This window comes from Gastrolobium bilobum, unplaced genomic scaffold (assembly GCF_033153095.1).
Source record: "Gastrolobium bilobum isolate Gb01-03AN ecotype WA unplaced genomic scaffold, APGP_CSIRO_Gbil_v1 utg2408, whole genome shotgun sequence".
Classification (NCBI taxonomy): Eukaryota; Viridiplantae; Streptophyta; class Magnoliopsida; order Fabales; family Fabaceae; genus Gastrolobium; species Gastrolobium bilobum.
This window is the reverse complement of record NW_026899693.1, coordinates 686,786-758,874: the sequence shown is the minus strand read 5'-3', so window position 1 is coordinate 758,874 and position 72,089 is coordinate 686,786. Positions and strand designations below refer to the sequence as shown.

The following is a 72,089-nucleotide window of genomic DNA, read 5'->3' as shown; positions in this document are numbered from 1 at the left end:
GAGAATTTTTAATTAAATAAATATTGACGAATATTATAATTTTATATGTGATATATATTTTTTCATCTTTTGAATTTCAAATAATTTTCTTAATATATTAATCAGTATATTATACTCTAAATCCGTTGACAGATTATAGGATTTTTGTTGTGATAATATACTGAATATTATTTATCCAAATTTGGTTAAGTATAAAGTATACTCAACATAACTTTTCTACAATTTAAGATTTCGTTTGAATATTTAAAAATTTAAAAAAAAAAAATTATACCGAAAATTCATACGATACAGGAAAAACTCAAGTAAATTATTTGAGATTTTCAGTAATTAGGAATATTTTTGACATTTCATTTATAATTTGATCTTTCTTTATTATTAATGTTTCGAAATTATATATGGTAAGAGCCTTTTTGACATTTAAGGGGTCAAATGATATAAATCACAACTACGAGAAAGTTTATTTGATTAACATTATGGGTAAATTAAAAGTTATGTCATAACTTTTCTACACTTACGATTGAAATGAAAAAGGAGAGAAAAAAAATTAAGGGATAGATTCCACGTAAAATTATTTGTGTAGAAAAATTATGTTAAATCACGTAACATAATTTTTGATTTATCCAAGATTTATATGTCGTTTTGTGGTTTAAACTAAAAAATAAATAATATTTTAAAAAGTAAAATTTTCAAAATATATTTTATTTTTTATTTTAAATTTTAAAATGACGTTGTTTTTATAGGAGATAAGATAACTTTATTTATTGGGAGAAACATTCTTCTCTAAATTTAAAATTACAATGGATGAAAGTGAAATTTATTAATGGAGATTGGAGAATCCAATTAATATCCTAAAAGTAAAAAAAAAAGTTTATTCATTAAGATATCAATATTAATGAGAACATTATTTGAGTAAACTTTATTTTCGTCTAAACATTAAAAAGGAAAAGAAAAAAAGAAAAAGAAAACTACACCAGGTAATAGAATGCATACGCATTATGTTGTGTGTTGAGTTGAGAATATAGAACAATCTGAGTGTGAACCAAAAATTCCCATAAGTAAGTTAGCTCTTATCGATTGGATTCATATTCTAACAATCTTATTATTAAGGGTTTTATAAGAGTTATGTTGTAGAAAAAATAATTGTGTAATATTATAGAGATTCGTTTTGCGTGCCTTAATTTTTTATTTATTTTTTTGTTTTAAAAAGTGTGGACCCCACAAAATGTTGTGAGAGTAGGAAAGTTTGTTGTGTTATGTTAAAGGATAAAAGTAAAACCCTATTATTAATAAGATTAGATAGGAATATCACAATTATATAATTTAAAGATGATTAAAGGACAATATTTTTATCTTCGTCGATTAAAGCAGATTTCATATTTACGAAAATAATCCATATAAATAAGAAGATAAGAAAACCTATTTATTATTATTATTCGGTTGAATAGGACTTAACATTACCATACACATTTTATTTTATTTTATTTTTGTAGTTCCATAATTCAAAGAATGCCATGGTGATGAAGGGGAAAAGGTTTCTATCTCTGCCTGTGTTGGCAGTGTTGTTGTCGATGTTTTTTGTGTATTACACGACAATTTTCGTCTTCCTCGATGATTGGGTCGGTTTGCAGAGCTCCCCTGGCACTTTGAATTTCTCCATCTTCACTGTTTTTGCTTCTCTGTGTCTCTTCTCTTTCTTTGTTTGCGTTTTCACAGACCCTGGTCGTGTCCCTTCTTCCTATGTCCCTGATGTTGAAGCCAGGACCCATGACTTCGCTAAAGATGTAAGCTTTTTAACATATACATGTGTGTAAAATGGCGAAATGGGTTTTCTCTTATTGGTATCTATGTTGGGTCTGTGTTGAATCTGAGTAATGATTGGTGTTGAGATGTTAAAAGTTGTGCCTTTTTTTGTTGTTGTTGTTTGGGAAGGTGAATTGTGTCGTTGAGTATGTAGCTGCAACTATAGTTAATGTGTGTTTTTGTGTGGAATGGTTTCCAATTGATATTTTTTAAGAGACGGCCTAATTGTATATCCTTTATTAGAATCAAGTTGGAAATTACACTGGAATTCTCAGAATCTCAATTTATTTGTAAATTGGCAATAGATCAATGCTGCAAGTGCTTCAATTTAGCTATTATGAATTGTGATTAGCTAACCATTTGCTGTGCTTAACTTATAGCTGTTTGCACTCACATATATTTTTATGATTTGAAACTCTGGCATTGTACCCCCCCCCTCCCTCTTCTCCTATCATGATTTTTTATGGCCAAGGATTAAAGTGTTGCTTTCCCATTATCAGAAGTTGCTTATGTGTTTCTGACAGAATAAGTTGGTGATATTGTTATCTCACATATTAGTGATCTACTTTGTTTGGTATGTTACTGAGTTCCTTAAGGTGGTGTTTGGTTGGGGAGAAGTGAAAATTTTGATGGGTAACTGCATGTGGGTATCTGTCATTACCACGTTTGGTTGAAGGTTTTCACTTGATTTTCCCATCTAAACCAGATGGCTAGCAAAGGAGGAAGAGACCAAAAATTAGAGAAGTGCACTGTTGAGAAACCCCTTTGAAGATGTGGAATTGCTATTCAAAACTGGATAAATGAAAAAGTTTTTAATCACAGACAAGTTTACCCCTGCGATTCTTATCACAAACACCTCTAATCCATGTATGTTTTTTGTGAAACAGAGGCGTCTTTTCTCTATATTCTAATAGGGAATGTTGTCTTCCTCAATTAGGAAAAAAAGTTCCTACCATCTTCTAATTCAATGGTCCATATGACAGTGATGAACTCTTAATAATTGGGACAATCAATAAAACCAAGGTTGTTTTACGAGGATAGTTTCGTAATTTCATTAAATTTTCCCATCAATATTTTATCTTCAACCAAACACACATTCAGAAATTTAATTCAATTTTCCTGGTAAAATTTTGCCCAACCAAACAACTTTTTTAAAACTTTCCTATCTAACTCACTTTTCCTCCAGATCCCTAGTATTTACATTTCTCTAGTATTATAAAATTTCTCCCCAACCAAACACTACCTAAAAAATTTGCCTCAGCGTGCAGAAGGGAAGAAATGTGACAAGTGCTTTGCATACAAGCCTCCAAGGACTCATCATTGTCGAGTATGCAGAAGGTGTATCCTGAAAATGGTAGGTCAGTCAGTTGCTTCTCAGCATTGGATATATATATATATATATATATTGTGAGCTTTGATTTTGCACTTGAGTTTACACATTAAGGATCTATTTTAACCTTTTTATTTGGTTGCTAAATTTGATGTAGGATCATCACTGCTTGTGGATAAATAATTGTGTTGGTTATTGGAATTATAAGGCTTTTTTTGCTTTTACATTATATGCCTCCGTAGCAAGTGCATATTCTACGGTATGTTTTTGATCTGGCATCTACTTGTTTTGTAATGGACAGGATTCGTATTTGACATAAGCTTTCGCAATGAGCAGGTCCTATTTATAAGCTGTGTACTTCAGAAGGACTGGGAACCCATTAAAGGGAGTTCTCTTAAGCTCTTTTATGTAAGTTTCATGCTGTAATTTATGTCCATTCTAATATATGTCAATAGATTTGGACTCCTATTAGAGAAAGATATATTGTGGGTTGTATGTATTTCTCCTTTCTAAAGGCAGTTCTCTGTCCTAACCGGTTGGAAATGGTGACTATAAATGGTTTAGCTTCATCTCCAACTCTTTCAAGACTCTACATTTTAAATCATTAAGTTAATTTCAACTGTATGAATTTGTCATTATTACTTGTGTAAGTATTCATGTTATTACATGTCTCCTTCTAATCCTTTCCATTGCAAATACAATCCTAGTTGCCTTTTTTAAGTTGAGGCATTTTCTTAAGTTGAGATAGAACCCCCATGCCTTTCCTTCATTCTTCTGCTGCAATTAAATTCTAACTTCATCATACTCAATATACATGTATGTTGCATAATGAGCTTTATAGTAGCTGACTGACAAAACTTAGTGAGTTGAAATGTCCTGAATCACATCATCCTTTGTGTTGATCCAGAAAGATACTGGAATCACCTGCATTTGGATTTTGGTGCCTATTTATTTGCAATTTCTCTCACTACTTGTATTCTTGTTGTTCTACGTAAGATGCATGTTCAAGACTTTGTTTTTGTAATGCTTGATATAAAGTTTTTGGTCTTCAAGAATGTTAGCTATGTCTCCTTTGTTCTGTTTTGGCTTGAATCCTACTTTGATAATTTATCACAACATCAACAGTATATTACATGCACCAAGAGAAATTGTTTTGCATCTTATGCATCAACTATGCTGCAAGGGACCAGAAGTTTTATTTTATTTTATCTTTTTCATGCAAGCCTACTTTGATTTGATTTGTGATTCTGAATAGGAAAAAATTCAGTGAACTCTCCTTTATTCAGAAAAAGCATCTTAGTATCCCGTTCTGTCTATTCTTTTTATTGTTTTGTTTTGTTTTCACATCACTCACTTTAATATAAAATCAAAGTAGCTAGTATTGAGACACTTTTTTTAGTTGAGGAATAAATTTCTGAAAGTAAATTTCAGGGTTCTATGTGCCAAATCCTCAAAGTTGAGGGTGGTTTTGTGCATTTCCCCCTTTCATTTGCTTTTGCAGTTCACTATTACTTGAGCATATCTGCATAAGTGGATACTTCTTTTTTATTCCTATTTAAAAATATTTTCTCTATCACATTCTCTTTGAAAGTTAAGAGAGAGGTTACACTTACAACAATTTTTCCTTTACAACCGTTTTTGTTCTCATTGGATCAAAATCAAATCAACGGTTATAAAATGACATCAAATGAGAGCCGTTGATTTGATTTTGATTCAACGATAACAAAAAATTGTTGTAAGAGGTTGTAAGGGAAAAATGGTTGTGAATATAACCTATCTCAAAAGTTAATATTAAACTTATATGGTTCTTATTAGTTTTCAATATTATGTATGCCTAATGTTTTCTTATACATTAGATAGCATAGCACGTCCTAGTCAACTGGAGCTTGTTTCTGCCTTGAATGATTAATCATAATTCATATCACATTTTGCTCATTAGGATTGACAAATTTGCCATGTATTTATTATTGGATGAAGATGTGAAGGAACTCTTCCACTTTTCTTCAAGCATGATATAGTATTTAAAATCATACTTAAAAGATAAATATACAGTACTATATCAATATCTTCTAGCCATTTCCATTTCTTAGCACAAATTCCAAATGTTCCTGAGAAATTTATATTCTTATCTTTGTGATCTCTTAAATCAAAACTCCTGATCTGTGTTTCAAAAAGCTCAAAACTGAAGTGTACAATGTTGTTAGAAATACTGCTGCTTAAATGGTGAAAGTTGCCTAAGTGAAGTGATTTGCCTTGCAAAAGCAATGTAAGTAAATCATCCACATTTCAAGCCCTCTTGTTTCTCCCCTTCAACAAGTGATTCCACAAAAAAGTTTCTGCTTGCATTGCTAATTTTTTGCATAGAAAGGGAACTTTGGCACTACAGTTGATGTTGTTTCCATGTGACACGGAGGTCACAGGCTCGAATTATGTAATCAGCCTCTTGCAAATGCAAGTTAAGGCTGCATACTATAGACCCACACAATGGGTCTGACTCTTCCGTGGACCCTTCGTAGAGGGGGAGCTTTATAGCACCAGGCCGCCCTTTTTTATTGGTAACTTGTTGTATAGATTAATGTAAAGCTGCAAAACTTCCCTATTTTAGAACCTTCTTGGCTTCCTTTCATGCTAATGTGGATTCCTCTTTACTCTTTTTATTTATACTAGAACATAATTTCTTATATCAGTCTTGCCCTTAAGTTATTCCTTATGTAGAAGGCTCTTTGTCGTTTGTCTCTTTCATGACTGTACTTCATCTTCTTCATAACACTAGCATGAATCTTTTTGAAAGTACAGCTATAGCTGATTTTATGATGCTGAGAAGACACCTCGATCTACATTATTTAGATTCTTATTTCTTTTGATAAATCTTAAACTATTTTTTTAACTGTTCTACAACTTCTCTTTTGGATATTGTAATTCAAATTTAAAGAGTAGGTCAGGCTCAACTAATATTGCTCGGGTTGCTTCTTATGCAGTGTTGTCATCTTTTCGTGAAACTTCTGAGCATCCAGCCACTGTTGTCATCTCTACTTCTGAGTATGAGGCTTCCTTACAATTCCGGTTGCCATATAGCCATTATCTAATATAGCTTCTGCTGTCCAAATTTCAAATTTTATTGCTTGTCTAACTCATTCTCCTCTGCTTGGACCATGGGTTAAGTACTCTGGTCGATCTGATAATATATTGGATAATGTTAAATCTGATAATATATTGGATAATGTTAAGTCTTTGTACCTCCCTTGCTAGTTCTTCTCTTCCTACAGTTATCGAATTTTACCCTTTTCCTCTTTAACTCTAGACTATGTTCTTTACGTTTGTGGTTTCCCTTTCAATCTTATTATATTCGCTTCTTTCGCTGCTCTGTAACCTTTCTTGATGACTCTATTCTTGTTTAGGACGGGGCTCAAGATGGGTGATTGGCATAAGATGTGTCCCAATGATTATACATTCTTACATTGCCTTTGTCCCCTTCTGCCCATGCTTCTGCTACCACTCCCTCCCTCTCTCATTCTCAGTTACTCTGTCTCTTCTAGACTCTTCAAGCTACACAAGATGGTTTTGAGTCTTCCTACTGTGCTTTCTTTTGATTGTGAGTTGTGTTACCTTGGTAAACAATCCTGTTCTTTGTTTCAAAAGGTTCTTTATTTCAAATGCTTCTTAATAATTGGGCTATGTTGCCTTTTGAGTTAGTTTACACCAATAATCTGTGTTCTGTTTTGTTTTCTATTTGTCAATATTTTGTGTCAAGATTCATAGCCAGTTTATTACTCTATTTTTACTTTATGTCGTGATAATAACTGCTAATATTTATCTAATTTGTTTTTGTTTTTGTTGGTTTTTTTATTTTTGGTCTTCTTAGGGCACCCATTATCAATCATCATGCTTCACACCCCTTAGCAAAATGATGTTGAGTGTAAATACCATAATTTAATTGAGACTAACTGCACTTACTTCTGCACCGTAATATTCTGTTGCCATTTTGCGATGATGCAGTTCTCACTAAATGCTACTTGATATTGCAAGGCTTCTCCAATTTTACAAAATCATATACCCTATTCTCTTTTATTTTGGTATTCAGCTCTATATCCTTTGCCCATTAGGTATTCAGCTCTATCATAAAATATGCTTTTCTCCATGGAGAGTTTGCAAAAGTTGTTTATATGGAGAAACCACTTGGTTATGTTGCCCATAGGGAATCTACATTGGTCTGCCACTCGTGTTGCTCTCTATGGTTTTCATAATGATGTAAGCCATTTCATATTCTATCAACACTCATCCCAAGGTCAGGGTACCTGTCTAATTGTTGATGTCATCATCATTATGGGCTGTGATGAGGCAGGAAACTATCAATTGAAACTTGAAACATCTTCGATTATTTTCAGGCCAAGTATTTGGGTTGGCCTTAGTATTTTCTAGGTATTGAGATGGCTCAATCTACCATTAGTGTTGTGATCTTTTAGAGAAATTGTGCACAGGATATTTTGGAAGAAATTGGCATGTTAGGCTGCTGGCTTGTGGATATTCCCATAGCTCCAAATGTCAAGCTTCTAGAGGACAGGAGCTACATACTACTTCCTTTTATAAATAAGATCTCTGTGTACTGTGCTAGACAGTGAATACATAAAGAAAAAAGTTACTCGTTTGATTCCTTTTTCTATCCACACTTATTTTCATCAAAAGTAAACAATGATTCAATGAAGCAACCCATTGGATTTCTTTTCTTTTTTTCATTGGTGTTTATAATTAGAGTCAGAGAAAGGGACTTTATTTTTAATAAATACTGACATGGTTTTCTGTTGAGAAAATATACTGAAAACTATAGCTAATCTTTCTTCTCTTTTTAATCCTTGATTTTCTTACGAATGGTGTTTAGGTCATGTATGGATTGATGGTGGTGGCCTTGACCATAACGCTTTCGACTCTCTCTGGGTGGCATGTCTACCTTATACTTCATAATATGTCAACCATAGAGGTGGGTTTTCAGTTGGATGTATTCCATTAAAAAATTTGTTGTCTTTATCTATGTCTTGGAAGATGTAATTTTGTGCCTTTTTTCCAGTATTATGAAGGCAATCGGGCAAAATGGCTGGCTATGAAATCTGGGCAGAGTTACCGGCATCCATTCAACATTGGTGCATACAAGAACATTACTTTGGTCTCTCCCTATTCTTTGTGGTCTTGTTTGACACTATTTTGCATGTTTGTATCGATGGTTCTTCTTTCCTAACAATATGTTTGTTCATCTGTTTCTTGACCAGATTTTAGGTCCAAATATGCTGAAATGGTTATGTCCCACGGCTGTAAGCCATCTGAAGGATGGAGTTAGCTTCCCGACATCGCGTGATAATTCTTAAACCTTTCTTGTCTGGCCAAGTCCTGGATCAACAGCAGGTCATGCCTGTTTGTCTTGAAATGAGGAATTAAGAGCTCCTTCATCAGAGTTTGATACTCAGACAAAAGTTGAAAGAGAAAACGCAATGGATCCTTTATGCAAGCTTTTAAAAGTAAGCTTTCGTGATGCATTGTAGATCTCTTCACCAAAAATGATTGAATGTTGGTCTTTAACCAGCTAGGCTCCATCCTAGATTGATGAAAATGGAAACTTTATTTAGAAGTCTTGTAAATCAGGTAATACATTTTTTCTTTGATTTTATTCCTTACAACATATTTCAGTTTTGGCACATATTTAGAATAATTGCATTTATGTCACAAAGGCCTTTTCATAGTGTTAATGGAGAGTTTCTAGATATTTTCGTTCGGAGGTTCAGCCATACTGGTTGCAATATCTTTTCTGGTCATCTTATTATTGAGAAATGACCTTAATTTTCAGATTTCCTTTGTACAAGTTTGTGAATCCACTTATTGTATTATGACTTTCTATATATGTTCTCAGAATGAGTTCCATAAAAAAACTCAGGCAAATTTATTATTATGCCCATTTTAGAGTAAATTATATATGAAACCCATCATCACCCCTGACGGGGATGTAAGAACATTTTTTTTCATTATTTCTACTTCATAGATAAACCATTTCATAAAGTTGCCTTTAAAATCATTAGTTGAATGCTGTCATGAACTTGTTAAATTTTTTAGTAATTTACATCAAACGTCCTTTTGGTTAAGCTAAAATATAAAGGCATTCCTATGGTTTTAGAAAATTACTAAAGTCCCTTTTGGTGATAATAGTGCCATTAAAGTTAAGCTTGCATGTTACAAGTATTCTAGTTCTTTTTCCCCTCGCTGCCATGTCCCATCAGATGCCTAACAGTTTTTGAAATAGAACTTAAGATGAATCTATCTACCTTGTTATTAAGGGTTTGCTTGGTTGAATTGGTTGAAAGTGGGAAAGTGAAAATCTTAAATAAAAATCATTTTACACTTGCTTGTTATAGCAAAGATGTAAGAAAGCAGAGAAAAGAAACGTAGCTATATATCAGTAAAAGGCCTTATCAAATAACTACTAATTATAATACATGATAATATTGACAGAAAATTGTTTAATCCAAGCCTCCGAGTCCGAGGTATGACCATATTTTTTATTGACCAAATAATATTTTTGGTTGCAATAGCAAAGCCAAAAAAATTTATGAGGGGGGCGAAAGATAAAGCAACATTAGCCAGATTTGGAGAATTTTCCATACTTCATATATGAACAATAATGGCTATTTCCTTGATGCCTCCCTTTTAAAATCCTTTTAACATATAAATTATGCATTTTCCTATTAACACCAACCATAATCAACGTTTTACATGTAGGAACAGCACGTTTTTCAATGGATTAAATCGCGAAAATTACTCTTAAGTACTGTGTTTTGGGTCTTGGATCTTAGTGCTTTAACAAGTTCCTGAGTCTTTGGTGGCCTATATAAAAAACTGTTAAAAGAAAACTACTTTTGACACCTTTTGACAAAATAACTTAATCCACCCCTTTTAGGTTGATCATATATTCATATATAAATGATGCAACAGTGATCAAAATGTCACTTTTTAACAAAAAATTTATCCAAATGCCACGCGAACAGTATTTTTTACCAGACTGCCATATAAGCATAATTCGTTACAACTGGTAGCATATTATGTTCGCCAATGATTTTATGACACATGGCACACTTTCGCAGGAAAAAGCTGACGAGTCATAATTCGCTACCACTGGTAGCGAATTTAGTCTGCAATATGGTCACGTGTCACGAAATCATTGATCACAAAATTCGCTATCAGTGGTAACGAATCATGACACGTGAAAAATACTGTTCGCGTGACATTTGGTAAATGATTGTATTTAAAACAATTTTCCTGTCTTTCTCTCCAGGTCCTAGTGTAGATTCCGTAGATAACAACAAAAAGAAAAACGCGCTAGAAGTTCAGGTATGAGGACCTGAGAGGATTTAGATAAAGTTTTATAAGTTCAAGCTATTCTAATGACTCGCTTCTTTTACAACAAGAAAGTTGTTTTTTATTGATTCTTTTTATCAAATAAAAACTCCCGCATAAATATAAGGACCTTTTGACCATAGTAAAGCGTTTGATCAAATTAATTGTCACATTAATGTATTTTTCCAAAAATATTTCCAGATTAATGCACGTCAATAATGCAAGATTCATTATCAGCATTAAAGTCCTGCATGAAAATCGTATGGGACTTTTTTATTAAAAAAGTAAACATCTCAAGTACACACAAGTCCTTTCTCCGCTGTCAATAAATCTCCCTGGTAGTGTTTGGTTGAAGGTTTATTTTAGGATTGATGGGAAAATGTAGGTAGATATTGGAAAATACCACGTTTGGTTCAGGTTTTTTCAAGAAATACCAGACAAATAGGATAGATGGAAAAATGACTTTTGTGTTGATTTTTGGATGAAATTCACTGTTACAGAATACCACTTGAGATGTGGTATTTTGAGATGACTGGGGAAGTGAAAAAACAGGTGCAAAGTTTCTCCCGAACATAGATTTTGCATATTTAAATAAATTTTCCTGGTAATATTTGGGTCAACCAAACAACTTTTTTTACATTTTCCTATCAAACTCATTTTCCAACCATTTTCCTATCAATTACATTTCCCTAGTAAAAAAAAATTTCTCCCGAACTAAACATTACCTGTGTTATCATGCGAAACTAGTCCCGCACGGTTAATATATGAAATTAACCACGTTAATATGGAAAAACTTTTAAAAGATACATTAATGTGACATTTTTTTTTATCAGCGACCGTACAATAAAAAAAAAACCTAAACATAAGTTGTTCAAAGTACATAGTGGAAAGCTTCATCAGTTTCACGTAATCGGGGTTCAAAACAGCAATTCATTTTCTTTGAATGAACAGATAAGATTATTTAATCACTCTCGTCACGCAGAGTCATTTTAACTATTAAATCATACAAAAATAGAGACATCCAGACGCTGCCAATAAATTCAAGAAATCTTTTATTACCGACATAATGTTTAAAGCAGTGTATAACCAATTATAGATCTGATGAACAAGAAAGTTGAACTAAAAGATTAATTTTATACTGCAATACTTGTAAGAATATTCGATTATTTTTACTTTCCGTGGAATCATTTGTGAGATGAACAAGATGACTATATAATTTGAATGGATACAGATGTCCGAAAATGATTGGAACTTTCTCTTGGTAGTAAAGTAATTGAAACTTTACAATAAAAAAGTCCAAGATGTGGGGGTTTAAATATAATATTGTGTTGAGCACCCAAATTGCATCATTAATGATCTTTGCACACCTTTGTGAGGTTTATATATATATATATATATAGAGAGAGAGAGAGGGGGTAAATCCTTTGACACTTCATCTGAGAACCGTTGGATCAAAAAAGATCAATGGTGTCACATGCTCATAAATCAGAGTCGTTGATTTTTTTCGATCCAACGGCTCTCAGATGAGGTGTCAAATTTTAAATTTGACACCGGTTTCAAAGGATCCTACCTCATATATATATATATATATATATATATATATATATATATATATATATATATATGGGCTAGGATCATTTTACACCCGTGTAAGTTACACTCTTAATCTTGTCCGCTGATCCCACTTATATCTAATGGTTCAAATTTTTTAGTAATGTGAGCCATTGGATACAAGTGGATCAATGATCAAGATTGAGTGTAAGACTTCTAACTCTTACACCGGTGTAAGAATATCTTGCCTATATATATATATTTATATATATATATATATATATATATATATATATATATATATATATATATATATATATATATACACGGGCTTAACATTTCTGCAGCTGCCGTAGATAGTGTTATCTACAGCTGACACAAAAAAGTGGGCCACGGCTTTTTTAAAAAAAAAAACTCAGGATCCGGACGCGGATCCTTGCTTGCTGTAGGTACAGCAGCTACAGAAATTATTTTGCCTATATATATATTTATATATTATATATATATAATAGCGGACCTAGAAAATTTTATTTATGTCTGCACACTTACAATAAAAGAATAAAGGAAAAAAAATTCAAAGAAAATTTTAAATATATTAAAATACAAAAGAATATAAACAAAAAAAGAAAAGAAAACTTTAACTTAACATAAAAAAAAGTAGTCAAGAGTCAACTAAACTGTTATAATAGAACATTTTAGGTCCTCAACAAAAATTACGGGCCCCAATTTATTTCTTTAAGAAAAAAAAGTCTACTCGTGGTCCCTCAGAATTTAAAAATAGACCCAGATATTCAAAATTTTGGTCTCTATGAAATTCAAGAAGCCCCACATTAGTCCCTCAAAAAGACTAACATGGGTCTATTTTGGAATTTAATGGGATCACGAGTCGATTTTTTTGAAGAGATTATATTGAGTCTCATAATTTTTGTTGATGACCCGAAATATATTTTATTCTTTTTTTTTTCAAAAAATTTGTGTCTGCACTTGCACACACTTGCATACATACAGACCCAATATTTAGTTTCTTAATACACACTGTTGCGTAAAATCGGCAAGTGTACGGATCGTACCAAGTAATAAAATGATGAGTAGAGTATCGTCTACACGAGGATTGAGGCACCGAAGTTATTATAATTATTCCTCTCTTGTTGGGTTAATCAAAATAGTTTGAGAACAATTGTGGTTTGTGAAATAAATGAAAATAATTCAAAATAAAGGTAAATGGTTCACAGGTTCTTTTAGAATTCAAGAACAAAAGATTAAAGGTTGAGAAAATATTTGAGTGAAAATATTGCAGTAAAGAGAAACAAATACCTTTACGATTCTCACCTTGCAACTTGGATTACATTTACGTTTACTTATTCAATTGATCAAACTATTCACCATCTTTTATATGATTAGTTAAGCCCTAATCCCTTAATCTCTTAGAAATCCCTTTTCAAGTTAACCCTTAGGATCAATGAATCTTTAACGTTTGCGGTTCATGTAGCCTATCCCTAGTGCGTACATGAACAATTGTCTTACCCTTTGACAGGAATTAGAATTCTAATATCCGTAGTGAAAATCCTAACCCTCGCAATCCTAATAGATTGATCAGTTCCAAAAGAATTATGCAATGAAGAACAAGGCAAGATAAATTCAATTTAAATAAATAAACATAAACTTCAACCAAACTACAAGGGGTTCACATCAAGGGTTGTGACCCTTACCACAATTATAAAACTAGCCAGACATATTCATGTCTGACAAAATAATCATAAAATAAAATAAAATTAAGAACCTAAAGAAGAGAAAGAAGATTAAGATCATCCGTCTTCATCGATCGAATCTTTGAAACTCCAAGAAGCTCCCAAGAATTCTCACTCTCTTTGTTGTTTTTCTCTTCCTTCTTGTCAAAAAGTGCTTCCTTTCTCTGTTTCTGATCCTTTTATTAGGTTTTGGAAAAACCTACTTTCAATTGCTCTCCAATTGGGCCTCCTTTTTGAGTAACTCGCATCAGATTAGTGTTAAAAAGTATCGCACACGCACTTTGCGCCAAGTCTGGCGCACTTTGCATGAGAAAACAAAAGGAAAACTGTAAAATGGCGCACTTTGCGCCAAGTCCCGCGCACAGTGCGCCAGGCCCGCGCATTGTGGGCCACCTCAAGCGTATTGTGCGCCACGGTTCAGGAGCGAATCGCATCAAATGGCGCACTTTGCGCCAAGTCTCGCGCAAAGTGCGCCAGCTGGAAAAACTGGACTTCTCTCTTTTACTTCTTCTTTTTGGTGTTTCCTGCTATTAAAACACATAAATTGAGTGAGAGAATGATTGAGAAAGAATAATCAATATTTCTTGCATTTATGACTTATTTTCACACATTTATGATTAATTCCTTGCTTCTTTTAAGTTAGAAAGCATCATATGCTAGACGCACATCACACACACACACACACACATATATATATATAGAGGAGTGATATTCTAACTACCAAAATTTTTCACTACCAACTTACTACCTATCTAATCACCATTGGATTAACATTTTCTCTCTCTTCAAAAACTTTTTAACATTCTCTTTCTTTGATCCAAGGAATGGAATGGAAATCATGGGAGAGAAAGTTGGTGAGTTTTTCTTAATAAATTTTAAATAAAAAAATATTTTTTTGTGCCTATCTCTCTCTTAAAATGACATAACTTTATGTCATTTAAAATGATAAATATTTTTCACATATATATATATATATATCACATTTATATAAAAGAAGGGAGAGGTTATACTGACAAAGTTTTTTTCTTATAAACTACACTAAGTCTGACTAGTTAGATTTCAATCAAGAGTGTATGACTAATCGGACTTAGTGTAGTTTGTAAGTTTGTAAGAAAAAAAGTTTGTCAATATAACCCTTCCATGAAAGAAAGTGGATTTTATTAATTTTATTTCTTTTCTTCACAATGAGAGTTATTCATTTTTAAGTTAGTGTGACAAAAAAATATTATGCAACAAAAATATAAATGTTATTCACATTTTACAATAATAACGTTTTTGTCCTTAAGTGTCCACTAAATATTGGGCCTAAAAAAGGCCCAAAGGTATTATGTTAATATTATTTTTAAAAAAATCATAACAATATTAGTTAAGTATATTTCTTTACTATCCAAAAATTAATATATGTATGATCCTTGTATAAAATATTTAAATTATTCTGACGTACATTGCCTTTTTAGAGATTATGTATATGCTAGCAAAAACAAGTGTTTGATTATATATATATAGAGAGAGAGAAAGGGGTAAGCATGTGACACCATTGATTTTTTTTTATCTAACGACTCTCAGATGAGGTGTCAAACTTCAAATTTGACACCGGTGTCTTAGGATCCTACTTCATATATATATATATATATATATATATATATATAGAGAGAGAGAGACTGCGAGATACTTCTGAGTTTTCTCTTTTTCTCTATTTTCTCTTTAATCTTTCAATCTGTAACTGTAATCTTTATGTTTTGAATAAAACCTGTTTCCATATCTATATATGTAAAATCAATTCTTCTTTTCTCCTCCCTTCACGCTAGTGGAATTACCCCTGCGTTCACCTTAAATTTGTTTATGCCTTTAAATTCTGCATTTTAATTTACTGTTAATATTCATGTAGTAATCCGTCTACTTTCCTGCTTTCCATTTCTGCTCTCTCTCTCTCTCTATATATATATATATATATATATATATATATATATATATATATATATATATATATATATATACACGGGATAAGTTATTCTACTTATCATTTTTTCTGTCTATCTTTACCTACCACTCTTCAACACCATTGGATCAGAATCTCAACTACATTTATTATTTCTCTCTCCTATTGAGATTCTGATCTAACGATGTTGGAGAGTGGTCGGAAAAGGTAGACAAAAAAATGGTAGGTAAAATAACCTATCCTTATATATATATATATATATATATATATATATATATATATATATATATATAAAAAAGATCAACGGTGTCACATATATTATAAATCAGAGTCGTTGATCTTTTTTGATCTAACGGCTATCAGAGCAGGTATTAAAATTTGACATATCTCATATATATATATATATATATATATATATATAAAGAGAGAGAGACTACGAGGTACTTCTGAGTTTTCTCTTCTTCTCTGTTTTCTCTTTAATTTTTCAATCTGTAACTGTAATCTTTATGTTTTGAATAAAACCTGTTTCCATATATGTATATGTAAAATCAATTATTCTCTTCTTCTCCCTTCACGCTAGTGGAATTACCCCAGCGTTCACCTTAAATTTGTTTATGCCTTTAAATTCTGCATTTTAATTTGCTGTTAATATTCATGTAGTAATCCGTCTACTTTCCTGCTTTCCATTTCTGCTTTCTCTCTATAAATATATATATAGGCAAAAGTATTTCTACAGTTACTTTAGATAAGGTTATCTACAGTCACCATTTTTAACTATGTTCTCCCGGGAGAACATAGTTATAAAATTAAAGTTAATTTTGTTTCTCTTTTCACATCAGACAACAAGTTCTGAAAAGTAACTGAAAAAGAGAGAGAAAAAAAAACTTTAATATTATAACTATGTTCTCCCGGGAGAACATAGTTAAAAACTATGTAGCACCGATACGACACGTGACACGACACGACACTCCGACACGTCAATCCTAAAAAATTATGGATTTCGACACGTTGGGACACGTTTTAATATTAAATAATATTTTTAATTTATATAGTGTATATTTCATTTAATATTTAATAATTTAACAAAAAATGAAACTGAATTAATAATACCCATCAATACGTTATAAAGATGGAAGCTTTAATCAAAAAAATAAGAACTGGGATGAGAGAGAGATATAATATCAGATAGAGAGATCAAATCATATTAGAGAGAGATCAGAGAGAAGAAGATACAACAAGAGCGTGATAGGAATTGATAACAATGATGCTGAGATGATCTCTTATCTACTTAAGGGGAAAAAAGACAAAAAGATAAAATTGATATGATCAGGTGGAAGCTTTATTAATATATTTTAACTTTTAAAAAATATAAATTTTTTTAAAAAAAATTTAAAAAAAGTTAAATTTTTTATTTATGAAAATGCCATTTGACCGTGTCCGACACGGTCAAATTCGCGTGTCGGAATGGTCAACGTGTCGGAAAAATTCAACCGCGTGTCCGACACCATGTCAGAGCGCGTCGAAGCGTGTCGCCGTGTCGGAGTGTGTCGGACCCGACTCTTCCTGCTTTTACAAGTGTCCGTGCTTCCTTGGTTAAAAATGGTGGTTGTAGATAACATTATCTAAAGTGGCTGTAGAAATGTTTACCCATATATATATATGAGATAGGTTATTCTACCTATCATTTTTCTGCCTACCTTTACCTACCACTCTCCAACACCATTGGATCAGAATCTCAACTACATTTATTATTTCTCTCTCCTGTTGAGATTCTGATCTAACGATGTTGGAGAGTGGTAGGCAAAGGTAGGCAGAAAAAATGATAGGTAGAATAACATATCCATATATATATAGGGAATGATCCGTTTACAATTTTTTTTACAAATTACACTAAGTATGACCGGTCATATTTAGCGTAGTTTGTAAACAAAAAATTTATAAATATAATCATCCCCTATATATATATGTGTGGGGTTAAAGTTTTGTTATGTGACAGCAAGGAAAAGAATTTTGCAGCACACACAAAAAGCATCACATCACTCCATTTTCTTTTTTCAATTTTTTAATCAATTGTAGACCCCACCATTGATTCTGTGTGCTGCAAAAAAGTTTCACTTTGCAGCAACATAATAAAACTTAAACCCATATATGTGTGTGTGAATTTATCAAAAAGAATCATTACTGTGACTTTTGTGTAAATAAAATATCAAGTTGTAAAATTTAAACAAGTTAAAAAAATTGTTTTCTATTTATAGTATTAATATATTCATCTTAGTCTTTATTGTTTTTAATATTGTGCATTTAGTTTCCTTGTTATTTAATCAATTATATTCAATATTGTCTTGTCCAATTTCCTCTTTTCCCCACTTACCGCATCAACAATAAACATGTTATCATTAAATAAAATAATTTGAATACATGACCACCTTAAAAATAATATTAAATATTGTAAATGATAAATTGAGATATTAAAATAAATAAATTTAAAAATTAAAGGCTAAAATAAATTAAACAAAAAATCTATCTATCATTAATTGACTTAATCAAGGCATTAAAAAATAATTCAATAAAATGAAAAGTTTTTTTTTTTTTTTTTGGAAATATTCTAATTGGTTCATTGCTTCGCAACTAATCCGATTCGGAGCGGGTCCAGGATTAAGGCTTTAAACCCCTCTCAAAGATGGTACTGGAGAGATTCGAATACATGCTCTCACCCCCACCTACTTAGCTCTCATGCGCCAACTGAGCTACCACCATTTGTTCATCAAATTTTTTGTAGTATATCAAGATTCCATACTAAGGCTTTATTCAAGTATCTAAGGCTATAATTATTTTAAGTAGAAAAAACTGAAGTGGGTTTACACAAGGGACGCATTTGGTTTTCTAGGTGGGAAACAAATTGAGTAGTGATTTCGTCAATAAGATTCCCAAAAGTCATGAGATCTATCATCTATGATCTATGTATAGAGAAAGACAGCTATATTTGATATTTCAATTCTCTATATCGAACTTTGAAAGACATTTTTTTTTTTGGTACATACTTTGAAAGACATTTGACTATACGAATCGAATAACTCAAATAGGATTATGTATTGCTGATATTAATAAATAAATGGAAAAAAAGGGAGCAAATAATAATGATTAACCGTTGTTGCCTTGCTAACAGTTATGCAAGTAGTGCACAAGTATATGCGACAACAAGTAATATAGGGCGTATTTGAGACCCTTTTATCGTTCCCACAAGGATCTTTGACGTTTTAGACTTTGAATAAAAATTGTAATTACTAATCAAAACCAAAAATAAAATAAAATCAAATTAAGTGAACTGCTATTCTAAGCCAAGTGCAAGGAAAATATTTTTGAGAAGATTTTCTTTTTCAAATAGAGATTTAGTTGATGCAAGAAGTTGAACTTGAAGGTATATTATCAGAAACACGGAAGCGCATCGTACCGATACGATGAGGAATGAAGACACCGCTTTGATTACTGGGATGAAGCAACGAGCATGACAATTTCTCACATTCAGTTCCCCTCCTCAAGCCTCACGATCTGCAGCAACGCACCACGAACGGTCGCAATTCCGCTCTACGGTTGATCTTCCAAGCTATGACTCAAGGGGATCAGGAAGTCGTGTGGGCAACCGTTTAGATGATGAACGTCTGCCTCTTTGGTGTGTTTCTGATGTCTGTAACCCTAGGAGGCACAAGGGAGAAAAGAGTGTTTACATACCTTGCCCAATCCAAAAGTAACCCTCAGTTTCATTGGTAAAAATTGGACTTTGGGCTCACTCTCACTAAAGCTATTGAGCTTAAATGAAAAGAGCATACTAAACCCAACAGAACTACTGACTGGAAATTAATTAAATAGAAGCAGTTATGTTTTTTTATGATTTTTTCTCAAGTTGTAGAACAGAAAATTAAAATTCTGAGTTGAACAAAAATAAAGAGTAGCAACAAAGATTGATTCAAAAACAGTGTTTGAAAACAAGTTGGATTTCAATTTCTCCTTCCCTCATTTGCTATTAAGTTGCTTTGACAGAAAATAGATGTTGCTTTTTTCAACAGTTCCAGCTTAGCGAAAATACTAAAACAACCATTGTTTTCCAACAGCAGTTTTTTCCATAAATAACAGATGACACATCCCTGTGTATCTGTTATTACAAGACCTTGAAGCACCATTTCCTTGAGTTACGTGGGGGTAACTTCATCCCTGGAGCCATACCCATTGAGAGAGATCTCACTCAACTGTCCATGTGCTTATAGTGAGGTCTACTGTAGATTATTTCCCAATAATTCCACACCACTAGGAGTAGCCTATGTGTGGCCATCACATATCAAACTCAGCATGAAAAACAAACAGTAAACAAACTAGAAATTAATACTTTAAGCTTTAAAACAGCAACTAATAACAAATGAGTTATGGGTACTCTTTCAACCCAACTCTAAAGAAATTTAGCTCATCACCATGGGTTTATGAGCATACAAACAGCAACAAAAACTTAAAATCATAAATAAAGAAAACAACCACTAATTCCTAAGGCAGCAGCAACATCATAAGATGTGCTCTGCACATACCTTAAAAAGACAACGAAAATAAAAGTTCCTAAAACAATGAAGGAAAAAATGAATTCAGAAAAAGAGACCCCCAAGCCTTTACCCGTTGCTTCTTTATATCTCCTTCTCCTTGCAAGCAGCAGCAACATGAGCCCTTAGATCAGAATCCACGTGTCTCTCTCTTTTCATAACTTGATTAATCTTCCTTTGCATGTACATCACCAAGAGATCAGCACCCTTAATCCGCTCCACACATGCTCGTCCTTCATACCGATGACAGCTAGGATTTTGTCTCTTTGCTAGTGTGGGTTGGTTCAGGTAGTGGATTTGGAATGAATTTTTGAGCAAGAACAAAATAAAGGAATGTTTTATGGGTTGTGGGCTTAAGGAAATCAGAATGGAGGTTGGTTAAGGCTGTGGTGAGATGAAGGCTGTTGATGAAATTGGAGGTGTCTAAGAAGTTCAAAGAGAAATGGGTAGATTGGGGCTTAGGGATTCTTTCTTTTGAGAAATGGTTAATCATCATCGATAGCTTTACCCCTTTTTTCTTTTTCTTTACTTTTCAAGCTTTGTCCTTGCTGTCTTTGATTTTTTTCAATGTTGATCTCATGCAACAAATGCTGAGAATGGCTTTTCAATTGGGCTTTGATAAAACTGTAACAAAAAGTTGAATTAGCCCACAAGATATTTTTTTACAATATTAGGTAAAAATAATATAATTAAAGGACCAAACTATTTCTTTTTAACCCAAATAATAGCCAACCCAATTAGAGTTATAGTCTCTTTTCTGAGACTTAACAACAGTGATGGATTGATAGACCAAAAAGCCCTTATTTTAAAAAAATAATTATCAACTTATCTCTTTTTGAAAACTATTTATTAATCTATTTTACTTTAGCCTAAGTTGATTGCATGGTCCGGTTAAAAACTCCAATTTTATACATCGTGTGATCTTATTCATCTTTCGTAAGTCCATACAATCAACTTTAATCAAAGATCAAAAGGAATCATATCATGTGTAAAGTTAGAGTTTTTATAGATTCATGCTAACTTAATGGATTCAATGTTTTTATAGTGAATACAGATAAATTATTTCTATTTACTCCTAAAACAATGTCGTTCTGGGTTGAATGATTGAAAAATTATAATGATTAAAATTATTATAATTTTGGAATAATTTAAAATTATAAAATACATTGATTTTAACTCCAAAACAACATCGTTTTGGGTTCAATGAAAATAACTTATCTGTATTTACCGAAGAAAGAAAATTAACCCTAACTTAATATAGATTGATAATTAATTTTCAAAATAGGGACTCGGGAGTCATGCAACTTTGTTTTAAACAAATATATGCATAATTTGTTTAAAATGTGTGTATATTAAATATAATTAATTATAGAAACTTACAGTAATTATGACAAAAGAAATTGCATTTTGCAGAAAAGTGTTTGATTATGTAACTGAAAATTTCACTATTTATAAAACTGACTAAAAGAATTGAAATTGATTAGAGTAATAAGCAACAACTCAACTTCACTATTTGTTTCAAGTTTGTTCATTTTATAGAGCTATTTACTCATTTTTTTCTATTAACTATTTGTTTGAAACAAAACTTCCAGTCAATCAATATTTCGAAAATATGTTTTAAAGAAAAAATCTACCTAAATAACTCTTTTTTGTTATATGTTTGACAATTTATCTGAAGAGTTGGAGAAAACTTGTTATGTATTATGGTTGAAATTTGAAAACATTATTTTTCAGACAATTGGTTAAGTTTTTTTCCCCCGAAAAATTGCATTGCCTTTGTCGGATGCTAGTAAAAGTTTTATTATTTATTATTATAATTACTGGTTCGAATGTTTTTTTACAACAAATTGATGTTCAATATGAATTGTATTCGTAACTAGGGTTGGCAAAATAAGCCAACCCGGCCCGGCCCGACCCAACCCGCATTCAATCCGAAAAAATGAGTCGGGTTAGGGTTGGCTTGAAAAAAAAAATAAGCCAGAAAACTCAAACAACCCGACCCGAGTCAGGTTAGGGTTGGCTCGCGGGTTGGTATAAAAATATAGCTCGTGGGTTTGCTTAAAAAAATAGCTCGCGAGTTGGCTCAAAAATAGGCTCGCGGGTTGGCTCGAAAATTGGCTCGCGGGTTGGCTCGTTTTCAGCCTATTTAAATGACCCTGTAATATTAATGTACCAGCTATGTGGCTTCCATTAGCTTAAAACAGGGTTACAAAATGAGAAATAAAAGTAAAATATTTTAGTTTCGAATTTTCTTCACAACAAATTTGTATCAACATCGAGAAACAATCAGAACCACTTGTTACCAAGTGGGTAAGATATTTGAACCAAACAGAGCCAGCACAACCTAACAATATAAAAATGGCAAGGATGTGAGAAGATTTGAGACTTAAGTTTAGATAAGGAAGAAAAATGATGACAACATGTGTGAGTTTTGTCCATTTTTCTATATTATATTTTGTATTTTTTTATTAAAAAAAAAAAACTCAACCTGCGAGCTGGCTCATTTGACCCGCGGGTTGGCTCATTTTTTCACGGATTGAAACGAGCTGAATTGGCGGTTCATTTTTGGCAGGTTACGAGCCAACCCGACGGGTTGGCTCGTTTTTACCAATCCTATTCGTAACAATATAAAGTCACTTTTATAATTAATTCCGAAATTATAATCTGAAATTATCTAAAAATAAATTAACATATATAGTATAACGACATAGGTATATCTTGAAATTAAATAAAAATATGTTAAAGTCAGTGCTGATGCCGATGGTAGCAACCCCGGAAGTGCTGGGCTTTGTTTTCCTGCCACGTCTGAACAGCTACTAAGCTACGAACATAGCATAGGAGTTGAAATTCCAGCTTCGTAGGCTGAACTGACCTTATAAGTGTCATGAGTCAAATAAAATAAGCTTTCATTTTAATTTTTAATATTTTTACAATATAATTTAATGCATTCAAGTTCAAATATATTCTCATATAAATATAAAAATTATTAATGTAGGCTTATTTAAGGGTTTAAAATTTTAGGTTAAAATAATTTTTTACACAGAACCGATATTCTAAGTGGTCACAAGTTTTAATTCTCATCACCTTAATTCTATTAATAAAAATACTGAAATATTATGAGATTTCTTAATATAGGTAGGTTGTGCTTGATGTGTCATCCACCCTTTAAATCAGTGTTTTAAAACTCGGATCAGTCATCAATTCGGTCAATGTACTGAATCACTAAGTCATTGGTTCAAACGGATACAACCGAATTTACTGTTCACATATTTAAAAAAATATAAACATATTACTTATATTAAAAATTCAATAAAAAAACTATCGATGAGTTTAAAAAGATAAATTGGTTCTCAATGATAATAAGTATTATAACTTTTAGAGTTCTAGCTCTAGATCATATCCTAACATTGGATTAAAATTGCAATGTAAGCTAAATGCACTTTTTGTGCCTTGACATAACACAGATAAATTAAATCATGATAACAAATGATAGGCATGAGATATACACAAAGGAGAAAGTGTCCATTGTTGAGATGAGTCCATTAATGTTTATCCCACTTAACTTTTTGAGATCATTATAAGATGCAACTAAATTACATAAACGAACTGCACTAATCCAAAATACCTTATTATTTTCACCTACTTTTTAATCATATTTACCACAAAATATTAGCATTATTTAATTCAAGAGTTCTCAGCAACTAAAAAAAAGTTATCAAAAAAAAGAGAGGGTCAACCAATCTAACTCGGGTGATCGAGTCTCGACTGTGTCAATTGGTCCAAACCGAGTTGACTTTAAAACCGGTCCAAATAACTGTTCGGACCAGAAAATTCATCGGGTCACCGAGATTCGGTCGGTCTGAGTCGATTTTTAAAACATTACTTCAAATTCAATGAATCCTCGTATAAGAGACTGTGTTAAAAATATAAAATATATTAATGAAATATCACCAAAGAGGTAAAACATTTGATTCTATGATAGTGTTTGGTTGAAGGTTTATTTTGGGATTGATGGGAAAGTGTAAGTGAATATTGGAAAATATCACGTTTGATTCAAGTTTTTTCAAGAAATACCAGGCAAATAGGATAGATGGGAAAATGACTTTTGTGTTGATTTTTGGATGAAATTCACTATTACAGAATACCACTTGAGATGTGGTATTTTGAGATAACTGGAGAAGTGAAAAAACAGGTGCAAAGTTTCTCCCGAACATAGATTTTGCATATTTAAATAAATTTCTCTGGTAATATTTGGGTTAACCAAACAACTTTTTTTACATTTTCCTACCAAACTCACTTTCCAACCATTTTTCTATTAATTACATTTTCCTAGTAAAAAAAAATTTCTCGCGAACCAAAACTATTTATATGTCATCATCCTATGTAGTTATGAAACATTTCACAGAAAGAAGAGGATAAGCAAGTTGGAAAAATGGGACCTACAGTGAAAAGAAGGTTTCTATCAAATAATGCATGAAAATTTGATTGAGGGTGGTATTTTATGCTGGAGAAGTGTCTCATATGCAAAGTTGGAGTTGGCATTGATTATTGATGAAAGAGTCTACTAATTGGTCGTTTTCGACATGTGGACGAGTGTGTGCGTATTCTATAAATGAATAATGTTCATCTTGTTTGGTTGGGAGATAATATCTTGTAATATATTTCCGAGATTTGTTCTCGAGGCCAGAAGACAATTATTGTCTAGCCAATAGAGTTGTGGTGTGGGTGCTAAGCTGTACGTTATGTCTTATCGTATATAGCTCTAATCTCATGTTAAAAAATATAAATTATATTATATTATAGAGAAAAATTTGTGGATTTTACCACTTAAAAAAAAAAAAAGAAAAAAAAAATGTGACACAGTTATGTAGAAGAAAAATTTATCTCATGTAACATGAGAATAGTTTTTTTCCATATATATATATTTCATATTCTAATTAATTTTTTGGGATGAATAGGTCTCTGGGATACTGACTAAAATGTTACTGTTCACTAATTTTTTTACCTAAATGTCATGCGAACAGTGTTATTTTCCAATCTGCCACGGGGCAAGTTCGCTTCTGACACAAGCGACCTCGGTTTGCTGACGTGTCACATTTTTAATGAATAACAAGTATTAGATTTTAAAAAAAAATTCAAAAAAAATGAAGTTCGCCTTGTAGGCGAACTTAAAATATTGTTGAAACCGAGGTCGCCTGTGTTAGAAGCGAACTCTGACACCACAAGGAAGCTGACACATCAGCAAACCGAGGTCGCTTGTGTCAGAAGCGAACTTGCCCCGTGGCAAATTAGAAAATAACACTGTTCGCGTGGCATTTAAGTAAAAAAGTTGGTGAACAGTGACACAATGGTCACTGTTCCTAGGTCTCTCGAGTATTTTCATGACCCAAGTAGAGAAAATGATCCGTATATATATAAAAAATTAATCTCAAATATTATGCAGCGTGACAATTATCCATCCCAAAATTTCTTTAGGAATTATATTTCTATTCTTTTGACAATTTATTAATCTTAAAACTCATACTGCCACTTGAGTTTTTTTTTTTTTTTTTTTTAAATGTTAGGCACATATGAAAATATGCCAGTTTTTCTGTGGCAAAACCGGATGTAGAGGTTATCTATCACCCTCATTCAACAAGCAATTTTAATTCCGGAGGTTACTAATAGCACAGCTATTTTGGTTAATGAATAATGAATGACACAATTAATTTGGTAGAGCATTTAAAAGGAGCCTTAATTAGCATAATTGTTAATATATAAGATAAAGTTGGTAAAGAACCAATCAAATTCAAAAGCTTAAGCTAGTGGATGGGAGCTTTTTTAATGGTTTTATATATCTCAACACGCCCCCTTACACGAAAGTCCATTGGGCTTGAAGGGTGGACAATGCACAGACCCAAGGTAGTCAAAATCGGGATTTTACCTAAAATCGGAAAGGGATAAAAAATCGTAAAATCGTAATATAAATCGTAGATTTTACCTGCGCTCTAAAATTAAATTTTTATATACATATGCTTATGTATAAAAAAAATTAAGAAAAATAGACTACCTGCCACCATCCTTATACATTTGCATACAATTGTCACACTCTAAGGGTCTAAGCTAATAAATCATTCAAGTTATTATCATCGAAGACATTCTGTTCCACGTGATCTTCAACTACATCATTCAAAATTGTCTTAATCTAAATTGTCATCATGAGATAAAGTTCCTTCATTTTCCACAATCCATTCATCTTCGGATAAAACATCAGCAATGTTATATTCAACAATTTTTCTAACTTGCTTAACATCATTCCAATAGTTAAAATCGGAATTTAAATCTTAAAATCGGGACTTAAGTAAATGTTTAAATCGGGATTTTATATTGGAAAGGATTTTAAGTGATATCTAAATCGTTTTAGCAAAAATAAATCGTTAAAATCGGGATTTTAAGATTTAAATCCAGATTTTAACTACCATGCACAGACCCATCTACCTGTGCGAATAAAGAAATTCCACTTGAAAGAAAGTGGGAGGCGGCGAGGATCGAACCCGGGACACGAGGCTCTGATACCATGTAAAGAACCAATTCAACCTAAAAATTTAAGTTAGTGGATGAGAGCTTTTTAATGGTTTTGTATATCTCAGTTTATGATTTTATTTTCGTATAGACTAAAGAGAATTTGCTAGAAACGATAAAGGAAACATTGTGGAGTGTCCAAGTTCAACGTAACACTGTACATGATGAATGATTGATGCTAATATTTGCTAGTCCCATGTTCAACAAGTATATACGTACGGCAAGCATCTTATCAACAATCCAAATAGAGATCCAAATACCATATTATCAATGTATTAAAAATAGAGATCCAGAAATTTATGAATGTTTGATGCTAATGATTCAACAAGTATATACGGCAAGCATCTTATCAACAATGTGGACATTTGCAGATTGAAAAACATATTTGAGATTTGAAACATATCCATATTTGACACACTATGTATTTCGGCTTAACCGAAAAACATAATAAGGCGAGGATCAATTATATTAAGGCACTGATCCAGTTGCCATGTTATTGATTTAATTGAAAATAAAGATCTATATTTCACCAAAATAAGTAAATAAATAAGGATCCAGAAGTTTATGAATGATTGATGCTAAATGATTCAAAAGTATTGACAAGAATCTTATCAACAATGTAGATATTTGCAGGTCTAAAAATAAAAAAATAATAATTGGAGATTTGAAACATATCCATATTTTTTACAGTATATATGTTTTTTTTTTCTTTTGTTTTTTTGGTACATGTTAAGAACTTTGAGGTCACCACCCTAAAAGCTAGCTCAAAGGGTGGGAGTGCCCAAGGCCTTATAAAAGCCACATTAGTTGCACATCTAACCAATGTGAGACTATATATCTCAACACGCCCCCTCACGCAAGAGTCCTTTGGGCTAGAAGCGTAGATTATGCACAGGCCCAATTTTTGGTTTACCTTTTGTGCTTTTTGTTTTTAATTCCACTTTAAAGTGGGGGACGGTGAGGCTCTGATACCATGTTAAGAACCTTGAGGTCACCACCTTAAAAGCTAGCTCAAAGGGTGGGAGTGCCCAAGGCCTTATAAATGCCACATTAGTTGCACATCTAACCAATGTGAGACTATATATCTCAACAGTACATGATAGTGATGATACAATACTTGAAAAGCATAATAAAATGAAGATATTGGCACATTGCCGTATTGGGTTGTATCTGATTTCAAACTTATTTTGTTCGAAATTATCTTTCGACTAATTACCCCCATGACAATTACATTAAAATATGTGATTATATTGTAAAAATAATTATGTGTTTTGTTAATAAACTTTTAACAAAACAATTTTGTATTTAACAGAAAATAATACTCAGCTTGTTATTTTTTTTTTTAACAAAAATGCTTTAGAAAAGAAGATTTAATTGTAGTATTGACATCAAACTATAATATTATTATGATAAACTTTTTTTGGTGACATATACTATATAATTGATAGACTTATAATGTAAATATTTACACTTTGGTTATGATGTTATAATTAAAAGTAAAATTAAAATAAAAAAAAGACAGAGTACAACATTTTTTTTTGTTACGCAGTTATTAGTCTACAAATTTACCTACTTTTATTATTCTTAATTTTAATTATAGTATTAAATATATAAATTTAAGAAAATATTTTAATTGAAATTACGTTTTATATAATTTCATCTTGGTTCGCTTTTTCTGCTGTCAATGTAGATAACTTATCTACATTGAGCCCAAAACGACGTCATTTTGAGACGGAAATCAAGGTATTTGTATAATTATAATTTATTTCAAAGTTATAATAGTCTTTTTTATTATAATTTTTTAATTTTTCAACCCAAAACGACGTCGTTTTGGGAGCGAATTTAGATAAATTATCTACATTCACTTTAGAAACATTAAAACCTTTTATCTTATATAATAATTTTTTTTGTCAAAATCAGATCATAAATATGTGCAAAATACTTTATCCCAAGAAATGTAAGTTTTTGACAAATTAATTATATTAGAATAAGGATAGTGTAAAGTGTAAACTACTTCTATGTAGTGCAAGCAAATTATCAAACAGAAGAATATATCTGCAGTTAATAAGTTATTTGTATTTATTCTCAAAATAATGTCATTTTGAGATTGAACGATTATAAAATTATAATTATAAAGACTTTAGTAATCCTGAAATAATTATAATTACAAAAATATCATAATTTCTGTCTCAAAATAATATCATATTAAATTTATTATAAATAACTTATCTATAATTACTGGAAAAAAAAAGTGATCAAATGTATAAAATGAGACGAAGTATTAGTTTTTCTTACATGTGATCCAAGTTTGACATTTGCATGTGAAATTGTACAGGCAACATCCCTTTCAAACATCTACATTAATGTTATCCAAAAAATAAATAAACATCTATCTTAATTGATATAGTACAGATGTATGTGTTTCAGAGGAAGTGGAAAATCGACAACGTATTCAACTAAATGACTGAAAACATTAAAATAAGTATTGAAACTATCTGGCAGATGTGATCTTTAATCAAGATTATCTGAAACCGTTTGAAAATAATCCTAACACATTTTTAATGACAAAAGTATTTATCATTTTAAATGAAATAATTTTATAAAAATCATAAAATATAAATTAAAATACAATAATTTTATTTAAAATGACACATAGTTGTATCTTTTAAAATAATAGATACTTTTCTTAAAATATTTTTACATTTAAATGTACATTGTTTATTGTTTTTACATTTAATCTCAAGGAGTTGATTTTGCACAATGTTAACATCTGGTTGATTTTAGCATTCATCTTGACATGGATCTGTAGTACCTTGTCTGGTCAAAACATGGGCACATTACATAGTGCTTGAAAGTTTCAGTTTGAAACGCTGTTCACATGAAAACCACATGTTCATTGTCCTGGTTATGGTTGCTTTGTTCTTTCTTGGATCTAACAACGCTCAATGACATGTTTGAGGGGTCTCTTTTTTAATAATTAATGGAGTAAACTTATCCCATTTGATTTAGATTCGTATTGAAAATATTAATATAATAACTTGAAGAATTTTTAAAATTAATATAAAAAGGGGTAAGTTTTAATGTTTTTGCATATATTACTTTATTCTTGAGGGAAAAAATTGTCAAGCAGCATTTACAAACAATCGGTATATTCTAAGGTATATTTCAACATTAAAACTTAGCTATGATTAAATCATGACAAATATTGCCAGCATTTCATATATGATCCAATTCAGTCAATCTCTTATCTCTTCCATGTAGGATTAGTTCAGTATTTATCTCATACGAACTCGTTATATTACTTTGATAATACGTTATAAATTAAATCGCATTATTTCCATTTTTTTTCTTTTTGCATAAATGGGTCGATAGATTCAAATACTATAATTTGATAGTTTCCTGAGAAAAAAAAAATTATTGAATCTCCCCCTTATAATTATTCTTTATAATTTTTCTTATAATATTAATCATATGATAGTAAAAATATAACGATTGATTTGATTTATAATTGATTAAGATTTGATTTGTATATTTCTTAATCTCAGAAATTATACTTTTATAATTAATGATTGTAAAGTTTAAATAATTAGAATAGATCTGTTATAATCAATTAGGATTTTGAATTATATATATTTCTATTATTAATGATTGTAAATCTTAAACAATTGGCAAAACGGACTAATTCCCCTTACGCGCCTTTAACTCTCAAAAAATGGGATAGGACGGGTTGTCCCGTCATCAGTGAGTTAGTTGAAAATTTCAATCCATCTCATTTTAAAACGGGTTGACGGGTTAACTCACCTATAAAATAAAATATTGGAAAAAAATAAACAAATATATTAATATTAATTATTTATTTTTAATCTATAACATCTAAATATTTCTCAAGTTTAAAACAAGCAAGCAATAAGCCAAAAACAAAAGAATGATTTAATATAAACACAAACAATGACTTAAAATGAATTGATAATTTTACTGTCATTATATAACAAAATAATGATATCAAGCATGTGACTATTTACAAATGAAGATATCGTTACATATTGTAACTAGAATTTCATAGCATTCTGTTTGATTTGTATAGATACTAATATTCAAATCCAAAAACATGCTCAATTTCTTTTTAATAATATTAAGAGTCTTAAAACTAATTCTGTTTTATTTATTTTTTGTTAAAAAAACAGAATGCTTATATTCCATGACTTAAAATTAATTAATAATTTCAGTGTTATTATATAACAAAATAATGACATCAAACATGTGACTATTTGCAAATGAACACATTATTGCATATTGGGCAAAAGCACCGTTGTACTAATATATAGAGAAAATATCTCTTGTTCAAAGCACACGTGGAAAGTATGACCATACTAGAGCAGTCAGTCACGTCAACTTTGTTGCCATATTCAGTCCTGTCAACATACCTGCTAGGACTCCTTTCCACGTCACCAATGTGGAGGTGCGGTGCCACGTGACAATTTATGTTGAGTCTTGGCAACAAATATGACAGGACTAGTCTTGGCAACTTATATGCCAGCACTAGTCTTCGTAAACGTTGTGCCAGCAGGAAGCCATTCGACGCGCCCCGCCTTGTCAAAAAATGAATCTCTGAAAAACGCGAAGAAAAAAGTAACATCGAATCCAAACCAGTTCACCCGTGAATAAAAAAGAGAATAATTATACTGACAAACGTGATGTTAAAACAGTAAACATACATGTGAATTTTGAATTGAGACATAGGAAACCGATATTTAGCAATATATATATACCCTCGCAGTTCCATTGCATTCTTCAGATTGGTGCAATATACGAAACCCACAACCAGTTTCATCTGTATTTTTTTACTCTGTGTGCATTTCATTATTTTCTTATTCTGAGTTTACATCTTAAGTTCTCTTTTGTTTGCATAAAAATATTATTGCAATGAATCAATTTCGTGCATTCGTATACTATAATGGTAGTAAAAGTATAGGTGCAGGTGGTTTAAGCTTTGAAGGGAAAAAAAGAGCAATGTATATTATCCGAGACATGTCAGTTGTGGATCTATATGTAAAGATCCGTCAGAAATTGATGCTGCAACAAAATCAGGTAATATCATCAGTTACAGGTAGAGTCCCCTGTGGAAACCGCAAATGGCAAATATGCGGGTATGGTCCTCCGAAAAGACGCATAAGATACGCACAAGTGTAAATAATCTGTCCTTGTTGAGTAGCTGAGTGCTCAACCCAATGAGCCCAATGACCGGTCAACCAACTCATCTTAAGATTCCCGCCCTCTAAATCAATTTCTCGTGGCATCAGACCCATGTACTGTTGGATTACATCCCGCCAGTTGCCATGCGTATACCCAGTAACTACTCGACCCTCAGTGGCCAAACCTAGAATGGCCTCTAAATCCTGTAAAGTAATAGTCATCTCTCTAACAGGCATGTGGAAGGTGTGAGTCTCTGGCCTCCACCTCTCAACCAATGCAGTAATAAGGTGATGGTCAATCTGCCAAATAAATGTATTATTACATGAAATAATAGGGTCAAATTTTATCGGTATTATTAAAAAATAAATGATTACATTTAAAGGGAATGTAAAACATACCGGCAATCGTCTCATGCGGACCGCGTGCAAAAAACCTGCACGCATCAGGTGCTGCTGTAAATCCAAAGGGATGCCATTTGGGTTGTGTGCATCTCTGTTGCCCCTACCTTCTGCGGCTCGCCTCACCCTCAGGGACTTCAAATGTCCCTCATTCCATACCACTTGGGATTTGTGTGACTGTTGCACAACTTCATCGAGTACGCCCACTCTTTCGGACCAGGGTCAATGCGGGGGTGCTGATCAGCCATGTAACTAAAAAAAAATACAAAAAAATTGGTAGTGTCTGACCTATATTAAAACAATAATGAATAAACTATTTGTTTTTTTAAACGTCTTTCTATCATAGCCTTTCTTTAGTTAACATTATAATGCATGTAAAAATATTAATATCTAATCATTTCTATATTAACTCATAATTCTGTTTACCAAAAAACAAAAATATGAATTTTTATAAATTATAATAATTATATTTAGCCTAAACACTAATTATAATTAATAAGTAATTATGTCATTACTAATTAAATTTTTTAGTAACTGGTTTTTCATCCTACGGTTAATATTTAATTAAAATAAAAATATATACTAATTATAATTGTCACATTATTATTTAATTACTACTTCATTATGGGGTTAGCATATTTACTATCATAGACTTTCTTTAATTATAATTTTTATTTACTTAAAACACTTATTAAAATTATTATTTAACTATTATTGCATTACTAATTAATTACTTAATTAACTACTTTTTATACTAAGGTACCCTAATTTATATCTGACATTTAATTATAACATTAATTATATATTAAGTACACTGTTTATTATTTACTATTTTAATTATTACTTTATATAATTTAATTTCTATTTTATAGTATAATTCTCGTTTAATTAAAAATAAATCAAATGACACTTTCACACCAAAGAAATTAGAAATTCTAAGACAATATTATGAAACTTTCAAACCATCGAAATGCATGTTAAGCTTCAATAGAACGAACTCAGGGTCCACTACCAATTTATTAATAAAAACTTTAACCTAGGGCTCTTATTGCATTCTACAATAAGATTTTTATTCCCATCAAATAATATAAAAACTAATAATACATTTAATAACAAATTTTAAATGGCAATTAAAATAAAAAAAAATAAAGCGAACATGGGTGCCCGTACCTGGCGTGGCTGCTGCAGTGAGGAGAAGAAGAGGCGGGCTTTTTAGAGAGAGGGAGGGAGGGGATTTTAGAGAGAGATCAAAAAATTTAGAGATGACGAAATCAGGGAAGAGGAGGAGGCCGACGATCTATGAAATGTGAGTGGGAAGAGGAGGAGGAAGAAATGGTGGAGTGGCGGAGGCCGGCGACGGCGAGAGGTGAGACGATGGTAAGAGGCGAGACGACGAAGAGGTAGAGTGAGACTCGTGGTGTTGGGTTAGGGATGAACGAGGGAAGATTTATTGGGTTGCACAAGTACTGGCACAATTGTTGCCAAGACTAGTGCTGCCATATTTATTGCCAAGACTCAACATAAATTGCCAGAATGGTGACGTGGAAAGGTGTCCTGGCAGGTATGTTGACAGGACTGAATATGGCAACAAGTTTGACGCGACTGAATGCTCTAGTATGGTCATACTTTCCACGTGTGCTTTGAACAGGAGATATTTTCTCTATATATTAGTACAACGGTGCTTTTGCCTTGCATATTGTAACTAAAATTTCATAAGCATTATGTTTGATATGTATAGATACCATAGTATCAGTATCTTACGATACATGATATGATTCATATGATACGATACGATTCACAAGCCCAACGATATGTATCATGAGATGTATCAGAAAGGGGTTTGTATCGAACGATACGATATTGTATCGAACGGTACGATACTGTATCCAACGGTACGATACTGTATCGAACAGTACAATACTGTATCCAACGGTACGATACTGTATCGAACAGTACAACACGTGAATCATATGATACAAAAAATAAATCAAAATTTGTAATTTTTAATATAAAAAAAGAAATAAAGATTTGATTTACGATTTAAATTAAAAAAACTAAAAGAATTCTTTTTGGACGAGGATGATAGATTAGTTATGTTGTTGATAGTAATATTTATAATAATATTAGTATTGAATTTATGAGTAGGAGAGTAACTGATTTGCACTTTAATTATTTATGTATTTTGCTTATTGATCCTTTTTGAAATTTGGATTTATAAGATATTAATTATATTATATATTTTTAAGTTATTTTTTATTATATTTCTGTATCTTACAATTCCATACTATTCACGATACAAAAAATCAGCCAAACGATATATGATACGTATTGTATAGATACCAATATTAAAATCAAAAAACATGCTCAATTCATATATACTAACCAAGTCATCATCTAACATTTAATAAATTTTTCAAAAAAAAAGTAACATGCGAGTTGACCCGCTCTTAACCTATTTTAACTCACCTACATGCAAAGCGGATTGTGATGAGTTGGCAGGTTCAAGTATACAATCTAACCCATCACGTTATGACAAGTTTGCTGGTTGACCCATCAAATTCATTTGACTTGCAACTCTATAAATAAACATAATCGGACTATTGAAGAATTAAAAAAAAAAGTATTTATCCTTTTAAATGATACAACTTATATTCTTTCACTCTCACAAAGAGGTGGAATCCGCACCTTTATTTTTTTTGTCAACTATCTTTCCTCTTTTATCTATCTCTTTCTCCCTCTTAAAATGACACAACTTTACATCCTTTAAAATGACACATAATTTTCTCTTGAAAAAATATACCGATATCAAATCACAAATCGCCGTTAATATATACAGTATGTTTTCTAATATCATGAATTGTAATTTTATATTTCTATAATCAATGATAAATACCCCATATTTTTATTAACTTTAACCTTATGCCTTTTAGTTAATTTGAGGAGCTCAAATTTTTAAGTTTCAAGGATGAAACTTCTTTTAAGGATGGTAGAATGTAATATCCCAAAAAAATAATAGTAATAAATTATAAACTAGTAGCAATAATAATAATGTGTCATAAATTGTGATTAATTGATTGATAAATTAATAATAGTAATAAATTATAAATTAGTAGTAATAATAATAATGTGTGATGATTGTGATTAGTTGATTGATCATTTATGCTTTAATGTTTGACTATGTGATTGGTAATGTTTGATTGGATTAGGATGAGCGAACAAACATAATTTGATTAGATATTATGAGTCAGCATTGAGTCAATCATGAGTCAGCCTTGAGTTAGCAAATAAGTTAGCTGTATTCTGAGCCATAAAGAAATTAAGAATAAAATAATGTATAAAGCCAAAATCTGAGCCAGATACATCAATAAAGAAAAAGGAAATAAATGCACGAAACCCATATCTGAGCCCAAAACTTCAACTATAAATAGAGGTCTAGCCTAACCAAACCAATTCACTTTTCAACATTTCTCCTCTACTATTCTTTCTTCTTAATTCAAAAACTTAGTTTAATTTATTTTATATTCTTCTGGTTACCAACCGGTTCTCTGCCCCAAATTACTATTTTCTTCTAGAAGTTAGCGAAAACGGAGACCAGGTAATCCTAATCCCTAGAGAGTCATAGGTTATATTGATATGAAGTTTGGTATATGTAATCCTAATCTCTAGGTGCTCTTACGTTCGTTTTATATTAAATTTAGATTAATTATATGAATATTATTGAGAACATCGTTGGGTTTAATTTTTAGGTTAATTATATTTTAATTATACAATTATTTATATTTAGTATTTGATCTGGAAATTATGATAATTTATTTGTAAATTGTACTCTTGGATAATTGATTTAGAATTGTACTCTTGAATATTTGAAATTATAATTATGATATTCTTGAAAATTTGAATTTGGAAATTATATTTTTGATTAAATTGATATGTATATTATACTTGAGGAAATTTTTCAATTATGAGAATTGTTACATGATTGGATTGATTGTGTGTGATTGAAATAAATTAATAGTGGGAAGATAGCTTTGGGATGGTACCTCACAAAGTGATGAACACAACTTTTGGGCTTTATGCCTCCGATGTGAAACTGATGTGAAAAAGATTATATCTGTTCTTTCCAAAGTGGTGTCTGGCAGGGTTTTCCAGGATACTAGTATCAACTTTGGGAAGATGTGTGCACACTAGGAAGATGTGAATTGATTATGGCCAATGTGATTTGTTTGTGGCTGGCAGGGTTTCCCGGGTCACAAGGTAGACTAGCAGGATTTCCCGGATCTACCATGGTTCTCTTCCCACTAAATATAATGAACTTAAACATTATTAATAATGAAATTTGTTATTTGATTTGACTATGAAGAATGTCATTGAGTTGTGAATATTATCATATTATGATTAATGTTGTGCTAAATATGTTAGTTGATAATTACCAAATACATTAAATGAACTTAATAAAGATAAATATTATATAATGGAATTTTGATTATTATATTGATATTTGATTTGATTAAAGTGGAATTGATTTGAACACTATTATTATAATTGTAAAAAAAAAAGAATTTTGACAATTTATTTATTATAAGATTATTTTATAAATTGTTAGAAATTTGAGGTGTTACAGTAAATCTCAAATAAATATAATAGTGCTGCTGAAGAATTAAAAAAAAAACATTTATAAATTGTAGTTAATATATACTGATATGAATTCACAAATCCCAGTTAATAAGTTCCTGTTGATATGATTGAATTTCACTTAATTTTTCTAGAAATATAATTAAGTTACATCAATTTTAAATCTTAACATCTTTTACTTTAATAAAAAAATAAAAAAATGAGTGAAAATTATTCAAGAAAGTAACTAATAAAAGAAATTAGAAAGGCAGCAATACCACCAAAATGTTTAATCAAGTGATAAAAGTAATGAATTAAGGTAACCAATTGGGCATGGAATAGAAAAAGAAGAAGATACCCTTGGACTTGTGCTAGTAAACTAGCGAAGACCTCCTTCTGTTTATTTAATCCCAACAACATGCAGGTTATAAAGTGAAAATTATTACTAATTATCACAAACCTGCAACAAAAAACAAAAATGGGACCCACTGCCAGCATAAGCATTTCAGTAGCAATCTGTAATTAATTATACAATAATGTACGGCTAAGATTTCGTTAGGTGGCTTCAACGTCAAAAGACAGAACCGATATGCATAACAATAAACTGCTAAGCTTTCTTTAGTTCTGTCCTCGTGAATGTTCACGTTCTGAGTTCACAGAGTAAGAGAGAGAGAGAGAGAGAGAGCAAAAAAAAAAAAAAAAGTGTATAAGAACCTTGAGTGTCAGCTATCAGATACACAGAGAGTGTGTAAGAAACCAAAGTACGTAGCAACTTGTTTCTTTTCTCTGTGCTCCCTTTTCCTTAGTTTTCAGATTGTTTCTTTAGAAACCAAAAAAGAAAAAAAGTAACCTCAAAAAGTGCTACTTATGTCATGTAATTTCTTATTCTGAAGAACACCCTTTTGGTTTTCCTTTTTTTTTTTTTTGTTTTTTCTTGTGTTGTTTTAAACACGGTGAAAATGAATGCACAGAAGTAATACTTGGTTCTTTACTCCAAGAAAATTCTACCAATAATATTCATGTATGTATCTACATTGAGAGCTTAGAATATTATTTATATGGAAAGTTTCCAAATTTAAACGCATTTTATGTCGTCAATATCATGCCCGCGTGCAATTTCCATTTTTGGTTCTAAATGAAAAGATATGATGTAAAATTAGAATAAATATCTCCTTCAATTTTGCTTCTGATCCGTGATGTTTTGTAATTCTGGGTCGTTTTGTTTATATAGTAGTCTTGTGAAGGTGAATTTCTGAAGAGATAGTAGAGTATTTTTGAAAGGGGAGGGAGATAAAACTTGGAAGGAAGATGAATAATTCTGTTTCAGATAACAGTTTTATTATTGAGAGTGATGAAGAAGATGAGAAGGATTTGAACAGAGGTCAAGATGATGGTCATGATTCTGATTCTTCCAATTACTCAAATGACAATCCTCCACAGAGAAAACCCAGTTCTTACAACATCTCATGGCCTCAGAGTTACAGGTCAGCTCCTTCTATCCCTTTGTTTCAATTCCATTGGATTTGTGATTTTCTTCTGTCTTTCATGGTTGGGTGTGTGTATGTGCGTGCTCGCGTCACTTTATGTGCCTTTTTTTTTTTTGTTTCTGGAAGTGTCAAGGGAATCATCTGATTTCTGACAAAAGAAAAAAAAAGTTAATTTTCTTTTCTTTTCTTCACTTTTTATTATGATAATTGGAAAGTGATTTTGCTTTTTTTGGGTGAACGTAAATTTTTTTTATGCTTTTCTGATTAGTTTCACCTAATGAAGAAAAGAGAATACACCTTGTGTGTTTTGACATAGTCAAGAATCCAAGACCAAAAAGTTGAAAATTTTACAAACCATTTTTTTCCCATCTTTTTTTTTTTAGTGGCTGAACAAATTAAGGTCAGTGTCTTCTAAGTCAAGTGCATCAACTGAATACTAATGCCCTTGTGATTGATGTTTCAGGCAGTCTATTGATCTATACAGTAGTGTACCATCACCAAATATTGGATTTCTGGGCACTCCCACATTGTCCAGATTAAGTAGTTCCTTTCTTTCATCATCTCTGACAAGGAGGCACACTCCTGAAATACTTCCTTCAGTGACAAAACCTCTGTTACAACCACCAGAAGAAGAGCATCAGAGACGTAGCTCCCATGCCTTGCTTCCTCCTCTTCCTTCTAGGAGGTCTTCTATGCTTAAGAAGGATTCCAAGGTTTCTCATGAAATTCCTTCTAGGCAATGCTCTTTTGGACAAGCTGTTCTTAATGGTGAGTAGTTGAACCTTGGCTTGCTATACACTCTTACCTGTATGTGAAACTTAAGATATGTTGATAGGAGAACATGCATATTTATGTAATGACAGCTTGATGTGACACCTATGCAATGCATAAAACCATAAAACATGCAGCCCATCGTGTATGCCTTATGCTTATTTTGGATTTTGCAGGCATAAATGTACTTTGTGGTGTAGGAATCCTTTCTACCCCTTATGCTGCCAAACAAGGTGGATGGCTTGGGCTTTCGATCTTGTTCATTTTTGCAGTTATTTCATTTTATACTGGGATGCTCTTGCGTTCTTGCTTGGACAGTGAACCTGGCCTTGAGACATACCCTGACATTGGCCAAGCTGCATTTGGTACTACAGGACGTATTGCCATTTCAGTGAGTCTTCCTGCTGATCTCTACTCTTATTTGAGTTTTTCTTGAACAGTGGTAAAACTGTTCCTTTGTGATTGAAAAATCACGAATCCGAATCCATGAAATAGTCTCTTTGCAATATGCAAGGATAAGGTTACAAGGATTCCACCCCCTACTTTTGCTAGTTAGGATTAAATGGGTAGTGGTTTAATTTAGGGGGATGCTATGTTAATTGAAAATCAGTAGTCTCTGATCTCTTTCTCATGCTTTCTCCTTCTTCTTTTTTGTGGATGCAGATAGTATTGTATGTGGAGTTATATGTAAGTACTCCTTCCTTCACTCGGTGAGAATTTCATTTGGAGTCACTCATTGTAATTTATTATAGCAAAATAATATAATGATGAAATTCTGAGTGGCTACCTATTTGGATTCCACAGTTGCATCTGATTGGTTAACCTCCTCTTTTGACATGTCTAGATCTCATCAACAGTTACTTTTACAAGCATTTGGTTTTCCATCTGGCATATGATAAGTTCCACTGTGCTGTTAGCCTTTTTCATATGTTTGGAAGTCTCCCATCAGCTATATATAGCCACATGCATGTCATTGGGATTGCTTATTCGTGTTTTAATTTGTTCAAGTAGTCCTGCATGATTTATTCTGCAGTCCTACAATTTAATAACATGTTTTGAGACTAAATTTTCTCTACTTCACTACGATGCTTTGTTGATTAAAACTATGTTGTTATGCTGATACTAGGTACTGGTGGATCATACAACTTACCATCAGTTCTTTTGAGGGTTTTTTATTTTATAGCAATTGCTTTGCCTATTAAATATTCCTTCATGCAGGCTTGTTGCATTGAATATTTAATTTTGGAGGGCGACAACTTGTCTTCCTTATTTCCAAATGCATACTTAAGTTTTGGAGGAATTGAATTGAGTTCACATACTCTCTTTGCTGTGGTTGCCACCTTGGCTGTTCTTCCTACTGTTTGGCTCCGTGACCTAAGTATTCTCAGTTACATCTCAGGTAAAGCTTATTTTTGTGCAAGTAATGAGTGGCTATATCCTTTCTCTGATAAAAGTTAAACCTTGGTCTCATTTACCTTTGGTCCTAATGTCATTTCCCAAATATGGTTTTATCGTACTTCATGGTATCCTTTTCTGCCATCTTTTATTCAATCAATTTTTGAGAGGTTACTTTGGTTGTTTGGAGGGTAATATTTCATAAAAGGGTTTAGTGAATGTCATTTAAAAGGACACAAGTTGTGTCCTTTTAGTGACTTACACAGAGTCTGACCAGTCATATTGTATGTAAATCTGAAAAGTTATTTTTTTTTCACTGTACACATCAGCGATGTAATTGGGAAGAGAGAAAAAAAAATAACTTTTCAGATTTACACAAAGTTTGACCGGTCAGACTTTGTGTAAATTGGCTAAAAGGACACAATACTTCTTTTTTCCTTCATAAAATCACATAAATATTGTACAGCTTTTGAAGGTTGCATAAATCAAATCTATAAATTTCACTCTGGCATCTAACATGCCGAGAAGTATTATTAACTCATTCATAGCTATTTACTCATTTGCCGTGAATTTGCATTTTGTTTTGGCAGTCAGCAGTCACATATTGCAGTATTATTATTTGGAAAGCTTATTATAACCATTTACCTTGTTCATTATAGCTGGTGGAGTTGTTGCATCAGTTTTGGTGGTTCTCTGCTTGTTTTGGATTGGCGTAGAGGATGTTGGCTTTCATAGCCAAGGGACAACACTCAATCTTGGAACTCTTCCTGTTGCTGTGGGTCTTTATGGTTACTGCTACTCTGGACATGCTGTGTTCCCAAACATTTATACATCCATGGCAAATCGAAACCAATTCCCTATAGTACTCTTAGTATGGTAAACCAATGATAACTTTTAGCCATAGTTTGTAATTCTGCTACCACTAATCCTTTCACTAGATATTAGATCCTCAAGTCTTATACAGATTGCAATTTATATATTATAAAAAATATGCAAATCATCTAGCAGTTAGGCATGAATGCCTCTAGATGTGGAATATATGATGTTGCATAAGATTTTTATTTTCTTCAGTGGATATTCTCTCTCTGAATCCATCTAATAAAATGTCTGATTTTTTCTTTTTGTCACAGTTTTGGTATTTGTACATTGCTGTATGCCGGAGCTGCTGTTATGGGATACACAATGTTTGGAGAAGCTATTCTCTCTCAGTTCACTCTTAACCTGCCCCAAGATTTGGTGGCCAGCAAGATTGCTGTCTGGACTACGGTATACTCATTCTACATTCTATTGCAGATCTTTAACTCACTATCAGTACATTATTAATATCCTATTAACTATATAATTTGTTAACACTTATCTGTTACTTTTATTTTCGCAGGTGGTTAATCCGTTTACCAAATATCCTTTATATACTCCATATGAATACATATGTGCATGCATATTTACATATACTATTTAAAAAAAAAAAAAGGCTCACCCTCATCATGCTTAACTTATATTGTAGAAAAATTTATAAAACCTGATAAAAGACTTGGACTCTCTGCCTTGTACTCTTTTTCATGTACAAACATCCTAACACGCCCTTCAAATATCTTGCATTCTCTTCATTGAGTACTCTTACACTGAAAATGAAGAAAAATGTATTTTCTTAATTAGCATCACGTATGCGTTGACTATATCTCCTGTGGCAATGAGTCTTGAGGAGTTGATACCATCAAACCATGCCAAGTCTTACCTATATGCCATCTTCATCAGAACTGGGCTTGTAGTTTCTACCCTCATTATTGGTCTCTCAGTTCCATTTTTTGGTTAGTATTTCTACTTCCTATCCTCATGTGCTTCTTGATTGTTGATTAATTTTACTACCAAGGGAACATTCTCTTCAATATTATTTCTTCACTAAATCTTAAAACTATGTATAGACCAACATATAAAAGGAAAATGTGATTGGGATTAATTGCATTACTTTTATACTTGGGAAAATCATTGTACTGTGACACAGTTGCACTATGTTATACTAATAGCTTATCTACTTTTTGTGCAGGTCTGGTGATGTCATTGATTGGATCATTACTTACAATGCTTGTTGTAAGTTTCCTTCAGTTTATTTGATCTTGCTCCTAGAGTTACTGACCCATAGCATTTTACTAATTAAAATTAACCTTGATGACAGACTTTAATACTACCCTGTGTTTGTTTCCTAAGAATCCTTAGAGGCAGAGTCACACGATTACAGGTATGATGATTGCACACTTGATAATAGTACTCAATGTGACAGTCTTGATCAGCAATTTAGCATGTCTGGATGAATGTGAACACTTTGAAACCATTATTAAATATGACTTAAAGAATACAAATGAAAATGAATTTTGAATAGAAACATACTATATTACAATGCTAGAAGAAATGTCATCAGATATTTTTTACACAACTTATTCATTTCAAACATTACTTGTATAGTTATGATCAACTCTCTTGTAACCCTACTTTTGTTTCATGTAATCTACAGGCAACACTTTGCATTACAATTATCACGGTAGGTGTTGTATGTGCTGTTTTTGGAACATACTCAGCTCTCTCCGAGATTGTGAAGAGTTTGATTGGATGAAGTTTTGTGCCTTAAACCGTGGAAGAGTAGATATGTTTGCTATTATGGAGCATGTTCAATTATTCTACCTATTTTGATTGTTCATCCCCAATTTTGAGTCCATTTTTCGCTTGCCGTGGCTTCCCCATTCTGTTACTATTAATTGTGGGTATTCTGGTTCCTAGTTACCTTATCGTAAAAAGTTTTGCACACATTTGAAGTTTCGAGAATGGTAAATTGGTAATCATAGATTGTCTATGAGGAACAGTTGAGATTTAAAGGAGAGATTAAATGAATTTATTGAAGAGGATTTTTATTTATTTATTTATTTATATTTGAATTGAAATGTCTAATCCAATCTTTTGGTAAAGGATCTCCTTGACCATTTCATGCAGCAATATTGTGTGATTGAAAGCATATATGGTGTAGTTTATACATATAAAGTATAGTCTGATTCGAATACTGTCTTTGTGCTTGAATTTGAGACTTTTAATTAAGGGAGACAATCTCCTTGTCACTTGAAATAACGATTGTTGATAGCGCGCATAATTGTTACTTCTTGTTCTTCACAATTTGTGGAGAACAAAGGCATGGTTGAATGAATTAGAATCTCACACATTGAGATGTTGTGAAGCTAGTTATAACACATTAATTTCACTGACAATGGTCTCTTCATCTCAATTTCTAATCATAAATGCTCAAGACTCTGGATTTTATGATTCTGTGAAGTAGCATAGTTAACATTAACTTTATCAGCAGACACCTAGTCAACATTTGTCATACCACCTAAAAAGCAAACTACTTATAGTCACTTTCTATCTATTTGTTCAACATTGGAGTATGTGACAAAAAGTGTGAGCAAGTATTACTTTCCATTAAGAATGTAGAGAGGGTGACAAAAGTCTATGGTTCCACTAATGTTAGTACTCTCTTATTAATTGCTCTTTTATTTGTCACTATCACGGTTAAACTTCTATAATACTTTTACCCTAGAATCAGATAACGTCCCATTCTCCTAAACTTCATTTCCTACCAAAATGCATAAAAAATGACATTACTTAAAAAAAAATAAAAAAATCCTAGGAGACAAGTGCACTAAAATAATGTTTTCATAATTTTCTTCATAAAAATAAATTAATTTTTATTTTTATTTTTCAATAGTGTCTTTATCCATTTAGATGAGATTAATTTCTTTGTCACTCGTTCCATACCTTGTAAATTGAATCGTAATATTCCATCACGCTTCACAGCTCTAACGCCTATGCGAACTAGCTTTGCACTAATTTTTTAGTAGCCTCGGACGTACACTGCAATGTCAGTGCCATCACCCACGCTGCTCGATTGTAACCAGAAAACATAATGAGAGGCTCTATCTAATATTTTTATAATTATTTATAAAACAAACATGTATCATACCTTCACTAATGGGTAATTATTTCTGAATTTCACTATAATTACACATCTTCACTTTAAGTGTATTTTTTACCTTGATTTCATATTGGCTTGAGTATCAGAATCAGATAATATTGTGTTAACGGAACATTATGAGAATCACAATAAAAACAAAAGGCATTCTAAAGGTGCAATTAATAATTTTGAGTTTTCCAATGCATAGGTTGTTCATGTAGAGATAACAACTAATAATAAGGAAAAAGGCAAAGGCATAGAACAATGACACGACACCAATACAAAGCAAAAGCCCATTAAATATGGTGTCATGAAACGGGCCCAGGCCCACGCAAAAATCCCCTTTTTCTCAAAATTCTTCTTTTTTAGGATTTCGAACAGAAACCAAAGATTTTCAGCTTCCTCATCCTCAACTCCATTCATTACGGTAACTTTGATTGCTCTTTCTTTCCTCGATCTCTGCAATATTTTTCTTTCAATTCCTGGTTTATTTTTTGACGTGATTCATGTTGAAATGTGCAAAATTTATGGGTTGATATGCGTGTGGATTATTGGAAGTGGTTGTCATGTATTAATTCGATAATGGGTTTCTATATTTCGGTTTCAGAAAGGATCGGGTATTGTTTGTATCGATGTGGAGGTTCCTTTTGAGCTGTTGAGTCTAAGGTATGGCGATTTTATTTTATTTTTCAGTTTTGGTTATTGTTTTCCCTTGTAATTGAAATTTCATTGTTGATTTGTGCTCTGTCCTATCTGTGGGTAAAAGGAAGAAAGAAAATAGTAGAGATTGTGTTTGATGTAATTTGGAGGATATGGTGAAAGAGAGGGAACCATGATATTGTTATCTTATGTTTTGTATGGTTTCCTATGATTTCATAGCAACGAGAAAGTGGGTCGAGGTGTGGGCGGCTTTTTTTTTTTTTTTAAATCCCCTTTTTTTTATAAAAAATATATATATATATATATATATAGTTTGTTCAACTTTTATGGATTGTGTTTTGGTGGCATTCCTAGGTGACTTCTAGTTTGGAGTTGGAGATGGACAGTGGGAGTAAGGTAGATGTGCAAGCTTTAGATGGGGGTTTGCAGCCTTTGCCAAATGGGACTATTGAAGACAACTTGCAAAGTGAGCTGGAAAAGATACTGCAAGAGCAGCGCAATCAGCAGTTTATCAATCGAGAAAGGGATTTCAATATTTATAGAAGTGGAAGTGCACCTCCAACCGTGGAGGGATCTCTAAGTGCTGTTGGTAGTCTAAGGAACTCTGATTTCGGAGTGCTCAATAGTAGGGGGAATAATAATAATGGATTTTTGACTGAAGATGAGATTCGATCACATCCTGCATATCTTTCTTATTATTACTCACATGAGAGTATAAATCCTAGATTACCTCCACCGTTGTTGTCAAAAGAAGATTGGCGTGTTGCACAAAGGTTTCAAGCTGGCGCATCTTCTTCAATTAAGGGATTTGGGGACTGGAGGAAGAATGTGACCACAAATGGTGATAGCTCATCACTATTTTCAATGCAGCCAGGATTTTCTGTGCAACAGGCAGAGAATGATTTGATGGAACTGAGGAAAGCTAGTGGACGAAATCTCGCTAGGCAGAGTTCAATTCAGTTGCTTGACAGACATATGGATGGTTTTGCAAGAATGTCAGGAGCTGGTCTTGGTTCAAGGAGGACGTGTTTTGGTGACATTCTTCAGGTAATTAATTTATCCTGGTTGCATGTGTGGTATCTTTAGTTATAGATGAGACATTTTCCGTGCACAATCAACTGTGAGGTGTTATTTTTTCTTTACAACCTCATTTTGACATGAGGCAGATGGTAAAAGTTGATTTCATAATCAGTTTTTCGGAATCATCTAATATTTACAAGTTGTTGGCATGTAATGATTGTTAAAGAAGCTTGGGTGTATATTATGAAATACAGGTGCTTTGATCTGGCAGTTTAAGCCAAATTCTTCTGTCAATATTCCATTGCATACAGGGGATGTCTGACCTTACATACAGTACAATGAATTTAATGCAGTAGACATTTTCTTCTCATGGAAGAAAAAAGCAATCTTAAAAGGTTCTTTATATTGTTTGTGCCTGTTTGGCATGTCTTATTTTTAGCTTATCTTCTCCTTAGAAGCAGAAGCTTAACCAAACATAATTTTATAAAAGCTCTTATTATAAAAAGAGTTTTTATTTATTTATTTATTTTATAATGAAGAAAAAAGCCAAAAGCTAAAAGCTCCCAAGAGGATCTTTTTTTTAAGATGTATGCTAGCTTTTCGGAGTCCTCATATTTATTTTACAGTTTTATCCTTATTCTAAACTTGTATTTATAAATTTTATCCTTTACCCTAATAATCCATCCTAATAACAAATTATTTCATCTTCCCTCCTTCAAAACTATCAAAACAACTTTACATGACCACCAAGCAGCTTTTAGCTTTATTTTTTAAGCTCTTTTTTTTTTTTTTTTTAACTTTAGCTTAAAAGTAGCTTTGAGCTTTAAAAAAATATGTGCCAAACAGACTCTTTATATGAGCAAAGAAGCATACTAAAGTGATAGATTGTCTCTCTTTAAAAGTTAATTTATGAATTTTTATATTTATTTAGCTTCATAATTTAGCTCTTAAGTATTTGGCTTTTATCTGTTTGAGGGAAAATTTGTCTTGACTGATCTATTTGTTCTTTTTGAATCCTATCAAGCATACAATTGAATGTTGGGTAACATCCTTTTATCTGTAAAGTGGAAAAGCTTTTGCCTAATGATGGTTAAAGTTTTGCTGTCTAGGAACAATCTATTACGTATTTCTAATCGTAGTTAAAGATGATTCAGTTAGTTTCTGTTTAGCAGGGCTATAATAATTTATAATTTTCTCATATAGATTAATTAGGACATCAGTGTAGTTTAGAGGCACAAGCTGATTTCCATTCATCATATATGCAGTATACTAACAGTCAAAGAAGATAGAAAATAACGGTTGAAATAGTAGCTATATCAAATTATGTTGAACTAGTGTCATCAAATACATCTATTGTGTTGTTGATTTCATCCTTGTCCTTCAATCGCAACATTAACCATAGCCATCCAATCACTTTATATAATTTAAGTAAATGAACTTACAGAACATGTCCTACTAATTTTTTTATCCTGTTCTATCATTCACATTCTGTTAAACTTATAACCAAAGTTAGCGTTTTAGCAGGAAGGACTTGATCAACCTGCTTCCCTCTCTAGCAATATGTCACGGCCCGCAAGTCACAATGCATTTGGTGATATCATGGACTCAACTGGTATGGTTGATCGTGAGTCCTTGGAGGGCTTGCGTTCTTCAGCTTCTACTCCTGGTTTGGTCGGGCTTCAGAACCATGGTGTAAATGTTTCTCATAGTTTTGCATCTGCTGTGGGTTCTTCTCGGTCAAGGGTGGCAACCCCTGAACTGCAGGTTATTGGGAGATCTGTTGGGTCTGCAGTTCCTCAAATGGATAATAAAGTTTTTTCTGTTGAGAAAAGTGGTATTGGCTTGGGCACCCAGAACGGTCACTCTTCCAATATGAACGATCTTACTGCTATGGTGTCTTCTCTATCAGGGTTAAATTTGTCAAGTGCTAGACATGCAGAGCAAGATAGTCTTTTGAAATCTAAGCTACATATGGAAGTCGATAATCATCCTGATGTTCTGTTAAGCACACCAAGCAATGTTAATTTGCCCAGACATAATGAGATTGTAACAAACCTTAACACATTTAGTTCAAATGAGCAAGTCAATCTACTGAAAAAAACTGCTTCTTCTGCTAGTCTTTGCTCAAAAGTGCATTCTATGGGAAATGTAGCGAATTTGCCAAGCATCAACCTTGCTGGCCATGTTCCTGGTGCATATCCTGTAAACTCAAAATTGAATACTGTTTATAATAATCATCTCGAGACAGGTCTCTCTCTCACTCTCTCTGACTGACTCCTTTCTATGTGTGTTTTTTTATGAATTAGTTTAAGCTCAGTGAAGTTTAGCCTTAAGAGTTTGCTCTAACAGTTTGGTTCTTCGATTCCAGCTTTGAGGGGTCGCAGAGATGGACAAAGTTTAGATGAACTAGGAAATCAAGTTATTCCTGAACTTCATTCCACAACTCTGGACCCACGGTTCATCCAATGCTTGCAGCAAAGTTCTGATTACTCAATGCATGGGATGAGTAGTTCTGGTGATCCCTTTCAAATGAGAAATTTCTCTGACACTTCGCATGGAAACTTAGAGGGACTTCGGAAAGCATATCTTGAGACACTTCTTACTCAACAAAAGCAACAATATGAACTCCCACTTCTGAGCAAATCTGGGCTTCTTAATCAGGGGTATCTTGGGAGTCAGCCATATGGTCTTGGCATGCCATATTCAGGAAAGCAGATTACAAATTCCCCCCTCCCTTCTCTTGGATCTGGAAATCCACTGTTTGAGAATGAACGTATATTACGCTTAAATTCTATGATGAGAAGTTCAATGGGAGGTTCTGGCGGCTCATGGCATGCTGATAGTGGCAATAACATGGAGGCAAGATTTGCTTCATCCTTACTAGATGAGTTTAAGAACAACAAGGCCAGACCTTTTGAACTTTCAGATATCATTGATAATGTGGTTCAATTCAGGTATGAATCTTGCACGTCAACTGTTGTTTCTTGTGACATGGCTCTGGAAGTCTGAATTGATAATCTGTACCATAATGCAGTACTGATCAGTATGGTAGCCGCTTTATTCAGCAGAAATTAGAAACAGCTTCAGTAGAAGAGAAGACCAAGATATTTCCTGAGATCATTCCTCATGCCCGTGCCTTGATGACTGATGTCTTTGGAAATTATGTGATACAGAAAGTATGATTAGCATCTGTTACTGAACACTGAGAACTGTAAAAAATATGCTCTTTTTATTTGGTTATTGATTTTTGAATTTCATGCTTGACTTTGTACTATTGCAGTTTTTTGAGCATGGTACAGCGAGTCAACGAAAGGAATTAGCTGGACAACTTACAGGTCATGTTTTACCTCTTAGTCTGCAAATGTATGGTTGCAGAGTGATTCAGAAGGTGCCTTTCAAGCCTTTTAGTCTCCTATTAGTCCCTTATTCATAGGCATTAACTTGTGCCTGACTCTAAAAATCTCATTTCTTCAATGTCTTGAATAAGGTCTTATTTCCCCTAGTCAAACCTTAGTGCTCTGTTTATAGGTACAGGTTACCTCTTTTTGGCATATCCATCATGAATTTTTGCTCAATTCTTTTTCAAACTGATGCATGCTTACTTTAGTATTAAGTAAATAATGGAATACTTGAGATATTGTTGTGTATGATTTTCCACTTTCTGCAGTATTGAAATTTGTCTGTCTGTTTTTTCATATTGTCTAGTGGTACCTCTTCAAACATATAAGGTTAATCATCCTCTAGGAAGCACGGACACTCCAAAAAACAGGGAGTGTTGTGTTTGACACGCTCTGACCCGTCGACACGTTCTGACACGGTGTCCGACACGCGGTCAACATTCTCGACACATTGGCCATTTCGACACGCGAATTTGACCGTGTCCGACACAGTCAAATGGCATTTTTTGTAAAAATATTATTTTTTAAATTAAAATATATTAATGAAGCTTTCACCTGATCATATCAATTATTTTTTTTGCCTTTTTATATCATCTCAGCACCATCGTTGTCATTCTTGTTACACTCTTGTTGTGTCTCTCTGATCTCTCTAATCTGATTTGATCTCTCTCCCCCATCTCAGTTCCTGTTTTTTTATTAAAGCTTCCACCTTTATAACGTGTTGATGAGTATTATTAATTTAGTTTCATTTTTTTGTTAACTTATTGAATATTAAATGAAATATACATTATATAAATTAAAAATATTATTTAATATTAAAACGTGTCTCAACGTGTCGAAATCCATATTTTTTTAGAATTGACGTGTCGGAGTATCGTGTCATGTCACGTGTCGCGTCAGTGCTACATAGATCATCCTTAGGTATATAGTCATTAGGATTCAAACACGAATCGGATTTAGTTCTTATTTGGTTTACAGTGAATATTGACAAATACTCATTGTTGGAAGGTTAAACTTCAAAGGAACTGGCCTCCCCTCCCCCCACCCGAAAAAAAAAAACTCTTTATTATTTGTTTTTAGGTAAGATGAAAAATGAATGCATTATTTCAAATCTTAGCTAAATTTATTCACAGGCCTTGGAGGTGGTTGATGTGGATCAGCAGACTCAACTGGTGTCAGAGCTCGATGGCGCAGTAATGAAATGCATACGCGATCAAAATGGAAACCATGTTATTCAGAAGTGTATAGAGTGTGTTCCTCAAGATAGAATTCAATTTATTGTCTCATCTTTTTATGGGCAAGTTGTTGCACTTTCTACTCATCCTTATGGATGCAGAGTAATTCAGGTTAGACCATTGAACATGGTATTCATTTTCTGTTGAGGTAGTGATGAGTTTTTTTTTCTTTTAGCACTTTATTTAACTGTTAACAGTTTGCATGGATGCTAACAGAGGGTTCTAGAACATTGTGATGATCTAAATACACAACAAATTATGATGGCTGAAATCATGCAATCTGTCTGCACTTTAGCACAGGATCAATATGGAAATTATGTTATTCAGGTATGTAGCATTCAGTATATGAATTTGTTTCATTTAGATGATAGGAAATGCACATCAGCACTAGAGGTGCAGATTTTCTGCTCTGCACTTCTGCACTTATACCCACACTTGTAATATGCATTATAGGTTGGTGACTTCGGTTGTTTTTTGATTTTAGAAGAGAGCAAAGTTCTTGTTCGTAATTTGACAAAGATATTTTTCTGCTTCTGTCTTGGTCTTAGGCTCTTAGCCATTTGTTGGTCATCCCTGACTCCTTGTTAAGAATGAAAGACTGAAATCTGAAGTAGTCATCTTCTAACAAAATTGTTGGATGTATGCTGCTTCAGTTATTTGACCAGAAAATAGCGTTTTAGATCTCATGCACAATGTTTAAACTCTGTTAATGTGGCTTTTCTTTATTATCATATCATTTTATGTCGAAAAGGTCCATATGCCTTTGGCATGTTCATATTTCCCAAAATTAAATGAATATACTGTTAAGTAAGCTAGTAATTAGACATTTATTGCGCTTATATATTCCGCCACTTGCCACTGTTATTCCTGTTTCATATTTTTGTCTAAGTTAATGTATAGAGGTTTCATTATCAAGTGATACAGAACTAGTATTAGAGTCTTGGCCAATGTTGACATGCTAATATTATTGTGATAATTTGATTGAAAGTTTGGGTTTCATCTTCTTGTCCTGATTTTTTAGCTGCAATAACAGATTGGGTTTTGAGATGACTTGCTTTTGTTTTGTTAGTTATCACTTGTGATACATAAAACTTTTTTCCCCTTTTTTTAAATAAATGTTGATTTCTTATTGATTTATGCTCATTTGATTATGAGTGCTGTATCATAGCATATCTTATCTACATTATGTTTATTATTGTTTTCTAATTCCTTTTTCACATCTATAATATACTCTTCTTTGGTAGCATATACTGGAACATGGTAAACCACACGAACGGACTGCTGTTATCAGCAAGCTAGCTGGACAAATTGTTAAGATGAGCCAGCAAAAATTTGCTTCTAATGTTATCGAGAAGTGCTTGGCTTTCGGTTCTCCTGAAGAACGTCAGATTTTGGTGAATGAAATGCTTGGTACCTCTGATGAGAATGAGCCCTTACAAGTATGGCCCCTTTCATCTCTTATTGTTCAAAATTTCAGTTTTTCTGAGGCTGAAGATCTCGTCACTTAATTTAGTGTAGGATGAGATTAGTGTGTAACTTGTATTATTATACGATCATAGTTGAAAAATCTGTTCACGTGTGTTCACTTTTTTTTTTACTGAATATTTTCCTGATAAATGAAAATTAATTAATATATTAACCTATATATGGAAATTTTGGTAAGTATTTTTGTTGTTTATCCTATGTACTTTTAATATGCACTCCACGTATTCTTTTTTGGAAACTTTTTGGGTTAGTTGGATTCAGATGCTTCTGCTCTTGGTAGAATCGCAGTTGAGACCCAGATAAAATGGTTGGGAGCTTCAGTTATCTGGCAAAAAAATGAGGCAGCAGCAGTGTTGATGGAGGTTCTCCACTGGATGTCTATGCCACACAATTAACTCTTTAGGATCTAAATATTTAGCCACTTTTTATTCATTTATTTACTCTCATAGTTTTTAAATTTAATTTTTAAATCGATACCAAAGATAGCCTAAAGACAGAAAAGAAAGAAAACATCAAGCCTAAAATCCCCCCTGCCTAAAGAAGTTAATATAATATCATGTGGACCAATGGCCAACTTATCAGATATTAAACTGATAAGAACAGAGGTATAGGAATGCAGTAATTAGTGTTGGGAGAGCCACCTCCAATATGGGTCCGACATTGTTTGAATCTGATTGGATTTTAAAAAAAAAACAAAATTCTCCCACCCTGCACCAAAAAAAAAAAGGATAAAACTTTCCAATCTCTACTTAACAGTAGTAGAAATTCCTCTGTAATAGTCGTGAGCAAAGCAGTAGATAGAAGCCATAAAGACAATCCTATATCATAACAAGTGTAAGGCCATAACTCTTGAAAATACGAACATTCCTCTCCAATGAAATTGTACTTGAGAACTGCATAAATTGCTCACTACCATGGAATGATAACCTCCTTTTATGCTGTATAGCATTAAATTGTTTAAATATATCTGCTGAAATTATAGTGTTATTTGGTGGAAAATGGGAGAAAAAAAGAGAAACTGAATAATAATGTTGATACGAGAGATGTGTTACAAGACACTAACATTAGTGTTTCTAGACCTCTTTTATGGCTACTGCTTGTTTTCTGATTTTTGTCTGCATTGCCAAAAATAAAAAATAAAAACAAGCTTTTAGGAAGGAAAAATCATTTTAGGGGTTCCATTTATTTCTAATAAAAGTTCAAGTATCAAATTACATTGTTGTTTCGTATATTTATCAAATCAGAGGTGGTTAATGCACGATGATATAACATGAAATTTGCAGGCTATGATGAAGGACCCTTTTGGAAATTATGTTGTGCAAAAGGTTCTTGAGACTTGCGATGATCGAAGTCTTGAGCTGATCCTTTCTCGCATCAAGGTTCACTTGAATGCCCTGAAGCGGTATACTTATGGCAAACATATAGTTTCTCGTGTGGAGAAGCTCATAACCACTGGAGGTAAGGAATGCAGGGACTTCTTCCTTGTATAAATTTCCATTGCTTGTCTGTGAATTGTTTATGAAGCATCTTGATTTCTCATTTGCAGAAAGGCGCATAGGGTTGTTGGCCTAACTTACTACATCCTCAGGCATGCTAATTGAGGTCTGGAGGACTAGTAGTCCTAATCCTGTCACAACATAAAGGTCTTTCTTTTGTACAGCTAACGTGAATGTTAATATTACCAAGTTTCCTCTGCAATCCTTGCCAATGTAAAGCATTGGAGATAAACAGTGTCAGCAGGGCTGGAATAAATTATTTTCCGCACTTTGCTTTGTTTCGTTACTATTACTGAACAGAAAATCTCCATAAGGAGAGTTAACTTAGGATGTCGAGATTAGAGTCATGGCAATGTGTATTTATTGTGTATGTATATGAGGTACATTGTCTGTAAAGAAAATAAAGGTAAATGAGTAATTGCAGTAACCAGAGTCAGAAGATCAGGCTCTAACTTTCTTTTCCTGTATGTAAATAATTTACTGCAAATTTATTGGGTTGATCTTATCTCTTTGTATTAGAATCTAATTGCTCCACAAAGGGAAAATAATTTAAATGAATTATACCAAAGAGAAGTATTTTGTGTTTGCACGGGTCGGTTTATTGCAGAGACTTTAATATGCAATGAAGGTTCACATGATACAATCACTTAATAGTACACATCCCAAAACAACTCCCCCGTTAAGAATACGTACTCAAGAAACACCTAAGTGGACGTTTGGTACAAGAGATTTTTTTTTGTCTAGGAATTATGATTAATGGGAATATGGTAGGAAAGTAAGTTTTCTAAGAATGTTATCAAAAAGTTGTTTGATAAGATAAAATATTACTAGAAATATTGGGTAAAGATTACTGATTTTATGTTTGGTTAATTGTGAAATGTTACTGGAAAAAGGGGTTATTTTATAAAAATAACCCTTTAGTATTTTTACTTTTGCACGATTTATTTCGTTTTTTATCTTAGCAGCTGTGTCAGTTAGGTTTGTGCGATTAGACAAATCAATCTCAACCATGATTGAGTAGTACAAAGTCAAGGAAGACAACCCCATGTGTGAAGAACGTCCTCGACCAAGAAAGGTTAATGGACCGTAAGAAAGAGTTCTATGCCAATGATACTGAATCTAACATGTCATCATCCACTCAAGGATATAGTGAGAAATCGAGGCGCGAGATTAAAGGGTAACGATGAAAGGTTCTTGAAAGGAACTCAAGGCGACGCGGCTTCAGTGCTATGGAGTGGTTGGACTCGAGTGAGTTGAAAGACTTGCAGACCTCAGAGAATGACTTTTTGGCTGCACGATATTTTTGTCTCGTAAGTTTGCTTCTTTTTTTCTTTGGTGTGAGATTTATAAAATACCACACTTTCAAAGGTAATTTGAAACAAGAATTTTGTGTGTAAATAAGAATACCAAGAAAGAAAGATCTCCAGGAAAATTTTTGGGTAACCTTGTACCAAACATGGCAATATAAGATTACCAATGTAACTTTCCAAGCAATCTAAAAAAATCTTTTGTACCGAACACCTCCTAAATGTATATTTGAGGGTAGTTTCTACTTGGTTTTAGATTCTGGGGTAACTTTAAAAAGTACCAACGGTACCCTACGAAAAAATATGCTATTATATTACTTCTGCTGAATTTGGTTATTTGTAATGATTTAAGATGGGTTTTTTTTTTCCTGCATCATCAACGAATTTTACATTCTTGCTCCCCTCCCCTTCCCTCCTTTTTTTTGGGTATTGGATGAATTCTAGATATCATCAGAATCCTTATTTTACCCCTTTCATTAAGAGGGACTGAACAATTAAGAATGAAGAAAACTACTGAGATATAGCCATTTTGTAGGGAAAGTTCCAAAAGTACTTACAGCTTTTGTTATTATGCCTTAAGATATGTGTTTGAATGGGATATATTTTTGTTCATAAAATGGGATATAGTTAAATATATATATATATATATATATATATATATATATATATATGAGAAATGTTATACTTATAATATATTTTCATTATAATCTCTTATAATCATATCTTAACTGTTGATTTCTGTCAATTAATGGTTATTATTTTCGTAAATCAAACTCATTAATTAATTATTAATTAATAATAAATATTAGCCTTTGGTTGAGGAAAATCAATAGTTAAAATATGGTTGTAAGAGATTATAAATAAAAATAGGTTCTAAGTATAACCTTTCTCTAATTCTATATTTAGCGTATAGAGCAACTGAATTCCCACATCGAAGATCAATGCAATTATAATTATAGTAGTAAATAACACCATTTTGGATTGACCGGTTTCATTGGTTTGGAATTGGTTCATGGTTTTTTGCCACCGGTCTAAAGAATGGTTCAAACATATGCCAATGTAAAAGAAAAAGTCTAGAAAGCTCATAAAAATAATTTTACTTTCTCAGCTTGGGTTTGTTTTCTACATGGTAATTGGTTCAAATATATGCTAATAAAAAGAGAACTTTAAGGAATTTATATTCATATAAAATAAATGAGAAAGGATATTCTTACAACCTATTTTTGTTTACAACCTTTTACACTCACATCTTAATCGTTGATTTTCGTCAATCAAACGGTTGTTATTTATTGGGAATTAATAATTAATTAATAAGTTTGATTGACGAAAATAATAACCGTTGATTAGCGAAAATCAACGGTTAACATATGGTTGTAAAAGATTGTAAACAAAAATAGGTTGTAAGAATAACTTTTCTCAAAATACATAAGCAAACTCAATGTAGAATCGTGAAAAATAATTATGTTCTCTTAAAGACATCCTTTTACATGGTGAAGCACAGTCAGAAATAACGAATCCTTTTATGAAAAAAAAATTATTTTGCAAGTTCGTTATTACGGGTAGTTCCTACAAAGGATCGGACTAATGCCGTAGACAATACTTGAATTCTCCATGTAGACGCTACATATATATTCTATACCCCCTTATCCATGACACCCAACTGTTATTGTTTATGTCGAAATCTTTACCCTAAAAAAAAAAAAAAAAAGGAGCCCTGTCATGGATGAGATTTTTTTGTTAGTTGGATTCTCTTTTACACACGAAATAAATTGATGTCTTTTTTTTTTATTGGATTTGTATCTAATGGAATTAACGGGGCTCGAACCCGCAACTTCCACCTTGACAGGGCAGTACTCCCTCCAAATTACTTAAAACTAATAGTAGTAAATAAAAAAGTTAGAGGAATTAACGTCTTCCAAAAATAATAATAATAATAATAATAATATTTTCTCTTTAAGTAACCAAGGAAATTAATTAAGATATATAATTGTTCACGATGGAATAAAAACTTAGACTCATTTTTTAATGAACAAATCTTATGTAAATCCCATCTTTTGGTGTATATACATGTAAAACGTATGGATTTTACGATAACAAATTAAAAATAATACGTTCTTGTCATTCTCCTTCACTCACTCTGCCCAACCCTTTCTTTCATGTCTTTTTATGCTTCCCGATTATTTTTGGTGAGTAGTAGATGTACGATTCTTACAGAAACTTCACAAGAATGTAATATGGAAAAATAAAATAAAATAAAAAACAGCAAACTACAGAAGAAACTCGAACAAAACAAACGGAAACAGATGCTGCTTACTTTATGTAAAAATAGGAAACATAAAATATATACAAAAGAATAAATACTATACAAGGAAAAAATGTTTATATACAAAATAATGGAATCTGTTAGTGTTGGCAACAACACTAAACATTGAAAGGGATCGAGGTACCAACTCTGGCTTTTAGCACAGGCAGTATTTCAAAGGTATAAATATGCTCCTGCTGCAATAAAAGCTCAAATAGTCCTCACAAAGTTGATGCGTGAAATAGTTGCATCCATTGTGCACTGATCCTAGCCACCGAAATTCCACCATCTCTTCTTTTTCCTTACAGAGGATGAAGGCAATTCTGAATATGAAATGACAGAATACAATTAAATGAAGATACGTTAGCACTTAAAGATTGATGTAGCAATATGCATTTCTGAATGTGTGTGGATATAGCAATATGCAATGAGAGTACAATTAAATTCCTGCCCTTTTCTTATTATTATGTTTTTGGCCTTTTTAATTTATGTTTCCAAAAATTGAGGATTGTTCATAGAAATCAACTCTCAACAATAAAATACTGAGGAGATATCTTATGGAGTCAGTCACATAACGAGTCTGACGCAAACAATCCTCCTATTTTAAGACTACATCCATAGACAAATTGCAACAATTATTGCTAAATTACATAAAGCTGTAATAATAACCACCAAATGAATTCAAAATGCATGAAACAAACTAGAATGATCAAAATACTAAGAGAAGAAAATTTCAAATTTCTATCAACTGCGAATCAGTTAGATTTAAACCCATCTTTCTAGGTTCACCTTTGAAAATCAGATAGTGTATTCCCAAGACGAGGGGTAAAATTTACCATTTCAATTGTTTGCTAAAGACCTTTAGCTGAATTTTGTAAAATAGGATTCACAGCATTATATTTAGAAAATGATAATGCAAGAAATACTCTGAACCTTTCAGAGGACATAGTAAGAGACATAATGGAGCATTATCAAAATTAAACTGGAAGTGGAATTACATAAATCATAATATTGTACATTTAAGAGCTTCATCTTCTCATTCCCTGGGTTTCTATATTGTTTGTATTAAAGATAAAGATGTTACCTTCTTCTGGATAGATTGGGTTGTAATGCACCTCTGCCCAAAAGCTCAGAAATATCACTGCAGAAGTCATAAGGGTCATACACTTGCATGTGGCTGAAACAACTTAAAATACTATTGGTAAATGTCACTTAGATTATGCACCCCAATTGAGAAATTACTTTTCTATAGATATGATAAGCAAGATATTACCATTTATAAATATGCTCATTTCACACCTTAGTGTAACAAATAAAAAAAACTATGGGTACCTAAATAATCTTCCTGCTACCATCTATTCAGTAACATATCAAATCATTTTTGCAACCATATTTTAATTACTTTATCAAGTAGAACTTTTTAAATACAAATTACATCTGTTAAGAGTGTTAGTGTTAATAGTGTAGAAGTCCCACATTGAGTGTGTCTCTTTGTATTCTTCAATTGGTTTGCTATATAATAGCACCAATGTTGTGTAGTTTAATATAACAAGGATTACTATCATTTCCTCTTGTATCTATAATATTTAACATGGTATCAGAGCCTAACAAGAGGAATCTTAATCCGTTTAACTTAGTTCTATTTTCCATAATTTCAATATGGTTATAGAGAGACATCACCCTCCTTGAGGGATTCCCGTTGCTATTTCTTTTTCGGGTTTTTCTTAGTATGCTCTGTGACTGCAGCTTAGATTGATCTGTCACATCAGAAAAGAATGATCCTTGGGAAGTTGTTGGGTTGACCACCGTTGTCGTTGACTGACCACCGTTGACCGCGTCGTCCACCGTTGATAGCCGTCTCCGGCGACTTTTCCGATCACTTTCCGGCGACTTTTTCGGCGATCCACCACCGTCTCCGAGGACTTTTCCGACGACCCACCGCCGTCTCCGGCGACTTTTCCGATTCCGCGAAGCTTTGTTTTTCTTTAATTTTCTTTCTTCCCAAGATGGAGCATTTATACTATTCATCATCCATCTTGAGGGGGAGCAGTGTCCAAGTTGCTGATGTTGTCTCCGCTGATGATAATTCTGGCACTGTTTAGAAGTTCCTCTTAAGGGGGAGCACTGTCCATGTTGCTGATGGTCATTCCAACACAATTGTCTTTGCCGATGATAATTTCGGCACTGTTTAGAAGTTCCTCTTGAGGGGGAGCACTGTCCATGTTGCTGATGGTCATTCCAGCACAATTGTCTTTGCCGATGATAATTCCGGCACTGTTTAGAAGTTCCTCTTGAGGGGGAGCACTGTCCATGTTGCTGATGGTCATTCCAGCACAATTGTCTTTGCCGATGATAATTCCGGCACTGTTTAGAAGTTCCTCTTGAGGGGGAGCACTGTCCATGTTGCTGATGGTCATTCCAGCACAATTGTCTTTGCCGATGATAATTCCGGCACTGTTTAGAAGTTCCTCTTGAGGGGGAGCACTGTCCATGTTGCTGATGGTCATTCCAGCACAATTGTCTTTGCCGATGATAATTCCGGCACTGTTTAGAAGTTCCTCTTGAGGAGGAGCACTGTCCATGTTGCTGATGGTCATTCCAGCACAATTGTCTTTGCCGATGATAATTCTGGCACTGTTTAGAAGTTCCTCTTGAGGGGGAGCACTGCCCATGTTGCTGATGGTCATTCCAGCACAATTGTCTTTGCCGATGATAATTCTGGCACTGTTTAGAAGTTCCTCTTGAGGGGGAGCACCGTCCATGTTGCTGATGGTCATTCCAGCGCAATTGTCTTTGCCGATGATCATTCCGGCATCTTCCATGTTGATGTTCATTTCGACGCCATTTTTAGCACATTGTTGATTTTTGGTTTCTCATTTAGGAGATTTATTTTGATGTTATGTTACTTGGTCTTTCTTGTAATAAGCTTGTAGCATAGTCAAGGGTAAACCACGGCTTCTCACCAACTGTTAAATGAAATGTCTGAGAGGGATCTTGATGCTGATGTCCTGGTCAGCTCAGTTGTCTTTGCCGATGATAATTCCGGCACCATCCATGCTCTGATGTCCATTCCAGCACTGTCTCTTTATCAGCTCTTCAGACTGATGATCATTCCAGTTGATTTGTTATACTTGGTCATTTCATTTCGTTGATGTAGCATTGTTGTTTTTGGTTCCTAATGGGAGTATTATTTATGTATCAAGCTTGTAGCATATGATCTATATGCTACAGCTTGAGGGGGAGTGTTAAGAGTGTTAGTGTTAATAGTGTAGAAGTCCCACATTGAGTGTGTCTCTTTGTATTCTTCAATTGGTTTGCTATATAATAGCACCAATGTTGTGTAGTTTAATATAACAAGGATTACTATCATTTCCTCTTGTATCTATAATATTTAACAACATCAACAAAAATATTGTCCATCATTCTCTCTCTCTCTTCCCCCCTTCTATTAGCCTGACAGCTATATTCCTTCTATATGACAATGTACACATCGGTTTTGATTTATTAAAAACAGTGTCACCAAAACTACGATTGTTGGCCATTCACCATGATGAACATGTGTCCTTATATATAAAAATAACAAATACTAATAAAATCTTACCTCTTTCAGACTTCTGTATCTGTGGAAGTATCTCGATGTAACATGTGTCCTTAAAGGATGTAAGAACAAAAATTTTGACACCATACTGAAATGACATGAGAAATGCTGTTTAAATTCCACCCACAGGATAAGGATACTTAATTTATCCATAGCTCTTACAGAATAGAGGCAAATATCTTCCAAACAATAATATAACTTACAAATTTTACATTAACAAATCCTGTAATTAAATTGCACTTTTGTGACTGTCACGGGTTCGAATCCGAGAAAAATCCTCTTTGCAAATATATAACGATAAAGCTACGTACAAGAATTGCCCTCACCCCTATTCTCGCTGGTCGAGATTTAATGAGTGGTTTATTTTTTGAAAAAAAAATTCTATAAGTAAATATCATATTACCACTCCTAACTTATTTAAGCTAGCAGCATACAGCAGTTGTCGTTTAAAGCCCCAAATCATTTATCAAATAAAGATTATAATTCTAATCATTTAAACCTTGGATAAATCAGCAATTACGTTAACTAAGACATTAAACCATTTGAGCTTTAAAAGAAAAAGCATGCCAAAAAAATCACTGGACTCTTTTTGAACAATTAAGAAATCAATTTACAATTCAAAGCTCCAAAACACCTTCAGATGCAAATCAAGGGAATACGCATCCATGTGATCGGATTGGTAAAGATTTCAATTTTGAAATCCCAAATATATATGCACAATCATAGCCAACAAAAAAGAAAAGTATAATAGGGAAGGCAAAAATAAAATGAAAAATATTTATTTCCTCATACCCAATCTGCAGCAGCCTGCAACGTGACGTGATCACCCCATTCACCACTCCTAACACATCCACACAGAAAGCTATCAGCAAACAAGAGGACTTCAATAAAGCCATATCCTCAGAAATAACATAATATAACAACAGATAAAAACATACTTGCTCATTTTCTTCAAATAATCACTATAAGCCATAGGAACATAACCAGCATATACTTCTGGGTAAGACTTGAGCTGACAAAACACAGCAAAAAGCAATAAATATATCTGTAACAACTACTATAAGGTGGCACACCCAACAGGTAATACATAGTTACAAACACCAATGAACCTGTTGAACAATTTGCTCCCGCACAAATTTGTGGTGATCCGGAGAGCGATAGAGTTGATCTGACAAAGCACGAAACTGGAATAATACGAAAACGATAAGGCACTCATTTTTTATTGAAAAATAAAAACTATACGAAAATTTATGTTTAGTAATGCACTAATAGTTAGCAATGCTCATAAAAAAAATGAAAATGAAAATTCCTATTATATAACTGGAAATTTGTCAAATTGTCACTGAATCATAATATATAAAAAATATCAGTCATTACTCTGCTATTCTTCAAAAGGAACTAAATGGCTAAATTGCAATAGATAGACAAAACCAACATGAACATTTTAAGAAGATAACCTATATCATAACGTTAATAGAGAAAGGAATTTATATAAATACATGTTTGAATTTTTCATAGGAATGGGGCTGGTTAAGGTTTTCTTCCACAAGTACCATGTTGTTGTTTGTTGTTGGGCAGGTAGGATACTAAATTTGGGAGGTGCAAGGCAGGGTTAGGATCAGCAAAAACTCACCCCATTGCTAAGCCTACTTTCACAAGATAAGGACTATTAGAATTTAGAGAGAAAATCATGTAAAGCAATAGAAAGTTAGAGAGAAGATGAAAAAGAAGTTTCTGGAGCATTTGTGTTATTGCATGTAAGAAGATAAAAGAGTAAAGTTACATTAGGTTTGGTACACGCTCTTATTTTATAGAGCAAGAGGGTGACTCAGCAGTAGTCATCTTAAGCATCTAATAAAACTAATAAACTGAAAACAGTTATTTATTCTAACAACTAATGAGCAATGCACTACTGTACAGTGACATAATACACCACTAAACATAAAAAACAGTAAGGTTTACTAATAAGGGCAAACCCCGCACAAGGATGAAATAATCTTACAGTATAAAAATTGAAATAAATCTCGGAAATAATGCCCACTTACAAAGATAAAGGACAAACCTGGCAGTTACCATCTCCTTCAACCTTACACTCAATCAGATCATATAACTGCAGTCTGAAAAAGACCAAATTCTTAAAATTAGATGAACGATCAATAACAAAAAGACAAAGTTAAGATGTACATTGTATTATAACATACATGCAAAGAAGTGTAGGAAAAATAAAAAGGAGAAAGAACTACATAGAATAATCTTTCTTGTATTTGAATTATTTATATTCAATCTTGCTTGTCCAATATTCCTCTCTCTCACCCTTTCTTATTCCAAATGGATTGGATCAAAGGATAGAGAAGATTATGAAGGACTTCCTGTGGTCAGGAAGTGGGAGATCTGAAAAGAATCATCTTGTTAGTTGGGAATTGTGCTGCAGACCTTCAGTTGAAGGTGATATGGGGCTGGGAAATTTGGTTTCTAAAAATATTGCTTTGGAAGATAATATGGCAATTTCCTTTAGAAACTAAGTCATGAACACACCACGTTATTTAAATTATTCAGAAACTAACTCATTAAGGCACCAAGTGCACTGGATGGGATCCCTCTACTCGGAGGCACAGGGTGATTTATGGCTGTTCGCTAGAGATACAGTATACTTGAGTTATTATGAGCCCTAGGTGTGTCCCTCCACTCTGACGCTCTGCTCAATGCTTTAAGGGAGCAACCATCTCTAATATGCAAAGGGATTGGACAACATTGCTATGTTCCTAATTTTCCTTTTCCTTTGTTTTTTTTTCCAACTTCAAGTCCATTGGGCTTTTGTGTGAGGACGCGTGTTAAAGAAGTACGATAAAACAACTTAAAAATTTTGGTTGAATTGACACTTTACAATATATAATTGCAGTATTTAACTTTTATATAGGAGACTACTCAAACCAACAGAAATAAAACATAAAATAAACCAAACCTGTCTAGTAGCCTTTGATGATCTGATATTTGCTCATCATCAGATGGTATTTTTTCATTGGTTTTAGGAATATGCTGTAAACACAAACAAGAGAAATAAGTGTGTAAATTATCATCCAAGTTAGAATACCACATCTAAACTGTAACATTAATAATATATCACTTAAGTCTTGCGTATATAAATCAGAATTATAGAGCTACATTTTTATATACAGTGTATATAGTGTGGTACATAATTATTTCTAAATTGAACCTTGTTTCTCACGATTAAGGTACTACTTAGAATCAATCTAGTTCCTGCAAATACCGTGGGTTAAAAATTCATAACATGCAAGAATTTTGTACTTGAAATGTATAAGAAATCATCCAAAGAAGAGACACTCCAAATGGCAAATAATACAATAGGTAATTATAGTAAAAGATGAAATATGATGACTTTAACACAAAAGTGAGTAGCTTCACTAATGCTACACTTACAGGAATGGGAACCATCTGATTTAATCTTTTTCCTACTTCACCATCAAGAGAAGACTCATCTGATATTTCCAATGAACGCCACAAGTCATCACCGGTAACTGGCATCTCTCCTGACCCAGAAGACGAACCGAAAACTCCAATTTCATGACCATCATCTTCCCTTTCACTTGGACCATAATTATCCGCTTCTTTCATATTGTATGGCTCATCTACGGAGTTCTTGCAAGACTCACTGTCTACATGTTGTTGACAATCTATCATGACAAGTTTTATAAAATACATAATGAAAAAAGATATCTAATAGAGAACTGCAACTGCCAAGTTGTACTACCGTAGTTATAGTTTCCATTGGAAGAAGAGTGCCAATCTTGCGATAAAATGGATGCTCGTTCTTGCTCGTTCTCAAATTTAGACATCCCAGAAGCTTCAATGGAATCAAGTTGTGATAACTCTTCTTGATAGGCTCGTGCAACAGCCTCATCATTCTCCACATATGTAGGCTGACAGAAGCCTTCTCTAACATATTCGACTTGACTTAAATCTGGATCATATCGAGTTATGACACTAGGCGAAACATTATGGGTAAATGAGCAACCATCTAGGAGATGAAGACCCCAGCGAACAACATCAGGATCCATGTCATGTGTTGCCATGTCCCTGCAAAACACATGCAATTCTATCTACTCCAGAAACTAACTTGCCTTGTGTATATGCCCCAAAAGAATTCAACTGCTGAAAAAGAACAAAATTTGATAGTCAAACTAAATAGGATGCAATGCTTTCAAACGTGTCAGCAGAGTGATATATCTATATATATATATATATAAACCTAGTTCACAATGAAAATATTGAAAAGCATTAGACATCAATCAACAAATTCATCATAAACAATCTCAGATCAAAAGCTTCACATCAGCCCAGTTCTCTATGTACAACAGAAAACCCTAAAAGGATACGTCCTCAAATTTTTCAATCGAACCTAGAAACACAATAAAGATAAAAGTGGAAAATCATCCACCTTTAGCCCAATACAATGCTCGTTCAACATGCAATTAAAAAGCTAAAAATTGAAATTGCATCGATGAACACACAATAAAGAACCCTTGATTCCCACTCCCAAAGCATCAACCTTTCAACATGCCAACCAATAATCATTAAAAGAAAAACCTGAACCCATATCCTGACACAAAATTCCCGAACAGAAAAAATCGAAGAAAATTATTTTTAAAATTGTAAAAAGAAAGAAAGAAAGAAGGGAAAGAAAGAGACGAACCTTGGTGAAAAACTGATGAATAAGCAAAGAAGAATGCAAAAATCGGAGGGAAGATGGAAAAGGAAAAGAGCGTTGTTGAATGTTGAAGAAAACGAGAAACAAAGAATAACCAAACTGCAAAAAAAAAAAAAAAAAAAAAAAAAAAAAAAAAAAAAAAAAAAAAAAAGTGAAATCTGAAAAGAGAAATAAATAAATAAATAAAGAGTAAGTATATGACTTACTACCTATCTAATCACTATTAAATTTACATTTTCTCTCTCTTTAAAAACTTCTTAACATTCTCTCTCTTTGATCAAATAGTTATGTGATAAGTAATAAGTTAGTAGTGAGAGTTTTTAGTAGTTAGAATATCTTTACTCGTAAATAAATAATATTGTTATATATGTAGAAGGGTGCAAAAACGGCGCGCTTTTTACTAGGTTTCTTTTCTTGTTATTCGGCTAATTAATAGGTTTTTTTTCATGTTATTCGGCGACCTTCAATCTTCACTCATTATTTCGTGTCTCACAAAATTAGATTAAATTACGAGCATGCACGTCTTAAATTTGATGTTAACGTTTTTGCGAGAATGCAATGATGCATTCAATTGTGTTCTCTGGTCTCTATTCATAATAATATCTGATATGATTATGTTTCATAAATATTTGATATTAAAATCTTAAATAATTTATAATAATAAAAAACTTGTACATTACATTAGTATTTTTAAATTCATATAAAATTGATTACCAAAAAAAAACTATTCATCTAAATTTTAAGGCTTTTAGAAAAAGGATAGGATATTGTTACTACCAACGTCACTATAATATCTTAATTGTTAATTTCTGTTAATTAACGGTTATTATTTATGCGAATTACTAAATAATTAATTAATGAATTTGACTTTTAAAAAATGATAACCGATGATTGACGGAAATCAACTGTTAAGATGTGATAGTAATATTATTTGGTAGTAATAATATCATATCCCATTAGAAAAATAAGAATAACTATATTAAATAGAATTTAAAAATTATAAAAAAATGAAATCTTTTTTATACCAAAAAAAATAAAAATCTTGAAATTATAAAAAAAGTATATATAATTAATGCAAAAAATATACATTTAAAATTTAATTACATTTTAAAATAATATAAATAGAAAGGGTAAAATCAAAAAAAAAATTATACAAAAATCCACTTATAAAGTATAGTAAGTCTTAAATTTAATATTAATTATTGATCCAATTGTATTTAATAAATCAAATTTATTCATCATGTGTAACTCGTTAAATATAAATAAAATTAAAAATTGAGAATGTAACTCATCCAATTTACAATGATTATCCCTCAAATAAAAAATAATACATTTTGGTCCGCCCTAATATTAGAAGTAGCACATTCTTTAAGAAATAATAACGAGTGATAAATAGATTACCAAAAAAAATAATAACGAGTGGTAAATTATTCTCAATAACATATATCCTAATTTAATATAAAACAATGAATTAATTTTGTTCATAAATTTTTATTAGATGGATGTTATACTAGCAACTTCTTATAATAACTCTTTCCATCAGTTATTAAATAATATAAAAAATGAGCTGATTTTGATCTAACCGATAATGAAATGATTATTAAAAATAAATTATAAGTATAATCTACCCTTTTCTATTATTATTATATTATAAAAAATTCATAATTTTGAAATTAGATATAACAGTGGTCAAAAGAAAAATAAAATTAGGCGATTTTTTCCCCATTCCCAAACAAGTTATGTGATTTTTTTTATTTTATTTGAAAAAAAAGCATATTTAATCAAACTGCATGTGAAGTATGCTTAACTTAAACTGTTATTTTTTGTAACCTATTCAAACTGTGTTTTTTTTTTACTCTAATTCACTTGCAAAGGCGCGAAAAGGATTTGGGCATGGCGAATACATGGAGAGGTCACATTTTTTTGGGTACAATAATAGAATATAAAATAGTGCACAACAGTGTAATATCAAATGTGGGGTTTGAATGGCCCCTAAAAATTAAATTTTTTACGTCAGAAAACTCTACTCTATAGAATATCAAACCTGGCATATGAATGGCCCCTAATTATTTTGGACTTTCTGTACATGATTTTAGAACGTCACTCACAACTTAATTTTTTTTATTTGGTGGGCTAATTTATGGGTTATCCCTTAGCCCACACGAGTTAGGCTACAACAAAGATTTTGATGGCCCATTTGACAAGTCAGTTTTTCCTCTCTAGCCCTGAAAGTTTAAACCTTATTCATCACTTCAGTTAACATGATAGTGTACAGATTTATTCATATTTGATACATCGAATTTTGACTTTTTGAGCAGTTACTAAACCCCATATATAGCCTTATTTTTCATATCAATCATTGATCTTTGTACATCTATCAGCCGTAATTTATTAAATTATATTTATCAATTAATTATTAATTTCTAATAAATTACAAATGTCATATGCATAAAAATTAAAGACTCAGACTTCACCAAAAAAAAATCAAGATAAAAAATAAAGTTTTATCAGAGTGAAAAAAGCCCTCATATATATATATATTATTTTTCATCTCAACAGTTAATTTATATTATTATAGTGATTGTAGTTTATTGAATTATTAGCCAATTATTAATTTCAAATAAATCACAATGTTGGCTTTTTGCCCCTCATTAATTAATTAATAACCAATTTACCTCTCCCCCATAACTATCCACCATCCTGCCCTCATTTAGTCGATCAACTTGCACTTTTAAACGACTAAATTGTTAAAATTCAGAAAACATGAATCACGAAATTTAATCGACTACATCCTCAATTTGATCGATTAAATTTCGTGCACTTTTAATCGACTAAGGCTATTATGTAGTCGATTAAATTTCGCAGAAAACCCTATATCCAGCCCTCTCTCGGTCTCATTTGTAATATTTTCGTTTTGTACCCTCTCTATCTCTTGTCTGTCAGTTGTGATCCTTCCAATCACGATTACATTTCATCCCACCATCTCTAAAGCATATAGTCATTGTGAAATCATTGGCATTTCCCTTATTTTCTCATTTGTTGCCCCCAAATCCCTAAAATTCGATTCCTACCCCCAAATTCGTGTGAAAGATGAGTTCAAGTCCAAACATGTATGCTACAATGATCTACTATGATGGAAAGCATTATGAAGGCCCCAATGGTGTTTAATTTGAAGAAAAAATGAAAATGTTGAAAATCAAACGGAGCACTACGTACAATGAGCTGAAAGGGAGGATTCACTAAAAATTGGGGCTACAAGGCAGCCATTGCGTTCAACGGATGATCGCCAGGGTAGAGTCTACAGTTGGTAAGGATGCTATATTCTACATTGGTAATGATATATATGACGATGAAAATGTGGAATATGTCATAGATGCAATTGTGGACCGAAAATTTCAAAATTTTAGTGAGATATATGTTGAAATAGACTGTGGTAAATCTTCATCTGCACCCATGCATGAAAGAAGTCAGAGTCAAGAAGACAGAGTGGTCGGTTTATCTGCACCTGCACCTGTCTTAAGTCAGATAACACTGAGGGAAATAGACGAGGATGAGGATGAGCACGAGGAGGATATGGACAGTGATGACGACGGTGAACCCGAGAGTGTTATTCCGCAGGGTGATACCTCAGATACGGACGTAGAGGGAAATTTTGACGCTGACACAAGTTCAGGAAACCTGAGTTTCCAGGTTATGCCACCACTCTGTGTTGACCCTGTTAGAAGTGGTAAGATAGTAAATTAAAGTTTTTAAATGAATATTTCATATTTGTGTTATCATTTGTACTGACGGAAAACTCCTGTAATTTGGACGTAGGTTCAGAGATTGAGCCGTTTTGGAACGAAAGCCCACATTATTCCTTCTTAATTGGGCTCACCCTAATGATGAGACGGAGATATTGTATGGCGACGATGACTTCCACCGTGGCTGGCAATTAGAGGATCCATTATATTTGTACTAGGAGTTTCGAAGTAAATCTAAAATGCAACATGCAGTCAAATTATATTGTAAGAAGGCTCATCGTACTGCTGTGGTGGCAAAAAGTGATGACCATAGATTTGTGATGAAGTGTTGACACCATAATGATGGTTGTCCCTGGTATGTGCGGGCTATGTTGCCCAAGAATGGAAATACCTGGGTTGTTAGTAAGTGAGGTAAAGAACACACCTGCCTAAACCAAGGCCTTACCCGGGACCATAGACAGCTGGATTATGATGTAATCTGTGCAGCCATTATAAGTATGTATTACGCGATGTTTGGTTACATTAGTTATGTTTATGTTATTTTTACGGTATATTTATTGATTGTGTTGACTTTGAATTTTTTATAGGTATGTTAAAAGAAGATCCATCTCTGAAACCAGTTCTTATTCAGGAGAGGGTACAACGTTTATATGGATACAACATATCTTACAGGAAGGCTTGGAAGGCTAAAATGAAGGCCATTGTGAAGTTGTTTGGCGACTGGGATAAATTATATGCCTTCTTGCCTGGTTGGCTGACATACATGACACAGGTTAATCCTGGTTCTGTTTTCAAGATTGATACGGATCAGTGTTGTGACAAACGTCGTGTCTACACCGATAAGGTTGTCTTTCGCAGGGTATTTTGGACTTTTCACCAGTGCACTGAGGCTTTCAAATATTGTAAACCTATAATCCAAATTGATGGCACACACCTGTACGGTAAATACAAAGGTACCCTTTTGATTGCTACGTCACAGGATGGTGATGGATACATTCTGCCTATTGTGTTTGCCATTGTTCCACCGGGTGAGAGATTGGATGATTGGTTGTGGTTTCTTAGCCTCATGTGTTTCCATGTCACACATAGGCATGATATATGTCTAATATCCGATCATCACCCCAGCATCATCAGGGCTGTGAAGGATCATGCCGGTTGGCAGCCTCCATTTGCGTATCACGTGTTTTGTCTTCGTCACATTGGAAGCAACTTTAACACTAAGTTTATGGATGTGGAACTGAAGAAAACGCTGATGAAACTAGGTATACAATTTCCTGAATGTGTACATGTTGTATGTAGTGCTGTTTATGTATAACTCATTCAATTTGGGTTCATTTTTTGCAGGTTACCTGAGTTCGAAGATTCATTTTGATATAAGATATCAAGAATTTGTCGACAGTAACCCACAAGTAGCTTCATGGATAGATCAGATTCCCAAAAAGAAATGGTACAGGTCTTATGATGAGGAGGGCCGAAGGTTTGGTCATATGACGACTAACCTATCTGAGTGTATCAATAAGGTCCTAAGGGGTGCACGTAATTTGCCAGTAACGACATTGGTCAAGATGACGCAAAGTACACTTGTTGTTTATTTTGTCAATAGGCGTGAAAAGATCCAAAAAGCAAAGGAAAAAGGCTGGAGAATTGCAAAAAAGGTTGAGGACTTCATCCAAAAGAATGATCAGTTAACTGTGAGTCTCCGTGTGCGTGTTTTTGATAGAGACTTGCAGTTGTTTGAAGTTGAGGATGCCTACAATCAATCTACGCATGATGCCGATGACATTATGAGGGTGGACTTGCTAAATCGTAAATGTCAATGTGGACGGTTCACAGCTAGACGATTTCCTTGCAGTCACGTGCTAGCGGTGTGCAAGGTTGAAAAATTGAACCACTGTGACTATATCGATCCTGTGTTCTAAATTACACAAATTGAGAAGGTCTATGCTGCACATTGGTATCCAATGGGTAATGAGTTGTTGATTCCAGAAATAGATGGTCCAACTATTATCCTAAATGCATCTTTGGTACGTGCACAAGGAAGACCGAAGTCTTCAAGGATACAGAATGAGATGGATTGGGTTGAGTCCCAACCCACAAGCAGTCAAAGTAGATGTAGCACCTACAAACACGTGCTAGCGGTGTGCAAGGTTGAAAAATTGAACCACTGTGACTATATCGATCCTGTGTTTAGGGTTTAGGGTTTAGGGTCCCAACCCACAAGCAGTCAAAGTAGATGTAGCACCTGCAAACAAATTGGTCACAATAAACGTACATGTCCTATGAGGATTAGACAGAGTTGAACCAATGTTATGCATGTATTTCTGAAGTTGATGTTAGTGAGCACAATGGGAGGGAGCTAATGTGTTTATGGTTTAGTTCATGTA

General features: G+C 32.8%; 5 protein-coding genes across 11 annotated transcripts; 3 read left to right on the top strand and 2 right to left on the bottom strand.

Annotated features, from left to right (window-relative positions):
- Positions 1–1,505: 1,505 nt before the first annotated feature.
- LOC133292639 (probable protein S-acyltransferase 15) lies at positions 1,506–8,924 on the top strand. 3 transcript variants are annotated; one of them, XR_009748953.1, is made up of 8 exons: positions 1,506–1,781; positions 3,062–3,154; positions 3,288–3,389; positions 3,467–3,538; positions 6,109–6,169; positions 8,007–8,105; positions 8,193–8,288; positions 8,392–8,434. XR_009748953.1 is itself a non-coding variant. In XM_061491076.1 (7 exons), the coding sequence occupies exons 1-7, from the start codon at positions 1,512–1,514 to the stop codon at positions 8,485–8,487; spliced, it is 828 nt and encodes a 275-aa protein (XP_061347060.1). In that variant the 5' UTR covers positions 1,506–1,511; the 3' UTR covers positions 8,488–8,924. The 3 variants fall into 3 exon arrangements, 2 of the variants coding, with proteins under 2 accessions (XP_061347060.1, XP_061347061.1); XM_061491076.1 differs by lacking the exon at positions 6,109–6,169 and having other exon boundaries at positions 8,392–8,924; XM_061491077.1 differs by lacking the exons at positions 3,288–3,389; positions 6,109–6,169 and having other exon boundaries at positions 3,062–3,158; positions 3,432–3,538; positions 8,392–8,924.
- Positions 8,925–31,970: 23,046 nt separating this feature from the next.
- Positions 31,971–32,492, bottom strand: LOC133292618 (protein MAIN-LIKE 2-like). The gene is made up of 2 exons (XM_061491042.1): positions 32,478–32,492; positions 31,971–32,378 (listed from the first exon to the last, which is right to left on the bottom strand). The coding sequence occupies exons 1-2, from the start codon at positions 32,490–32,492 to the stop codon at positions 31,971–31,973; spliced, it is 423 nt and encodes a 140-aa protein (XP_061347026.1).
- A 5,275-nt stretch (positions 32,493–37,767) lies between these two features.
- LOC133292628 (amino acid transporter AVT1C) lies at positions 37,768–43,630 on the top strand. 2 transcript variants are annotated; one of them, XM_061491056.1, is made up of 13 exons: positions 37,768–37,849; positions 38,423–38,572; positions 39,039–39,343; positions 39,523–39,737; positions 40,010–40,033; positions 40,565–40,745; positions 41,401–41,617; positions 41,872–42,007; positions 42,120–42,139; positions 42,404–42,549; positions 42,786–42,829; positions 42,915–42,977; positions 43,251–43,630. In XM_061491056.1, the coding sequence occupies exons 3-13, from the start codon at positions 39,268–39,270 to the stop codon at positions 43,347–43,349; spliced, it is 1,221 nt and encodes a 406-aa protein (XP_061347040.1). In that variant the 5' UTR covers positions 37,768–37,849; positions 38,423–38,572; positions 39,039–39,267; the 3' UTR covers positions 43,350–43,630. The 2 variants fall into 2 exon arrangements, with proteins under 2 accessions (XP_061347040.1, XP_061347039.1); XM_061491055.1 differs by lacking the exon at positions 37,768–37,849 and having other exon boundaries at positions 38,229–38,572.
- A 1,490-nt stretch (positions 43,631–45,120) lies between these two features.
- On the top strand, positions 45,121–54,520 carry LOC133292605 (pumilio homolog 4). The gene is given in 12 exon segments (XM_061491029.1): positions 45,121–45,162; positions 45,343–45,401; positions 45,750–46,442; positions 47,940–48,663; positions 48,784–49,369; positions 49,450–49,591; positions 49,696–49,803; positions 50,947–51,159; positions 51,265–51,375; positions 52,293–52,487; positions 53,778–53,991; positions 54,080–54,520. Coding segments are annotated over 10 exon segments (2,988 nt in total). The 5' UTR covers positions 45,121–45,162; positions 45,343–45,401; positions 45,750–45,773; the 3' UTR covers positions 54,106–54,520.
- A 3,132-nt stretch (positions 54,521–57,652) lies between these two features.
- LOC133292646 (OVARIAN TUMOR DOMAIN-containing deubiquitinating enzyme 9) lies at positions 57,653–66,070 on the bottom strand. Of its 4 annotated transcripts, none has more exons than XM_061491090.1 (11): positions 65,948–66,070; positions 65,006–65,406; positions 64,675–64,928; positions 64,199–64,272; positions 63,299–63,353; positions 62,346–62,420; positions 62,175–62,248; positions 62,029–62,077; positions 61,240–61,324; positions 58,723–58,779; positions 57,653–57,961 (listed from the first exon to the last, which is right to left on the bottom strand). In XM_061491090.1, exons 2-11 carry the CDS (start codon positions 65,325–65,327, stop codon positions 57,906–57,908), a joined length of 1,101 nt encoding a protein of 366 aa, XP_061347074.1. In that variant the 5' UTR covers positions 65,328–65,406; positions 65,948–66,070; the 3' UTR covers positions 57,653–57,905. The 4 variants fall into 4 exon arrangements, 3 of the variants coding, with proteins under 3 accessions (XP_061347074.1, XP_061347076.1, XP_061347075.1); XM_061491092.1 differs by having other exon boundaries at positions 64,675–64,910; XM_061491091.1 differs by having other exon boundaries at positions 65,006–65,403; positions 65,948–66,063.
- Positions 66,071–72,089: the final 6,019 nt, after the last annotated feature.

Bases quoted from the DNA above. Each gene is read 5' to 3' on its own strand.
- LOC133292639 (XM_061491076.1), top strand. From the start codon at position 1,512: ATGGTGATGAAGGGGAAAAGGTTTCTATCTCTGCCTGTGTTGGCAGTG. The intron at 1,782-3,061 runs GTAAGCTTTTTA...AATTTGCCTCAG, and splicing joins CCCATGACTTCGCTAAAGAT to CGTGCAGAAGGGAAGAAATG. The intron at 3,155-3,287 runs GTAGGTCAGTCA...AATTTGATGTAG, and splicing joins GAAGGTGTATCCTGAAAATG to GATCATCACTGCTTGTGGAT.
- LOC133292628 (XM_061491055.1), top strand. From the start codon at position 38,397: ATGAATAATTCTGTTTCAGATAACAGTTTTATTATTGAGAGTGATGAA. The intron at 42,550-42,785 runs GTTAGTATTTCT...CTTTTTGTGCAG, and splicing joins TCTCTCAGTTCCATTTTTTG to GTCTGGTGATGTCATTGATT. The intron at 42,830-42,914 runs GTAAGTTTCCTT...CCTTGATGACAG, and splicing joins CATTACTTACAATGCTTGTT to ACTTTAATACTACCCTGTGT.
- LOC133292646 (XM_061491090.1), bottom strand. From the start codon at position 65,327: ATGGCAACACATGACATGGATCCTGATGTTGTTCGCTGGGGTCTTCAT. The intron at 63,354-64,198 runs GTTTGGTTTATT...GGTCTTTTTCAG, and splicing joins CATCAAAGGCTACTAGACAG to ACTGCAGTTATATGATCTGA. The intron at 57,962-58,722 runs GTAACATCTTTA...TTTCATATTCAG, and splicing joins CCCAATCTATCCAGAAGAAG to AATTGCCTTCATCCTCTGTA.